This window comes from Eutrigla gurnardus (assembly GCF_963514095.1).
Source record: "Eutrigla gurnardus genome assembly, chromosome: 9".
In the NCBI taxonomy this organism is placed as follows: Eukaryota; Metazoa; Chordata; class Actinopteri; order Perciformes; family Triglidae; genus Eutrigla; species Eutrigla gurnardus.
The window spans coordinates 6,478,073-6,550,161 of NC_139923.1; the positions used below are offsets into that span (position 1 = coordinate 6,478,073).

Sequence of the window (72,089 nt, forward strand, 5' to 3'; positions counted from 1 at the left end):
AGGTGATCATAAACTGATTTCCACCACAACAGACAGGTAACCAGTCTATCACAGGGAGACATGTAGAGACAGACAGGTAACCAGTCTATCACAGGGAGACATGTAGAGACAGACAGGTAACCAGTCTATCACAGGGAGACATGTAGAGACAGACAGGTAACAAGTCTATCACAGGGCTGACATGTAGAGACAGACAGGTAACCAGTCTATCACGGGGAGACATGTAGAGACAGACAGGTAACCAGTCTATCACAGGGAGACATATAGAGACAGACAGGTAACCAGTCTATCACGGGGAGACATGTAGAGACAGACAGGTAACCAGTCTATCACAGGGCTGACATGTAGAGACAGACAGGTAACCAGTCTATTACAGGGAGACATGTAGAGACAGACAGGTAACCAGTCTATCACAGGGAGACATGTAGAGACAGGCAGGTAACCAGTCTATCACAGGGAGACATGTAGAGACAGACAGGTAACCAGTCTATCACGGGGAGACATGTAGAGATAGACAGGTAACCAGTCTATCACAGGGCTGACATGTAGAGACAGACAGGTAACCAGTCTATCACAGGGAGACATGTAGAGACAGACAGGTAACCAGTCTATCACAGGGCTGACATGTAGAGACAGACAGGGAACCAGTCTATCACGGGGAGACATGTAGAGACAGACAGGTAACCAGTCTATCACAGGGCTGACATGTAGAGACAGACAGGTAACCAGTCTATCACAGGGCTGACATGTAGAGACAGACAGGTAACCAGTCTATCACAGGGAGACATGTAGAGACAGACAGGTAACCAGTCTATCACGGGGAGACATGTAGAGACAGACAGGTAACCAGTCTATCACAGGGAGACATGTAGAGACAGACAGGTAACCAGTCTATCACAGGGAGACATGTAGAGACAGACAGGTAACCAGTCTATCACAGGGCTGACATGTAGAGACAGACAGGTAACCAGTCTATCACAGGGCTGACATGTAGAGACAGACAGGTGTCTATCACACGGAGACATGTAGAGACAGACCGGTAACCAGTCTATCATGGGGAGACATGTAGAGACAGACAGGTAACCAGTCTATCACAGGGCTGACATGTAGAGACAGACAGGTAACCAGTCTATCACACGGAGACATGTAGAGACAGACAGGTAACAAGTCTATCACAGGGCTGACATGTAGAGACAGACAGGTAACCAGTCTATCACGGGGAGACATGTAGAGACAGACAGGTAACCAGTCTATCACAGGGAGACATGTAGAGACAGACAGGTAACCAGTCTATCACGGGGAGACATGTAGAGACAGACAGGTAACCAGTCTATCACAGGGCTGACATGTAGAGACAGACAGGTAACCAGTCTATCACAGGGAGACATGTAGAGACAGACAGGTAACCAGTCTATCACGGGGAGACATGTAGAGACAGACAGGTAACCAGTCTATCACAGGGCTGACATGTAGAGACAGACAGGTAACCAGTCTATCACAGGGAGACATGTAGAGACAGACAGGTAACCAGTCTATCACAGGGAGACATGTAGAGACAGACAGGTAACAAGTCTATCACAGGGCTGACATGTAGAGACAGACAGGGAACCAGTCTATCACGGGGAGACATGTAGAGACAGACAGGTAACCAGTCTATCACAGGGCTGACATGTAGAGACAGACAGGTAACCAGTCTATCACAGGGCTGACATGTAGAGACAGACAGGTAACCAGTCTATCACAGGGAGACATGTAGAGACAGACAGGTAACCAGTCTATCACGGGGAGACATGTAGAGACAGACAGGTAACAAGTCTATCACAGGGCTGACATGTAGAGACAGACAGGGAACCAGTCTATCACGGGGAGACATGTAGAGACAGACAGGTAACCAGTCTATCACAGGGCTGACATGTAGAGACAGACAGGTAACCAGTCTATCACAGGGCTGACATGTAGAGACAGACAGGTAACCAGTCTATCACGGGGAGACATGTAGAGACAGACAGGTAACCAGTCTATCACGGGGAGACATGTAGAGACAGACAGGTAACCAGTCTATCACAGGGCTGACATGTAGAGACAGACAGGTAACCAGTCTATCACAGGGAGACATGTAGAGACAGACAGGTAACAAGTCTATCACAGGGCTGACATGTAGAGACAGACAGATAACCAGTCTATCACGGGGAGACATGTAGAGACAGACAGGTAACCAGTCTATCACAGGGAGACATGTAGAGACAGACAGGTAACCAGTCTATCACGGGGAGACATGTAGAGACAGACAGGTAACCAGTCTATCACAGGGCTGACATGTAGAGACAGACAGGTAACCAGTCTATCACAGGGAGACATGTAGAGACAGACAGGTAACCAGTCTATCACGGGGAGACATGTAGAGACAGACAGGTAACCAGTCTATCACAGGGCTGACATGTAGAGACAGACAGGTAACCAGTCTATCACAGGGAGACATGTAGAGACAGACAGGTAACCAGTCTATCACAGGGAGACATGTAGAGACAGACAGGTAACAAGTCTATCACAGGGCTTACATGTAGAGACAGACAGGTAACCAGTCAATCACGGGGAGACATGTAGAGACAGACAGGTAACCAGTCTATCACAGGGCTGACATGTAGAGACAGACAGGTAACCAGTCTATCACAGGGCTGACATGTAGAGACAGACAGGTAACCAGTCTATCACAGGGAGACATGTAGAGACAGACAGGTAACCAGTCTATCACGGGGAGACATGTAGAGACAGACAGGTAACCAGTCTATCACGGGGAGACATGTAGAGACAGACAGGTAACCAGTCTATCACAGGCTGACATGTAGAGACAGACAGGTAACCGGTCTATCACAGGGCTGACATGTAGAGACAGACAGGTAACCAGTCTATCACGGGGAGACATGTAGAGACAGACAGGTAACCAGTCTATCACAGGGCTGACATGTAGAGACAGACAGGTAACCAGTCTATCACAGGGAGACATGTAGAGACAGACAGGTAACCAGTCTATCACGGGGAGACATGTAGAGACAGACAGGTAACAAGTCTATCACAGGGCTGACATGTAGAGACAGACAGATAACCAGTCTATCACGGGGAGACATGTAGAGACAGACAGGTAACAAGTCTATCACAGGGCTGACATGTAGAGACAGACAGATAACCAGTCTATCACGGGGAGACATGTAGAGACAGACAGGTAACCAGTCTATCACAGGGAGACATGTAGAGACAGACAGGTAACCAGTCTATCACGGGGAGACATGTAGAGACAGACAGGTAACCAGTCTATCACAGGGCTGACATGTAGAGACAGACAGGTAACCAGTCTATCACAGGGAGAAATGTAGAGACAGACAGGTAACCAGTCTATCACGGGGAGACATGTAGAGACAGACAGGTAACCAGTCTATCACAGGGCTGACATGTAGAGACAGACAGGTAACCAGTCTATCACAGGGAGACATGTAGAGACAGACAGGTAACCAGTCTATCACAGGGAGACATGTAGAGACAGACAGGTAACAAGTCTATCACAGGGCTGACATGTAGAGACAGACAGGTAACCAGTCAATCACGGGGAGACATGTAGAGACAGACAGGTAACCAGTCTATCACAGGGCTGACATGTAGAGACAGACAGGTAACCAGTCTATCACAGGGCTGACATGTAGAGACAGACAGGTAACCAGTCTATCACAGGGAGACATGTAGAGACAGACAGGTAACCAGTCTATCACGGGGAGACATGTAGAGACAGACAGGTAACCAGTCTATCACGGGGAGACATGTAGAGACAGACCGGTAACCAGTCTATCACAGGCTGACATGTAGAGACAGACAGGTAACCAGTCTATCACAGGGCTGACATGTAGAGACAGACAGGTAACCAGTCTATCACAGGGCTGACATGTAGAGACAGACAGGTAACCAGTCTATCACAGGGAGACATGTAGAGACAGACAGGTAACCAGTCTATCACAGGGAGACATGTAGAGACAGACAGGTAACCAGTCTATCACAGGGAGACATGTAGAGACAGACAGGTAACCAGTCTATCACAGGGAGACATGTAGGGACAGACAGGTAACCAGTCTATCACAGGGCTGACATGTAGAGACAGACAGGTAACCAGTCTATCACAGGACTGACATGTAGAGACAGACAGGTAAACCAGTCTATCACAGGGCTGATATGTAGAGACAGACAGGTAACCAGTCTATCACAGGGAGACATGTAGAGACAGACAGGTAACCAGTCTATCACAGGACTGACATGTAGAGACAGACAGGTAAACCAGTCTATCACAGGGCTGACATGTAGAGACAGACAGGTAACCAGTCTATCACAGGACTGACATGTAGAGACAGACAGGTAAACCAGTCTATCACAGGGCTGATATGTAGAGACAGACAGGTCCCCATCCTGCATGTCTTTTGGACTGTGGGAGGAAACTCCACACAGAAGGAACCCAAACCCGAACCGGGAATCGGACCCGAACCGGGAATCGTACCCGGGACCCTCTCGCTGTGAGGTGACAGTGCAACCCACTACACCCACATTTACAGTCAATATATGCATAATGAATTCATTATAAATACTAAATCATTTTTGTTGACAAATCAAATTCATGTTTTAGGATTCATAGTCATCCTTTATGCCTTGTAACATTTTAGATGTGAAATTTGACCTAATTGAGGTATTTGGTAGACAGAGTGAGAAATACCTACTTCTATATATCTATATAACCCTAAATTGAGTCCATCTGTCAGCAATGACATTACTGCTTCCTTTTAACTTGCAACCACTAGATGGCAGCAGTGACCTCACATCAAATGATGTGAAATTATTTTTTAGTTCTTATACACAAGGTATACACTGCCAGTCAAAGGTTTGAACACACTGTCAGTCCTACACTGAATATGAATACTGAAGAACTATGATCTTACCTTGGGAATGATAAAGTAAATACAAACAAAAACTTCTGTGTGTTGTATCTTTTAGATTTCCTTTGCACACATTATCTACCCAGTTTAGACACATGGAATGTTTTCTTAAATCAACAGGTGCTTCTTGTTAAGTTATAATAAGTTAATTTGTGGAATTTATTGCATTCTTAATGTGTTTGAGACCATAAATTGTTATGTGCCAAGGTTAAAGGAAAACACCACCGCATTTCCATACTGAACTATGTTCTGCTCTGATCTTAGACGAGGTGATACATACCTCCCTCTCCTCTGTGCGTGCACTCAATGGCTCTTGCGCGCACTCCGCGCAGCGCTAATTTGCTAGCATGTAGCTTGTCCTTAGGATCCAAAGGGGGGTGAAGTTAGAAGCGACCAAGCACTTCCACGTTGTCCCTATTTAAATACGGTTACGTGAGTAGTTACACGACCCAAGTTTGGTTACACAAAATGAAACATGCCAATTTTTCTAAGCGGATAACAAGGGTAACTATATAGTATGGCGGAATAACAACTGGAAGCACTTCGACGTCGGCGCAGTAATATCATCACTCAAAACATGACGGGACTATACCTTCTGCTTGTTTTCACAACCCTGTACGATGCACGTTATAACCATGATGTTTGATTGTTCACAAACTATCTTACTACAACCTGATGCTTCCTCAACTGTGCACAAACTACTACAGGTAGTGCAGGCGACGGCGTGCAGGTCACGTAGGTTCTATTGACGGAAGTAAGAGGGGGAGCGGAGTGATGATATTACTGCGCCGACGTCGAAGTGCTTCCAGTTGTTATTCCGCCATACTATATAGTTATCCTTGTTATCCGCTTAGAAAAATTGGCATGTTTCATTTTGTGTAACCAAACTTGGGTCGTGTAACTACTCACGTAACCGTATTTAAATAGGGACAACGTGGAAGTGCTTGGTCGCTTCTAACTTCACCCCCCTTTGGATCCTAAGGACAAGCTACATGCTAGCAAATTAGCGCTGCGCGGAGTGCGCGCAAGAGCCATTGAGTGCACGCACAGAGGAGAGGGAGGTATGTATCACCTCGTCTAAGATCAGAGCAGAACATAGTTCAGTATGGAAATGCGGTGGTGTTTTCCTTTAACCTAGTTACAAAAAATATACTAAGTATATTAAATTCTAGTATACTTGAGTGTACCTGCAGGCACACTAAGCATCAGAATACAGAACAACTCATTTGTACTAAGTGTGGCGGGCGGGCGGTTTTAGGTAGACCAGAAAACTGATATAATTAAGGAGCCAACAACGCCACCTTGGGATTTCGCCCAAGGAATGATACTTATACCTCAGACTAAAACAGATATTCAAAGGCACAGAGGTTCGCAATACTTATGAGGCTGGAGACGTGGTTCCATTTAACAATAGTTCATATTTTATTTTACACAAACACCTCAATAATAAAAAGGCCAAAAACACAACAAACACAATTATGAAGGGGGGGGGGGGGGGAACGGCCGACGCTGAGGCTTACCAGTGGAAGGATGGGTCACCAGGAGTGAGGTATCCGAGGGAGAGAGACGCCCCAAGCACACGTGCACACACACCTCCACACTCGCACACACACACGCACGTGGAGGATCACACCAGGGGTCAACACAGCACACAACGAGGGGACACCACCACCTACGCGCACCAACCACCACCTTGAGGCTCTCAGCTTCTGCACGGGAAAAGAACAGACGTGACAATTAGTGGGACATCACTCACAAATAAACAAAAAGACTGGATAACACTGGCCGACATGCGGCAAAGGATTAAGGTATGATTACTGTACGAACACAAACAAAACAGATTCTTGGTAGGTCTAAGCAGCCAGGGATGACAAATAATAAGAAATTAACAAAGCAAAAATGGAATAAGGAAAATAAACAGAATCAACTTCAAAAGAAACAATGGCAGTAACCAGTTAGCAATTAAGCAATCAAAATGACAAGTTAAGCCCCACTGATCGCACCCACAATACTAAAAATGACACTAAAATGATTGGAGACGGTCAACAGCCACCATGAGCAAAAACAATGGTAACGTTTAGGCAAAAACACAGGTAGGCAAAGCAGCAGCGTAGGGATAGTTCGGACAGATGTAGCCGCTACGTCGCTAGCTGCCGAATACTGGCACTGAGAGATGCACCGGCACGCAGTCCCGATCCGGCCGTGCCTATGAGCTCGGGGAGGGGAGCAGACAAGTGTCTGGAGCTTAGCCTGTCAGATGAGCCAATTCCAGCATTGATCGAGAATAGCGGCAGGTCTGAGGAAGGGAGGAGGGTCCACGACAGGCATCTGCTGCAGCGGACATCGGACGCAACGGAGATGACGTGTGGTTTCAGCGACTAGAGGGGGAGCCTATAGGACCCCTGCCTGTCTTTATAGATTGCCAGCCTACAATGATTGGCTGTCAATCACCGGGCCAACGTACGGGATCACCGACACTGGAGCAGAATAAACTGCAGCCCCATTCTGCTACATAAGTGTAGTGTAGTTTACATGCTAAAGTGGAATAACTTCAAATATGTACACTGAAGTGGCTGTGTGCATACTAATATATACATGTTGATTACTCAAATTAAAGTTTTATTTGTCTTTAATGTATATTAGTTAGTTTATTAGTAAGCAGGGGCGGACTGGCCATCTGGACGTTCTGGAGAATACCAGAACGGCCGGTGCTGCAGGACGGCCGCCGGGCCGGCCGCTGTGCAGCCGTCAGTGTTTTTTTTTTTTTTTTTTTCTCTTTCTTATAATCTACTGTTGTTCCATGTCCAGACCGATAGGTGGCAACAATGCGCCTGCAGGCCCATAGATGCAAGCTCACTCGTCACTCAGCCGTGTGCAAGTGCAGATGGGAGAGACTAGAGATGGATACTGTTGCTAATCCTAAAAAAAGGAAAGAAAAAGGAGGGGCTGAGAAGGTGAGGGGAAAAAAAATTAGGCAGTTAGAGAGCAAAGCATCCAAATGTCGGAAGCTCACAGAAATGTTTGCCAGCAGCAACAGTGCAGCAACTGCCGGCAGCAGCAAGTTTGGAGGCGGCGCCTGCAGTTCTGAGAGCCAGACCGCTGTGCAGGACGAGGCTGAGGCTGAGGCTGCAGCCGCAGCACAGGGACAGATAGATGAGGGACAGATGCATGAGCTGGTGGAAGTTCCCCAGACAAGTGCAGGGCATGTAAGTATGAAAGGGGGAAAATTAGGGTTACTTGCTAGGTAATCTGACGTTAGCAAATGTTATTTCAAGTTGCTACATTTACCAGAAATGAAACAAAACTATTACAGTTATTTATTAAATATTTAATAAAAGTAGTTGAACCATTTTTGTGTAGTAATTTCTGCACAAACTAATTAAAATTAGTAAGTAATAAATCAATTGTTAAGATTGCATGGAATAGATGATACATAATACATAAACCCTGTTGTTTTTTTAAAATCCATTCTTTCATTTGTTTATTTAGGTAGAGCATAGAGAGGATGACACTCACTCCAGCTCTACCCTGCATTACTTTGAGCGCCCCAAATCAGACAGTCACAGCCTAGAAGTGTTTTTTTCTTACCACCCTCAGAGGAAGACAAAACACCTGACTGTACAAAAAGCATTTACACTATGCTCTTAACACAACTTTTAGTCAACAGTGATAATGCTATAATTTAGAAGGTAAAATATCATGGGTTAAGATTTAAGTATTTTGAGTTTTCGCGCATCCGTTGTAAGCTGGGCCGAGTCAAAGTCCAGGGCTGTTTTTTAGTCCCAGTCCGCCACTGTTAGTAAGGAGACCAAATACAGGTTAAGCAAGGCAGTTATAATACATTAGCACAACAAATCTCTCAGAAGCTGGCAGGTCACTTATCTTCCACGGCAGAGGGACATTCGCTGAGTCTGCCTCTTCATGACTACACAGGGCTACTGCATCCAAATTGATCTTTTGAGGATCCAAGGGGCGGCCATCTTGAAAATAGAAATTTCAAGTGGCTGGTAGTGTTTTCTTCCTTAGAGACTGCTCATACCAATTTGCATGCTTGTGTCACTAATTAAACAATTATAAAGCTTAACTGCTCCATTTAGGTGGTGGCTATCTTGAAAAATGGCCGCCATCTTGAAATGTCAAATGTCTCGGACAAGTTTCTTGTCAAGTAACCCATGGAGACTGTTCATGCCAATTTTCACGCTTGTATCACCAAATAAACCATTATATCACTGTGAACGGCCAGCGCAGCCAGCCCACAATACCGGATGTGGGCGAGATGTTGGAGGTGGAAAGGATATAGAGGAGAGGAATTTGACGTTTCAAAAATGATGAGATTTTATTTTCCCAGTCAGACGTCATTTGCATTTTCAGTAATAATAAAGAAACAAAACCACTTTTCAAACAAAAATAAATACAGCTTTCAAAGGAGCATAGTAGAGATGGGACGTTTGACACCGAGACTCCGAAGCCTGCTTCACTCTATTGAAGCAGGCTGGTTCGAAACGCTGTGTCGAGGCTTGTATCAAATCTCCGCGATCACGTGACCGATGACGTTTGACGCTTCATACGTCACAACGAACCACCGGAAATGAGGTGACTGATTCGAAGTTTTGGCGCGCCTTCATTCGTTATAACGAGACGCGAGATGCCCAGTGCTCCCCCCTGCTTCATAGCGTTCTGAGAGACCTTTGACACAATTGCTTAATAACTACTTTATTGCTTTTGTGTTGGAACTGGAAGCAATGATGTGTGAATCATTTGGAGGTTCATTGCTGCTATAACTGCAGCTGACCACTAGATGTCACTGGTAGGGTCTTTCTGTGAAGCTTTGAAGCTTCGAATCTTTTTTTGGTACAATCAGGAAGAAGCCTCAAAAGCTTCACGAGGCTTCATTCGCCCATCTCTAGAGCATAGCGTTCTAGACGTTTTTGGGCAAAGCACTCTACCTCACAGCAGGAGAGTTGACCTTCCCTTCCCCTAGCCCTCTCTCTCGGGCGACTGATCTACCCTCCTTAAGTAGGCCTCCCCATGAAGACAGATTGGCCCAAATTGGCCTAATAGGGCCAAACCATCATGTAGGGGAAGCACTAAACCTATTGCTCAATATTCGCATGGTTACATTTAGTGAACAAATATATTACCATAACCTTTTTAAATAAAAACAATCCCCTTACTCATTACACACAATATGTACAATACTCATATACATGACTATAATTAAACATACAGATTATGAGACCAAACACCCCTACAACGTAATGCCCCGCTTCCTCCCCATGTTGGACCAGGTAAAAGACCCACCCCTATGCGGCGCGCGCTTCCGCAACGGGATGGCTGCGAGGAAGCCAGAACATCAGGAAGTAAGCGTGAGTGAAGGTTAACCGGCTTATGGACAATATAGACATGTAAATGATTACTGGAAGTTGAAACAGTGGGTACCACACTGTAGACAATTATATTTGGCCAAATCGGAGTTATACACAGTTTTAGGACAGTCATATTTTATACACACACTAAACTCGCGATCACGGCGCACCAGACAAAGAGCCGGTTGCGAGCCGGACGCGCTAAACAAACGGTAAACTCCCCACATCAAACATTTCCCCGTATCCCACACAAGCCCGATATTTATATAACACGACGAGTCAATGAAATCCTAAGTGTTCATGTAAACGCGAACCAGGAGGAGAGATGCCGCAGAGCTGTAAGTGTGTGTGTGCTTAGGTGCGTGCGTGCATAAATGAACTCTCTCTCTCTCCCGCACCTGCAGTAAAGTGGCAAACAGTACGTATCAAGTTCATATAAGTGAGAGGCGGATATTCAGTCTCTCACAATCACTTAACTGCTCCACTAAGTGAGAGATGCTAAACTCTCATATTCAGAGACACTCCAACAGCAGTTCTCAGATAACGACCCAGCGTCTGTCTGTCTGTAGTGCTGACCATCTACAAACCATCTGCCCCCCACTCCATTGACCACCCACACCTGGCCAACACCTTGAATGAGTTCTACTGCAGATTGTAGTCGTGACACCATCCCCCGTACCCCCATCAACCATCCCCAGACCACCAGCCCCTCCTCCCCCACCACAGCTGGAGTCCAGGTGTTTCCTCTGACACGTCTCTCCATCCTGGAGAGGGATGCCAACAGAGGCAGAAACCCAGCATGGCAGCTGGACTGGACTCTGTCTCCCCCTCCATCCTCAAGCACTGTGCTGATCAGCTGTCTCCGGTGTTCAGAGACATTTTTAACACTGGCTGGAGACATGCCACGGACCAGCATGCTTAAAAAAAAAAAAAACAGAACCCAAGGACTACAGACCCATCACCTTGACCTCTGTAGTCATGAAGTCCTTTGAGCACCTTGTACTGTCCAGCCTCAAATCCATCACTGACCCTCTCATGGACCCCCTGCAGTTTGTCTACAGAGCCAACGGGTCTGTGGATGATGCTGTAAACATGACTCCTCCACTTCATCCTCCAGCACCTGGGGCCCGTTGCACAAAACTAGGATAAGGGATTAAGCCGGGATATCTTGGTTATCCTGGTTCAATTTATCCTCGTTCCGGTAGCACCAAAGCGGGATAGGGGGCAGTAGGATATGTTTTGGTATAAGTTACCATGGAGATTTATTCTGTGGGGTGAGCCTGCTCCAGACCAGGCTAAATTCCAGGATCTATTTAATCTCATCCCTTATCTCAGTCAGCAGTCACCACAAACGGAAACTGCCACTGCCCACTACACATTGTTATCACATATAACTAGACCCACTGTCATTATTTAACGTTTGTGATCATTCATTTCAATCATTTTGGATAAATTATGGGTTTAGATGATGTTGCTATCATTAGGTAATTTACAGTTTCCTATAGACTATAAGGCTATTTATAAAATGACGGAATATTAGAGCCACAGAGAAAAAATAAAAATTCATAGACTTCGAGAATAAAGTCATAAATTTATGAGAATAAAGTCTATTGTAACCCGTTGTTTTAGAGGGAGAGAGTATTAAAGTATGTTTTGATGACATTCCTAGCAAAAAATTTGCATTTTGTTCTCATATTATTACTTCAGTGAATGCATATGATCTTTCGTTGGTTAACGTTAGAGTTAAGGTTAGATAAATGCTACGTAGGAGGAGCAAGGGATCAAACCAGCAATCTTACAGTTGCCAGTCAACCCGCTCTACCTCCTGAGCTAAACCCCCTGAGGGTTATGGTTAGGTTACGGTCTAGATTTACGTCTGATGCTCTCTAATAACCAGCTTAACATGACCACGGCTCTGTGTAACACGTAGGAAAGCATACGAAAATATTGTGCTTTACTTTTCGTACTTTTTAGTACGAAAGCTGAGTGAGAGCAGCCTGACCTCCTCGTATGCCTCCATGAGGATTTCTGCCTCCGGCGGGGAAAAGTATGCTGCTGTATTTGCCCTGGTGAATCAGTGAATCTGTGATCGGCGGCGGGGTCTTTTTGAGGGAGCCGTGAGCATGCACCTATCCAGGATTGGTTTCACCTGGCTTGATGAATCCGTGTCTGCTCATCCTGGCTTGGTCTTTGTGCAACCAATTAAGCCTGGGCGCTCTTGTTTTGGATCGATTGAGCTCAGCTCAGTCACTTATCCTGGATGTCTTAATCCTAGTTTTGTGCAACGGGCCCCTGGACTCAGTAGGAACCTACACCAGGATCTTGTTTATGGACTTCAGCTCAGCCTTCAACACTATCATCCCGACTTTGCTACAGGACAAGCTCTCCAGCTGCACATGCCCAGTCTGACAGGAAGCAGCATGTGATGCTGGGGAAGCATGTCTCCAACAGCCTGACCATCAGCAACGGTTCCCCCAAGGCTGCATACTTTCCCCACGTCTCTTCTCCCTGTACAACAACGGTTGCACCTCCAGTCACCAGTCCGTCAAGCTCCTGAAGTTTACAGATGACACCACGCTCATTGGGCTGAACTCTGGTGGAGATGAGTCTGCCTACAGGTAGGAGATTGACCACCTGGTGACCTGGTCTGGTCATAAGAACCTCGAGCTCAATACTCTAAAGACAGTGGAGATGGTTGTGGCCTTCAGGAGGAATGCAGCCCCAGCCCCAACATCAGCCTGTGTGACTCCCCAGTCCCCAGTTCTGCTTCCTGGGCACAGTCAGCTGCATCACCAAAAAGGCACAGCAGAGGATGTACTTCCTGTGGCTAAAGAAGTTCAACCTGCCAAAGGCTATTATGGTGCACTTCTACACCTCCTTCATAGCGTCCATCTTCACCTCTTCAATCACCATCTGGTACGCTGCTGCTCCCGTCAAAGACAGGAGCAGCGTAGCGTATCATCCGCTGTGCTAGAAAGGTGATTGGCTGCAACATGCAGTCCCTCCAGGACACTGAGGTCCTGGAGGTGTGCAGGGAAGATAATGTTTGACCCCTCCCGGACAAAAGATCTTTGTAACACTCGCCTCCGGCAAGAAGTCGAGGTCTGTCAAGGCCAAAACCTCACGCCACAAAAACAGTTTCTTCCCGTCTGCAACTGGCCTCATCAACAACGGCCCTGGGATCCCCACTGCCTGTAGTACTTTGTTTATTGTTATACACTCTTACTGTAATGTAAATCTGTAATTATTGTGCGCACTGAACACAGCAGCCAGGCAGTCACATGACAGCACACACATTCTCTGCGCTTTTATCTCCCATATAGATACAAGCAGGTCCATATACCCAGGTCCCTGGCCGTGAGCTCGGAGTAAAGTCGGTCCACAGCCCACAGCAGGTAGGTAGGCTTTACCAGGGGCGTGTTAAGGCTGGTTTCAAAAGCTTAATTTACTTAATTTTGTAAAGATTCAATGTATTATTGTTTCAGTTTAACAGGATATTGTTTGGCAGCTTTTGAATTTTGCCCATTGATTTTTTATATTTTGTCTACTTTACGTTCATGCTGAGTCTTGAAACAGTAAATCAGAAGTTACTCAGTACTTGACTATTTTTTACTTCTACTTGAGTCATATAATCCAAAGTAACATTACTCTTACTTCAGTACAGTTTGTGGTTACTCTACCCACCTCTGGTTTACAGTGACCCACTTTAACAGCCTCAGTTCTCAGGACATCAAGTGAATCTCTGTGGTTTTTAGACAGCCTTTTTGTTGCGGGAGTATTCTGCCGTTATTCCACCCGTCTTAAATCTGAACACTCACCAAGGTGGAAAGGCGTAACAGAATATTACACCTCTGAGACGTCAACGAAGGTCATCACAGAGCCGCATCAGAGGCGGGACGTGTATGAATTTAGCAAAAGTGTTTCGGCATGGGGCAACCCCCCCCTTCCGCCTCCTCGTATTGGTATTTGAGGATAACTCTGAATGACTCAGATGCCACAGTGGACAGGGGTAGCATGTTTTCAACAACATATCTTGCAATCAATGTGTTCAGCTAGGCCTTGGTCACCTGTTGCTGACCTGACAAATTGAGCGTTGCTTGTTTTAACAGAGCTAAAGTTTAACAGACTTGGAGCTCATGCTAGCTGCGTTAATAACAGCGTTATACTCTAACGCCATTATTACCAACACTGGGGACGTCTCAGTTGTTCCGCAACGCCGGGGTGCCATCTAAACGCACGGGTTCGTGGCATATTTTGACTCGCCTTCCCGCCATTACGGCGGAACAGTCTGTTGAAAAGGGGCTTCACTCCTACTTTCCTGCTTTATTGCTGCTCTGATTTTTCCTACACACTGCAAACTCTATTTCCTCTAGTTGTGTCACATTAAAAGCCTTCAACCAGCGGGAGGCTTTTAATGTGAAGAAGCTAGAGCAGAGCTTTGTTAACAGTGCTATTCTTAAACATTTGGTCGACTCCACATAAAATCATTAATCAAAAATCGTGGTTACTCTGGGCTCTGTTTTATCCAATACCATGATATATTTAACAGAGAAAATTACACTTGTTTCCAAACAAATTATTAAAATGGTATTTTAAATAAACTGTTTTTCTTTTCTTTCACACTAGGTGTTGATATGGCTGATGCAAATGATCCGAAATCTGAAAATCTGTTCCTGTGCTCCATCTGTCTGGACACAACTTCTGCAAAGCCTGCATCGATACAAACTGGAATACTAGTGACCAGTACCAGTGTCCCATGTGTAGAGCGCCTTTTGCCAAAAGACCTAAATGAATGGTCAACACTTTGTTCTCTGAGATGGCTGCTCAGTTCAGACAGTCAACTCAACAGAACGCCAGCAGCAGCTCAGAGCACCAAGAGTCCAAACCAGGAGAAGTTCCCTGTGACGTCTGCACTGGAACCAGACTGAAGGCCCTGAAGTCCTGCCTGGTGTGTCTGGTCTCCTACTGTGAGACTCACCTGGAGCCTCATCTGACAATGTCAGGCCTGAAAAGACATCAGCTGATCTGCCCTGTGGAGAACCTGGAAGGCAGGATGTGTAGGAAGCACAATAAACCTCTGGAGCTGTTCTGTAAGACCGACCAGATGTGTGTCTGCATGCTCTGCACTATTTTAGACCACAAGACCCACGAGTTTTCTCCTCTGAAAGAAGAATATGAAAACAAGAAGGCAGAGCTTGGGAAGACAGAGGCTGAAACTCAGCAGATGATCCTGACAACTGAAGATTCAGGAGATCAAACACTCAGTCGACTCCATTGAGCAAGACAGAGAGATGGCAGAAGGTGTTCAGGTCTTCACTGGTCTGATGGAGTCTGTTGTGGGATGACAGAATGAGTTCATCGAAACTATACAAGAGAAGAAGATAATGACACAGGCTGAAGGCTTCATCAAAGAGCTGGAACGGGAAATCTCTCAGCTGAAAAAGAGAAGCACTGAGGTGGAGAAGGTCTCCTGCTCTGAAGACTACATCCTCCTCCTCCAAAGCTTCCCGTCCCTGAAAGACGCTCCACCCAACAAGGACTGGACAGAGGTCAGAGTCCATACACCATCATATGGGGGGACTGTGTTGAAAGCAGTGGCCCAGCTGGAGGAGACGCTCGGTACAAAAATCAAGAAGCTGCTTGAGTCTGAGCTGAAGAGGGTCCAGGTCTATGCAGTAGATCTGACTTTTGATCCGGACACAGCACATTGTGCTCTCAACCTGTCTGATGATGGGAAAGTAATAAGTGGTGCAAGTTTGTGGATGACGAATCTCCCTGACACCCCAGAAAGATTTTCTAGCTGTTTTACTGTCTTAGCAAAGCAGAGTTTCTCTTCAGGCAGATTTTACTTTGAGGTTCAAGTTAAAGAAAAGACTGGATGGATTGTAGGAGTGGCCAGAAAGTCAATCAACAGCCCTCTGACTGGTTACTGGACTATATGTTTTGTGAATGGAATTCGGTACCAAGCTCTCGCTGACCCTCTGACCCTTCTCTCTCTAAAGTCTCAGCCTCAGAAGGTCGGGGTGTTTGTGGATTATGAGGAGGGTCTGGTCTCCTTCTATGACGTAGATGCTGCAGCTCTTATCTACTCCTATACTGGCTGCTCATTCAATGAGAAACTCCTCCCATACTTCTGTCCCTTTGCTGGTATACGTGGTACAAACCCTTCTCTGATCATCACTCCTGTCACAATAAAGTAATCACTTATCTTATTTCATGTATAGAAAGTAATCATTGAAAAGAACAAATGTACAGAGTCATTTCACAGTGTGGTATTATTACTTTTACTTGAGTAAAGGATCTGAATACTTCTTCACCACATGTGGGGTCATCTAGACATAAATACAGCAGCAACCTTGTTGACAGTCTCTGGTTTCTCCACATAGTCTGGTCTCTGTACTAATGTGAGGTTCTATCTAGACCTCTCGGGGACCACAGACACAGGAGACAACACTGGTTTCCTCCATTTCTGATTCAGTGACGACAGGAGGAGAACGCTGATAGGTTTTCGCTTCACTGCGTCACACAAATTTCTCCTCCATCTTGCAATATGTAAACCCAAAGAATTTGCTTGGCATTTGGTGTGAAGTATGTGAGTTATGCATAATTCTGAGTTATCAAAAACAACATACAACCGCAGTTAAGGAAACCATTGAGGATAATCTTCTCTGGCTGATGGTGCAATAATAAATGTAAGTATTGTACAACAGAAACGTTGATATCTGTTGACTGTATTATTAAAGGTCCCATATTATGAAAAACAGGTTTTCTCTGGTCTCTACATCTATAAAGTGGTCCTCTGAGCCTGTCAACTCCCAGAATGAGGAAAACAAGAAACTCCTGCATGGTCTCTGCAGCCCACCCACTGGTACGGCGCTCCTACAGGCTGTTCAGATTCAGCTCCTGTTGTTACGTAATGAAGGGAGTCATTTTCATAGGCTGAACTCCTCTGATGTCAGGAGACATCCGAGAGGGGGCGTTCATCACCGAGGTGAAGTTCGGTGTGTCCTGCGGTGAGACAGCAGTGAGATAGCGGTGTTTCACAATGTCGTCGCTCAGAGCAAGACACGCAGATTGCTCTGTTGTTGGTTGTACAAATCAACAAAAGTGCTTATATTCTGTCCCAGCTACAGAAGAACAGAAGAGACAGTGGTTGCGTTTCATTTTTAATGACAATGTGCCGGCTACGGTTCGTGTTAGCTTGTATGACTGGTTGTCTTCGTGGCGCTGAGCACTGACTCAGTGCCGCTGGCGTTGGAACTGGACGGGCTGGTCCACCCAGATGAGGAGGTCGGAGGATCGGAACAGTAAAGGCGAGTCCACACCGGACCGAAAATCGGCGTCTTTGAGAGAGTCGGCGTCCGTGACATGAGTCTACTTGGTGTGGTCGCTCGAATCGGCCCACGTCGGCGTTCATTTCAGCCGATTCAAATGTATAATCCGCCATTCGAGTCGGTCATTCTTTTACCATTCTGATTGGTGGAGGCTAGCAGCTTGACTAGCGAATCAGTGAAGCCCGGAAGTGACAATGGTAAACATACCAGATAAACAGTGGAATCGGGTTACATTTTACATTTTAGATTTTTCCGTTCAGAGAGTAATCACAACTACAGTCTACAACCAGACTGGTGAGGACAGCGTGCTCTGTGTTTATGGTCTAGAGAGGACCGGCTACTTCCGGTTTTCGTGTTTTTTGGCCCACAATACAGATTAGCGCCGCCTGTTGTTTTGGAGACATTACATCTCGCGCAAGCGCGGAACGTATGGCGTCGGCTGTAATTCCGTAGGTGTGAACCGCCCATGTTCGAGTCGGCCATATTAAGTAGCCCGACTTCATTTACCGACGCGAGTCGGGCAGTTCTTCCGGTGTGGACACCCCTTAAAACCAGCAGCGAAATTAATATTATAATAACGATAATAAGAATACACTTTATTTGTTAAGCACCTTTAAAAATAGAAATTTACAAGTACTTTGAAAGATAAAGCAAATCCCCTGACCTCTAGTAATTTGTGACTATAGACCATTTCCTGTATATTTCCATTTCCAATATTATCTTTTACACAAAATCCAAAATGGCCACAGCCGAATGCGAGGCTTCGAAACCTTGGTATAGTCTATGACCTGGACACTGAAATATTACTCAAAGGGCCCTAGTTTCGTGGCGCAGCGCAGGGCGGCGCAGGGTGGCGGAGCCGGCGCAATGCAAGTTTCGACCCGCGCAGCCTTGCGCCGTCAGTTTGGCAGTTTGGTGGATCGCCTGCTCCAAGATGGGTGTGGCGGCGCAGCAGGGGGAGGCGCCACAGATTCAGCTTGGTGTAGCGGAAGTTTCGTGGCAAAAAGCCTCGCCGAGACTGCGCTGAAAGCTCGCCAGCTCCGACCTGGGGCCCGTACTACGAAGCGAGTTCAACATACCCAGGGTTTCTTTCAGAGATCCAGCTTGAGTTACCCTAACAAAGGAGATCGGAGATAAGCGGTCACACGAAGCTGGTTATCAACTCGTTAACTCAACCCAGGGTTTTCCAATCGAGCTATCAGCGCGTGCACATGAAAGAGGCGGCGTTTGCAGCATTTGACCAATCACATACATGGATCAGTCTACGGCAGCCGAGCGGCCCCGGTTCGAATCCGCCCTGCAGCCGTCTTTTAAATCATGTCGTCACTCTTTCTTTAGTCCCTTTAACTCTTACGATGTCCTTCAGCAATAAAAGGCCAAACATATAACTTTAAAATAATGAATTTGTTGCTTGGATGTATTCTTATAACGTGGTTTATGACAATATCAGCCTCATTCTTTCAGCTGCAATCCCGGCGGTGTAAAACGGACTTGGGAGCAAATCAAATAAATATAAAAACATAATTCAAAGTGGTAAGTAGGCTGTACGCTGACAAAGAAAAGTCTTTCCCTCCGATGATAATCTGTATCTCTCATATAAAACATCGTCAGGGACAGAAAAAGGGTTTTGCCGGTCTCCGTACACTCTATAGTTCTCCTACCAGACCCTCTCACGATCCACCGAGCTTCTTTTTTTTTATGTCGGCGCACCAAGACAGCTGATTGGTCAGTCGGCGGTGTGTTTCTCCACGTTGATCTCTTATCAGGAACATAACCTGCTCCGGAGCAGGTTAGCTCCACAGCGTAAGTAACCATGGCGATTTACCCCGGTAAGAAGTGAACCAGCGTCGTAGGACGGAAAACCCAGGGTTAACGCGCAATTTACCTCGCTAAGCCCAAATCCCGCTTCGTAGTACAGGCCTCTGGTCTACTCTCGGCGCAAGGCGCAAGGCGTAAATAAAGTCCATTCATTCAATGCGAATCACAGCTGGCGGAGTGGAAGTTTGGCTGACGGCGCGCAGTGCGCACACGTCACCGAGACCTCACAGGCAGGTTTCCACAGTTCCAGGCACATTTAAATGCAATAAATAATCACAACAAACACTATTTAATGCAACTAATTGAATCAACACGTGAATTTATATCTATATAGATTGTCCCGTCACATCTGACGTCAGATCAAAGGCGGATGGCACGCGTAACGGAAACTCAGCCTCTCGGACAAAAACATCTCCCTCTCTCTCTCCTGTTTTTTATAATATGGGCATTGTTATTATTATGATACGCGTGCACAGCGCGTGATGAGCGTGGTGGGAGCGGCGGGGCTGCTTCTGTCATCGGGTTGTAAAGTGACGGATCTTGCACTGAACCTCCCCTAACGCATTAAAGGTGAGGAGAGGAGCTCATTTGATTGGTGAAGATCTGAATCGGCTGTATTAATCCCAGTCCACGCCTCGTCTCCTCCTCGTCTCCCACTCAAGGTCCGTGTCCGCAGGGGCGATTTTAAACGCGTGTGGACGCGCCGCTTCCCAGTATTGCACGCTTGGTGGGCTGCCACTAGAGGATGATTGACAGGCGCTCTCCTTTAAACAACACATTTTTGCGAGCGTTCGCGAGGCGGCGAGTCGAGCCCGGCGCCTCTGATTAGCATAAAGTAGATTCAACTTCAACTTTAGGCAAATGAGGAGCGGCCAAATCGCGCGCCGTCTCTCGACATTCGCCGCGACGCTACCAGAATGCATTGCACAGCTTTTCACATAGACAATAGGCTTGTTTCGAATCAAGCATGCGCATGCATTTGCCTCGCAAAACAAGGCATTCTGGGAAAAAAACGTCACAAATGCTGGTGATAACTTCCCTTTGCGACATGTCACATGACTTTAAAAACTCGCGGTATCTCCAGGTACCTCCCTTCGCATGCTTTTCTCTGCAGATGGTCTGAAATAAGTGCGGACATAAGACACTCCCCTCAACGTTGCCCTAGTTGGTTAGAATTATCACGTGGTATTTCCCACGTGAGAAAATTCCTCAGCCTCCGTCAACAACGGGACTTCAAATGCCTCGGCTCGAGTTTGTCAGCAACGAAGAAAGCCAGCGTCACTGAGCAGGCCATATTCTTTGTGCAAAGTCCGTGAAGTTTCCCCTGGCGCGATAGTTTTTGTTATGTATACAATTATTAATAAAGTTTAAATTAAAAAAAAAAAAAAAATGCCCGTGAAGTGCACCTGTGTCCGACTTGACGTGGTGAGAACTTGGCGTGTTTATGACGAGTTCCGGCGGATCCTCTCAAGTCTCGTGCATGCATCGGCGCAAATGCATGCGATCTGAAACGCGCCCAATGAATGGGACGCGGGGAAACACCGCTGCCTGTGGACACGCACCTTAAAGGTACGTGTCCACAGGGGCGATTTTAAACGCGTGTGGACGCGCCGCTTCCCAGTATTGCACGCTTGGTGGGCTGCCACTAGAGGATGATTGACAGGCGCTCTCCTTTAAAGGAAAACACCACCGCATTTCCATACTGAACTATGTTCTGCTCTGATCTTGAGACGAGGTGATACATACCTCCCTCTCCTCTGTGCGTGCACTCAATGGCTCTTGCGCGCACATCCGCGCAGCGCTAATTTGCTAGCATGTAACTTGTCCTTAGGATCCAAAGGGGGGTGAAGTTAGAAGCGACCAAGCACTTCCACGTTGTCCCTATTTAAATACGGTTACGTGAGTAGTTACACGACCCAAGTTTGGTTACACAAAATGAAACATGCCAATTTTTCTAAGCGGATAACAAGGATAACTATATAGTATGGCGGAATAACAACTGGAAGCACTTCGACGTCGGCGCAGTAATATCATCACTCCGCTCCCCCTCTTACTTCCGTCAATAGAACCTACGTGACCTGCACGCCGTCGCCTGCACTACCTGTAGTAGTTTGTGCACAGTTGAGGAAGCATCAGGTTGTAGTAAGATAGTTTGTGAACAATCAAACATCATGGTTATAACGTGCATCGTACAGGGTTGTGAAAACAAGCAGAAGGTATAGTCCCGTCATGTTTTGAGTGATGATATTACTGCACCGACGTCGAAGTGCTTCCAGTTGTTATTCCGCCATACTATATAGTTATCCTTGTTATCCGCTTAGAAAAATTGGCATGTTTCATTTTGTGTAACCAAACTTGGGTCGTGTAACTACTCACGTAACCGTATTTAAATAGGGACAACGTGGAAGTGCTTGGTCGCTTCTAACTTCACCCCCCTTTGGATCCTAAGGAATATACTGGGACAAGCTACATGCTAGCAAATTAGCGCTGCGCGGAGTGCGCGCAAGAGCCATTGAGTGCACGCACAGAGGAGAGGGAGGTATGTATCACCTCGTCTAAGATCAGAGCAGAACATAGTTCAGTATGGAAATGCGGTGGTGTTTTCCTTTAAACAACACATTTTTGCGAGCGTTCGCGAGCGTTCCCGAGGCGGCGAGTCGAGCCCGGCGCCTCTGATTAGCATAAAGTAGATTCGACTTCAACTTTAGGCAAATGAGGAGCGGCCAACTCGCGCGCCGTCTCTCGACATTCGCCGCGACGCTACCAGAATGCATTGCACAGCTTTTCACATAGACAATGAATGGGACGCGGGGAAACACCGCTGCCTGTGGACACGCACCTTCACGCCTTCTTCTCCTCCCTCTTTCCCACTTGCGCCGGTGGGCGAGAAGGGAGGTGTGCCTGCGCGAGCCTGCGCGAGCCTGCGCGGTGCACGAAACTTGCAAAGTCCAGGCGGACACACCCCGTCGGCGCGGCGCAGGTGCGCTGAAAGCTGACTGCGCCTGGTCTACGAAACTAGGGCCCAAAAGCTGTAAACTAGGGTGCGTAAACTGGATTTGTACTTTTCACTGTTGTTGGAAAGGTAAACCTGTTGTAAACTCGACTGTGTACCTAAAGTCACAAGGCTAGTTTGTAGCCTACTGACTTCTGAGTCTGAGGTTAATGCGCATTAAAGTCAGCTCACCACCACAACAACTTAATTCTGAAAACGCTTTTGGGTGCTTTTACTTTGAAGGCAGACGCGCAGCTTCCGTCGTGAATATGTGCGCGGGTGACGGAGCTCAGCAGTGTTGTACAGTATGTAGACACCAGCGTGGCGATGCCGACCACCTGGCTCTCACCAGACACGACATTCCCTGTCACTGTGGAGGAAATAACGCTTTTCATTTGTGTGAAGAGAGAAACAAGCTGAAGAAGATTCCAGAGGAAGCTGACATGATGCAAAGGTATTTCATATTCTCTTCTCCTGCAAATGGGAATAATAAGAAGTTTAAAATCAGTTATGTCTGCCAGTTTCTAAATCCCTGTTTCTGTCTTTAGCTTCAACCAACCTGACATTTCTGTGTAACAAGGTGTACACACATAGTTAACATGTGGCAGGAGTCAAATGTGACAAAATAACATAGAACATTGTCATTGACCTTTTTTCATCTTGGTACAGTTGTTTTTTTGTCAGAAATAATGAGACAGAAAAGACTCACACAATGTTGCTATTTTAATTTGTTTTATTTAGACATCATTTTTTAAATTTTTCTCCACGAAAAAAAGATGTGCTCTGTCTGCGATGAAATAAAAATGTTTCTTGAATTAATTTATTTTCAAAAATGAAAAAAAGATTTTCACAAATCCTACGTCATCTCATCCCTAGTTGGTACGAGCTGATGTAAGTATGCATCAAATTTGACTGGACTTTGATACAAAAAAAATAAATAGATTTTTTGTGATTTTGTTTGTATATATTGTTAAATAGCCTAGGTGAACAATAACCAGGGATGTGGTCTAAAGGGTTAAAAGGCAAAATACAAAATACTTCTTTTCTCATGTTGAAGACATCTGTAAGTGAAACAGTTGTTTCTTTGGCACTTCACCCAGCCAAGCATGACAAATAGACATGTGCAGAAGATCAGCTTTACTGAGATACTGTGTGTGTCTGTGTGTGTGTGCGTGTGTGTGTGTGTGTGTGTGTGTGTGTGTGTGTGTGTGTGTGTGTGTGTGTGTGTGTGTGTGTGTGTGTGTGTGTGTGTAATGGAATGGAGAGTGGATGCAGTCTGAGTGATGGTAGAATAGTGCAACTAAATTACTTTTCATTTCATGTCCGCCTCAATTTATTAGAGGCAGCCCTCAGGAGGAGGTCCAATGTGTGTGTGTGTGTGTGTGTGTGTGTGTGTGTGTGTGTGTGTGTGTGTGTGTGTGTGTGTGTGTGTGTGTGTGTGCGTGTGGCCAGGCCAGGAGATGAGTGAAAGAGCAACAGATGCTGAGTTTCACAGCTTTGCACCCTGGTTAATTAGCTTTCGGCGGATTATGAAGCCTCAAAACAAACCTCAGGATTCTTTAGATTGAAAATATAATGGTTCTCACTTTGTCCTCTGATAACTTTGAAATCTGTTTAGGAAATGGCTTTAAGAAATGGCTTTTCTCATAAATTCTCTTGCTGACCAGATTTTAGGAATGTGGCTGTAACTTTACCAGAAATGCACTAGGAGGCATCATAAGTGCATGATGAGAATGTCAGAATATTAGGTTGAAATTATCTTAGTGTGCTGTAGTATGTGTTACACTGTATGTCCAGCAGCACCAGAATGGCTCATTTGAATATTGCCTGTTCATGTCTATCCACACTGAATCATATCCTCTAAAGCTTCACCAGCTCCAGCTCCAGCTCTGGCTGTACAGTGCAACTGATCTGTTAGTATGTCCAATACTTTTTAATACCTTATTTCACTTCTTGACGTGAATGCTCATGATGGCTGGATGATTAAGTGCCCCATCAGAAATGTGCCCTTGACCTTCATTGAGGGGAGCCACCCAGGTGAATAGGCTAATAGTCATCATAAAGCTTCTATCACAAGTTGAAACGTATAAATATGCAAATTAGGCATTATCTCCCAATATCTGCTAATTTGCGTTCATGTGAATAACCAGAGAATACAATATTATCATGCTATTTCAGACACCTCCTGTCTACCTCCAGACACCAACAAAGTAGCTTTGTGCATGTTTGAAGTTCCAGATATGCCGTCCTGTCTAAGGAGGTCTGTCTGCAAAACAACTTTTAAAATGCATGTTTTCTGAATGGAGTCTGGATTAATGGGTGCTAGGCTATGCTAACATTGTAGCATCTCCATCAACACTCCAAATAAGGTAATCTAGACATAAATAGAGCAGAGACCTTGTTGTTTGGACCATAGACAGTCTCTGGTTTCTCCACATGGTCTGGTCTGGTCTCTGGACTAATGTGAGCTATATGGTACTCTGAGGGACCACAGACACAGGAGACACCATTTGTTTCCTCCATTTCTGATTCAGCACAGGACCACAATCTTATCGCTGATAAGCTTTAGACACAGTGTCATGCAAATGTGTTCGCTTGAGTTAAAATATTTCAAGTTATGCGAATAACGGCAACTTCGCGTGATAAAGCGTGATTCGCATCTTTGCATTGACTTTGTATGCAAACACGCCGTGCAAGTTTGCTTTATGTTTGGTATGAACACAACATAAGATTAATTCAATTACAAATTAAATTCATTAATTCATTTTCTCCAACACTATCTGGATTAATTGGATCAATTTTGGGATTTGGATTTTTTTCTTTGCAAAATGTAGGCAACATTTATTGGTCTATAAATGATCCATGATAAGAAAAGCTGTTATTATATCAGGATAGTGCAGAGATGGGACCTTGTTCAAACAAACCCTTTATATGAGTGATAGAGAGATACCCTATGATGGATCACCTTGATCAGCGACACGCCAGTGAACGTCCTCCATGAATCTGCTTCATGGAAGGCTCCAAAAAAAAAATCAATCTTGTTGAGCTGCAGAGACCAAATACATCTGTGGGAAGATTGGTGTTTGGAAGGGGCTGAAACGTGGGGTTACACTTTTTACTACTAGACTGGAGAACTGTTATAACCATAACTCGGGTCAAAGTTTTGGTCCAACTGTGATCACATCAAATGAATGGGGGATAATGACCAGTTTAATGGCAAGATGCCTGAAAACTGAAAAGATCCCATGCTGAGCAACCAAGAGCTTGAAATATCACTGTAAGATGACGTCTATAAAGATGCCCCAAAGATGTTCCGGATACTGTGGGAAACCAAAAATACCCAAACGCCTCTGCAACTCGAGTATTTCGAGATGCACGTGAAGGGTGGTCCTTTGGAGCGGGACCTTTTACTTTCTGAAATCTGGCTTTCAAGTTCCTGTGAGAGTGGGTGCTTTTTGTTTTATGACATATTTCTATTTTTGCATATGTCTGTATTAGCATCATACAGCCAGTATTTTTAGCATCATGGAAAATTGGCTGAGAGGACTGTATGGGGCCACCAGGGGGCGGTACATCATCTGTGAGCTATTCGGCGGTCTAGATCAGGCCATAGGAATATCTAGCCCTTTATTAGGGGAGATTGAGATCGAGCACCCTGAAAATATATTGCACAGATAAATGCAATATAAAAAGGACAGTTATGTTTTTAAATGCAAGTCCGTGTTTGACAAGCTTAAACATGGTCAAAAAACCATAGACAGTACTTATGGTTTAGTTTAAACGTAACCCCCCCAACCGCGTCATGGTATGGTATGATCCACTTTCTCTCTGTCTCCCTCCTGCCCCGTTCACCCCTGTTATACCTCATTATCTTTTAATTTTAATACAATTTAATTTGTAGTACTTTGTAAAACCAAATGATTTTTTTTGGCTCAGGAATGAAGGTAAGATTTCCAGTCACAGTGATTTCCCCGACCCCAAAAGTCTGGAAAAAGTTTTTTCTTTCACAAAAAAAAAAAATGATTTTTTTCGGGATGATTGGGTGCTCAGCACCCCTAAAGCTCTGTTCCTAGAATCGCCCCTGGATCGATTGATAACAAAGTACTGTTGCTACTAGATGCTACAAAGTACAAAAGCCAAAGTCAAGCCACCTAAAGTCAGTAGATTAGAAATAATGGATGTAGTAGGAGCTCAGTCTCAGGGGATTGTCCAGCTGATGGTGAGGCTGCATGTCTGAGAGTTTTTGTGCAGTTATGCTTCACACCACAGATGATTTCCGTGGCATGAAAGTGCAACACTTGCTCATGGTGTACATGCTGAATCAGGCGTTTTTTATGCACAATAAAACTGCAATTCCAGTTTTAGAAGAAGCCTTGCAGGCATTAAAAACAATTCCATCATCTCTGTGATTATAGTTTTCAAAAATATGTGTGCTTGTGAAATGTATCATGTATCATGTAAATAAAACTATAGAGAGAAAAAGAGGAACATTCGCTGTCATTCTTTAACAGAAATACATAGACTTTCCACCAACAGTGTGGTGAGTGACTGTGTGTTGGGTACCAGGATGTAACATTACTATAACAACAGGTCTCTCTGTGTGTTGGGTACCAGGATGTAACATTACTATAACAACAGGTCTCTCTGTGTGTTGGGTACCAGGATGTAACGTTACTATAACAACAGGTCTCTCTGTGTGTTGGGTACCAGGATGTAACGTTACTATAACAACAGGTCTCTCTCTGTGTGTTGGGTACCAGGATGTAACGTTACTATAACAACAGGTCTCTCTGTGTGTTGGGTACCAGGATGTAACGTTACTATAACAACAGGTCTCTCTGTGTGTTGGGTACCAGGATGTAACGTTACTATAACAACAGGTCTCTCTGTGTGTTGGGTACCAGGATGAAACGTTACTATAACAACAGGTCTCTCTGTGTGTTGGGTACCAGGATGTAACGTTACTATAACAACAGGTCTCTCTGTGTGTTGGGTACCAGGATGTAACGTTACTATAACAACAGGTCTCTCTGTGTGTTGGGTACCAGGATGTAACGTTACTATAACAACAGGTCTCTCTGTGTGTTGGGTACCAGGATGTAACGTTACTATAACAACAGGTCTCTCTGTGTGTTGGGTACCAGGATGTAACGTTACCATAACAACAGGTCTCTCTGTGTGTTGGGTACCAGGATGTAACGTTACCATAACAACAGGTCTCTCTGTGTGTTGGGTACCAGGATGTAACGTTACCATAACAACAGGTCTCTCTGTGTGTTGGGTACCAGGATGTAACGTTACTATAACAACAGGTCTCTCTGTGTGTTGGGTACCAGGATGTAACATTACTATAACAACAGGTCTCTCTCCTTCTTTCTCTAATGGCTGATAAAAAGAGTCGCTGGATAAAACACAAATACGTTGGATCAGCTGATTCAGATACTTAGAGAGTCACAGAGAATCCCATGTTACTGTGTGATTGATATTAACATATGAAAGTCCAAAGCCAATCCAACTGTTACTTTCAGTTCAGTTCCCTATTTCCGATTCAATTAACTCATTTTTTTATTTCTAGGGGCCTCATTTGGGGCATGACTGGATGTCCTGGGATCATATTCAACATGGAAGTTAAGTCAACTACAGCATGACAAGCAGTGCTTTTCTCCCCTTCTCAGTGATCAAAGCCTAATAACAAGCAAATTCACCACTGAAGTGTAACTTTTTCAGACCTGTAAGATGCTAAAGATTCAACATTATATATCATGCGTCATTCAACTGGACTGGCTTTGAATAAGAGTCAGTGCCCTAAATGAAGGGGAGAAAACATGGAGACATTTCAGAGTCACGCCCCTCGTTACTTTAATCACATGACCTGTGATCAACACATGCTCTGGGTATAAAACGTCCAGCCGTTAGCAGATATGACCGACAACGTGAGCTCCAGGATGGACACCCCGACCAACATCTCTCTGAGTCCCAGCCACGGCGTCTCTGAGTCACTGGAGTACAAGACGGTGTCAGTGTTCCTGGTCCTGCTGGTGTGCGGTGTGGGCATCATTGGGAACATCATGGTGGTCCTTGTGGTTCTCACCACGCGCCACATGAGGACCCCCACTAACTGTTATCTGGTGAGCCTCGCCATAGCCGACCTGACGGTGCTGGTGGCGGCGGGGCTGCCCAATGTCTCGGACAGTCTGACGGGAACCTGGGTGTTTGGCCACGCTGGCTGTCTGGGGATCACCTACCTTCAGTACCTAGGCATCAATGTGTCCTCCTGCTCCATCACCGCTTTCACTGTGGAGAGGTGAGGATGGATAAACAAGCAAAACAACTGTTCTCAGGACAGCTTTGGCTTTTCATCATACTGTTTGATGTTGCCATTCATTTTTACATTTGCAGGATAATCTTAATTTGCTTAGGTTCAAGAAGTCACATGTTTCATATAAGCTATATATTAGTTTTTTACCAAAGGATGCCACTTCATCCTTTTTATGATGAGCTTGTTGCAGCTCAATCTGATCTACCATTTAGTTGCTAACACGCGATCAGTCCAAATATGGTCACTTCCGTTCTCTAATTGCAAAACAATCAACACCCCCATGGGGGTGTTTCGACTGATTACTTGCACAATTTGTCATAGAAATAGCATAATCAAATCAACATAGCAGGATGGTCAGAGCATCGGCTATTTTAATTTGTACTGTTACCATGCCAACCTCTGTCGCAGTCCTTTGAGCCCAGCTTGACATGTTTTCTGTATTTGCAATGCATTTCTGTATTTGATAATTTCTTTCTGTATTTGCAGCATGTTTCTGTATTTGCTTGTGTTTTTTGTGTTGTCAGTGCGTTTAAGGCACTTCAGGATTTGCTTGACTTTTCAGATCCGGAGGTTTGCCGCCTTGAGGCACCCCACTTCTCTGCTGTGGTGGATAAGGTTATAAAGATGTAGACTGTAGAAACTCACCTTTAATTGGTCAGGATCAATGTGGTTGAGTCAATGTCATGTCAACGCAGGCTTTTTTCCCATAAAATCTAGTGGAGGATGTTTGTATTACAACAGATGCTATGACATTGTAACCTGAGATCTATAAGCACAGGCAGAGCCCTCCACAAGAGGGCCCAGCTCCCACGCTGCCCGCTGAAGAGGGTTTAGGAGAGCTTAGCAGTGTGCTTCATTCTGCACTGTGGGGGCCACACTTATTTGGGCACAACCTGATTGGCTGGCTGTACAATTGCAATTGTTGTTTGTGATCGGAGGAGAGTATTACCCATAAAGTCCAGTAGATCATAAGTGGTAAGATAGCAATCCTATTTGGTCAGAAATATCTACAGCAACACACAGAGAGATTGAAATGTGAATTTTGTTCCATGTCCAATAATCACTGTAATGAAATGAATGTATCATCTCTTTTGAACAGAGAAAAAAGTTCTAAAATACATGTCAATAAAAGACTTGATTTAAGCCCTTAAGGATATTCCATACAATCTAGTTGTCTTCTCTTGGCCAGGGAAAAAGAGAGAGAGAAAAATAATCTCACCAATACAGTCCAATATAGATAAAATGTTCATGCCAGTTTAGCTAGAAAGTAGGCGTCATTACACAAGTAAGTACATTGCATTAATAACACAGTGGTACGGCTCTCCAACGGATTGTCATGAAGCCTCCATTTGCTCTTTGCATCCAGGTACATAGCGATCTGCCATCCAATGAAGGCTCAGACCGTGTGCACGGTGTCCCGGGCCAAGCGGATCATTGCTGGGGTTTGGATCTTCACCTGCGTCTACTGCATGCTGTGGTTTTTCCTGGTGGACATTCAGGTTAGATAATTGTACAGAATTGTTCATGACAGTCTAATACTGCTTTAACTGCAGGCGGTGGTCAGCACTACAAAGAAGAGGGTTGTGGGTTTCTGTGGCTTTCTCCCAGTGATGGAGGGTTTAATTGGCTGAGCAGAGTAACCAGGGTTCGAGTTATGATTTCATCTCTGTGTCAAACAAACAAACAAACAAAAACTATGGATGCACAAGTAAATTTAGGCTAAATATGAGCTTATATTCACTCTCCATTATAAGTCTGAAGAATAACCCAGAGTAACCCTGAACTACTGGTTTAAAAAAGGCATTTGAAGAATGAAGTGAAGGGTCCACCAGTGTTTATGCTCGTGTGCCGGCGACAGCTGTGGCCGGAGACATTTGCTTTCCGGTTGTCTGTCCCCTCAGTTCTCGTGGACTCAAGGATGAAGAGTAGAATTTAATGGTCTTCACAAAACACATCTTTGGTCATGAGTCATGACAAGTCATGATATTTTGGTTAACTGTGTGACTGTGTCACATTCAGGTGAGCCAGGACGGACACGTGCAGTGCGGCTACAAAGTGAAGCGTGAGCTCTACCTGCCCATCTACCTCATCGACTTTGCCATTTTCTACGTCATCCCGCTGCTCCTCGCCATCATGCTGTATGGCTTGATTGCACGGATACTCTATCTCAGGTACGGTTTGCTCTTTCAAACCATACCTGCACTCTCACCTCATTCATTAAAATAGAAATCCGGTCATTTTTGACCTCATTGTCGTTGTCCCCAGGGTCATCCCGACTTTTCAGAAGCAAAAAACCCGACTTGACCTAGCCCGAGATCTGTATCTGCCTGGCAGCCTTCCAGACTCGCTCCAATGCTAACCCATAGGGGCAAGTTTTATCTGCTTTCCTGGGCCTCAGAAAATAATTCCAAGACCTATGCAACACAGGTTGGGTCCTTACGAGACACAACAGCGCTCGTTTAGCTCAAATAGTGTGGCGAAACAACATAAAGTATAGTTACTCACCTCAAATCACCCCATAGACATTAGCAGTAGATTGCCGAGTGCGCGCTCGTCCCTCCCAGTCACCGCAGAAACAAAAACGCTTTCCTCGTAGATTTTGTATCCATAAAGAAACGATCGAGCAGTGCAGTCGTCATGTCCGTAATAAATCCATGAAGCTGTTATGTTCATATGTATGACTGTGTTACAACATAGCAACGATAGCTTACAGCTAAACAGCAGCCTGTAGCCAAAACAATGCAAGTCTTGCGCAAGTTCCGTCTGCCGTCCTCACTCTGGAGCTGTTTTCAAGCCAGTATAGTGACAAATCTTGGACAGTAGCGTGAGGTTCACTTTGAGTACACCTGAGTCGAAAAACAGCGACAATGGCAAGTAGTAGCTAACTAGCTTTGGAAGCTCCTGCTCGATCTCACTCTGTTGATGAGAGACTGCAGTCTGCACACACTGCTACACCTACTGAGACTGCGCAAGATTTGTTGTCACTGTAGCAGGTTCAACTGTCACAAAGGCTAAGCAATCTTACTATATAGTTACACTGTCATATGGACATGACGGCACTGCTCGATAGAAAGAAGTTTGTCACTGTACTGGCTTGAAAACAGCTCCAGAGTGAGGACGTCGGCAGACGGGAACTTGCGCGAGACTTTGTTTTGGCTACGGGCTGTTTAGCTGTGTAAGCAATCGTTGCTACCTTGTAACATAGTCATACATCATGGATAACATAACAGCTTCATGGATTTAATATGGACATGACGACTGCACTGTTCGATCGAGGAAAACATTTTGGTTTCTGCGGTGACTGGGAGGGACGAGCGTGCGCTCGCACTCTAATGCTAATGTCTATGGTGTGATTTGAGGTGAGTAACTCCATGCAAAAACACATATTTATGTTGTTTTGCCACACTATTTGAGCTAAACGAGCACTGTCGTGTCTCGTAAGGACCCAACCTGTGTTGCATTGGTTTTGGAATTATTTTCTGAGGCCCAGAAAAGCAGATAAAACTTGCCCCTATGGGTTAGCATTGGAGCGCTTCTGGAAGGCTGGCAGGCAGGTACACATCTCAGGCTAGGTCAAGTGAATTTTTGTCTGGTTTTTTGCTTCTATTAAGTCGGGATGACCCTGGGGACAACGAAAATGGGGTAAAAAATGACCGGATTTCTCCTTAAAGGAGGGTCACTCCACCAATTATACATATGTGACTCAGTCCCTCAAGAATTTCACAGGCTTTTTGGGGCATTGGTGGCAGATTTAATTTCCTGATTTCACTGCAGCTTAAAAGAAAGATGCATGTTTTTTTTATTTTTTTGGCGTTGTATTGCAATGAAATTGTGGAAGCAAGTGAAAATTGAAAAAAATAGTTTAAGATCAAAGTCAGCTCATTCCGGTGAGAATAAAACTGTTCTAAGTAAAAAAAAAAAGTCTCAGTACAACAATATCAGCTCTATTAGTACATGAAGAAGGTCACTGGGGTTTTTCTCCTCTACCTCACTCACGTCTCTCCTTCATTACACATCACACTGGTTATTCTCACGCTTTCACACCACGTTTAAGTCTATTTTTGAAACTTTTGATTCATGAACTTTTTTCTTTAGCACACATACAACACATGCTGCCAACAGAATGTAACAGCCATCCAAAAATGAAAAATAATATTTGAAAAAAGTGTCAAGTGAACAAACCACATCGGCATAAGCCTTGATCCAGATCAGGAGCCAGAATCACTTAACAGAAGGATCATTGGTCTGAACAGGAAGGAGGAATCTTTCAGGTGATCTCCTGCTGAAAATTCACAGGGATTGATTGAAATTATAGACTCCCTGGAGGTTCTAGGAATTTATTTGATTATTCATCATGAGCACTACGCAGCCTCTGAAAATAATGAATGTCTTCTTCCTCTGGAAGAGCTTTGACATATGACATGAAAAATTAAGGGCAGCTTTAATCCATCAGTTTGGTGATTTTTGCAGGACAGCACATGTTGAATCAATCCACCTCCGAACATATAGTTTTTCGATTAAGAGTTGGATTGTACATTTTCTAAACAAAATAAATTCAATTACAAAACATAGCAATACAACAGAATAAGCATACACATAATAGTTATTTTCGACGCTGATTTGAGCCTCTAAAACCAAGAGATCACCCACGTCACACTGTTATATCATATTAAACTGAATAAGTTGGGATTTGGACTGACAAACATGTCATTGAAAGACGTCACCTTGGACTTGGAGAAACTGGGACAGACATATTTTAATTGTTAGTTGCTGCCCAAATTTACAATCCTACACAGGTGGAAGCACGAACCTGAAAGGCTTTTTTAAGAATACCTTTGGTTGTCAGCCAAGTAGCAGTATCACTACAGACAACATTCAAGCTATTGAGCCAACCAGCCAACAGATGTAACGTGCTGCGTGTCTCCCTCCAGCCCTCTGTCCGACCATCCTGACGCCAGCGCCACCACACTGCGTCGCAGCTGCCGAGAAGCCTCTGAAGCGGGAAAGCGGGGTCGCCAGGTCCGGCCCCGGACTGCACTCTCCTCCAGGAAGCAGGTTTCTGCCTCATCCAACATTTCGCCCCTTCCCATTAACCCCGACTGCGCTCTCCTTTCCTTGATCTTGTATCATCTATGAAGTAATTGCTGTGCGATGGCTTTAGTCACATTTGACCCCGGTCACGTTTTTAGTCTGTGTGATCTGCTGGGAGTACAGAGGCCACGATTCCCTCTTAAGAGCACAGGGATGATGTCCCTGCTATCCATTACCTCAGAAAAGTGGCCTCTTGTCGGCTCTCTATGATGGCAGTTAAGAGGCCCTGAAGGCTCAGACTGAGCAGTCTGAAAGCCTTCTTACCGAGAAAGCCCTCTCTCTTCTTGGTTGCCTGGTATTGCTGCTGTGCTGCCTTGTCTCAGAATACGTTGCCTCAGGGGGTTTTGTCTGTAAAGCACCTTCATAAGCTTTTATCAATGACCAATGTCTTTTTAGTCCAGCAAGACTTGTTTTGTGTCCACATTTCATTCTTAGGGAGTTGTTGTAAAGCCATAGTAGTTCAAGCACCTTCACCTTCAAGTCTTTTCCCTCTCAAGTCCTATTCAGAGAAGAACATTTTCATTCATCAGTTGGATTTATTCATGTCACTCTTGTTAGATACATTCCAGATGAGGAGGCGGGGCTTACCTCAATGCAGACAGTTTCCTCCATCATGGCTGAAATGACCACTATTGCTGATTTCTTTATGTTGCAAAGTCACACATAGATATAAATACAGCAGAGACCTTGTTGTTTGTACCATAGACAGTCTCTGGTTCTCTGGTTAAAACCGTAGAACACCTCAATGTATTCTGTCCACTCACATGACTGTTTAATGCGTCTCTCTGAATCCAAGGAAGGATTCTTGATTTTGAGAAACACTAACTTGCAGAAAACAGTGTTTACTTCTGGGTTGCAGGAAGCCTTAAAAGGACTTTTCCCATGTTGCAACTGAGAACTGCGTGTGCAGGTTGGGCAATGTTGCGGATCAAACAGTAACCCGTTAATGGATTTTCAGTGCTTTACCTTCCCAAGCAACGTTTAGCGGTTGTGTCTGTCACTGTGCATCTCTCTGCATGAACACAGGCCTCGGTGACACTGAACTCTCATGCAACAGCAGAGGAGATGCTAATCTCATGTGTTCAAGAGGCTCCATCTCGGAGCAGAAGATTTGCATAATGCGTTTTGGGATTTACATTGAAGTTTTATTAATACCGCAGATGATTTTGCTCTTTCAGTTCTTCAATGGGCACTTCATGCTCTTTAATTTGCTTGATAGGCCAACTCAATCTGATGGGAGTTTGATAAACTTGTCTATGCCCAAAGAATGGCACTTTTATGATTAGATATTAATACACTGTGGTGTGAGATTGTATAATTTTAATCTTGGAGAGTTTCTTCGTGTCTCTGATCTCCTCAAGTGCATGTAAGAGGAGAGAGGGGGAAGGCTGGTCACTGTTGCCCTGGGCGAGTTGATAGCATCAGAGGCTAAATGTGATTTATTTGGCTTAGTGGGCCAAACTGTGAATCCATGGGATTCTGGATTTGGAGTCCGGTAGCCTCCTGCCACATAATTACAGTCATAATATGCATATTTGAAATGTCACCCCGATAATTTCTGTCTCATTATTGCAGCTGAGAGATAATTAGAAGCCTCCCCGCCTCCTTCTTATTCAATTAAACGCTTTGTTGTGCATGAGTTCTTCCTTTTTAACTACCTGCTGAGGTGGCTGTCACTGGCTCAGTGCTGAAGGCACAGACACAGACTCTTATCTGAAAAAGCAGTTTGCTGAGAGGAGGGGAGTGCATGGTACCTGGTATCAACCCGACACACTGCTGTAAGGTGGTTGAGCAGGCTGGGAGGGGGTTGGTGTGTTATTGGGGACTGATAAGACTAATCACTTATAGGTTGACTGGCTCTAAATCATTCACATATTCGTTGCTCCCCGTCAACATATTTCAGCTCCAGCGAGAAATTTGCGTGACCCTGTGTCTAAAGCCTATTAGCGATTCTCCTGCTGTTATCCTGACGTTGCTGAATCAGAAATAGAGGAAATAAATGTTGTCTCCTGTGTCTGTGGTCCACCAGAGGTCTAGATAGTAGCACACATTAGTCCAGAGACCAGACCAGACCATGTGGAGGAACCAGAGACTGTCTATGATACAAACAATAAGGTTACTGCCATATTAACATCTAGACGATGGTGTTGATGGAGCATCTACAATGTTAGCATAGCCTAGCTCCCATCCATCCAGACTCCATTCAGAAAACAAGCATTTTAAATGTTGTGAGTTGTCGATTTGTAGACAGACCTAACAAAGCATGACTTCAGAATATTACTAATCATCATCATCATCATGTCGTTGTGTCAGCATCATTTTTATCTGTTTATTGTAACTAAATCACAGCTAAAGTTTGCTGTGGTAAACCAGCCGATGTGTGTCTTACTAGATCCAGTGAATCATGCTATGTAGAGTCGAGGTGAAGTCTGAACAGGTGAGTCTTGAGCCTTTTTCGGAAAATGGCAAATGACTCTGCTGTCCTGACATTAGTCGGGAGTTTGTTCCACCACTGAGGCGCCAGAACAGAGAAGAGTCTGGACTTTGCTGAGCGACATTTGATTTCAGCGATGGTGGTACCAGCCGGCCAGCTGAAGTAGAGGAGCGAAGTGCTCGCTTCAGGGCATGAGGTTTGACCAGTGTTTGAAGGTAGACGGGTGCTGTTCCATTGATGGCCCTGAAGGCCAGTGTCATCGTCTTGAATTGGATGCGTGCTGCAACAGGGAGCCAGTGGAGGTCACGGAGGAGGGGGGTCACATGGGAGAATTTGGGTAGATTGAAGATAAGGCGTGCTGCAGCGTTCTGGATGCGCTGCAATGGTTTAATCACAGAGGCCGGGAGTCCGGCCAGGAGAGAGTTGCAGTAGTCAAGGCGGGAGATGACCAGTGCTTGGACCAAGAGTTGCGTTGCATCCTTTGTGAGGAAGGTCCGAATCCTGCGGATGTTGTAGAGGGCAAATCTGCAGGATCGGGCCACAGCAGTGATGTTGGGGGTGCAGGATAGTTGGTCATCGAGGATTACACCCAGGTTCCTCGCAGTTGACGACGGCAATACTGTGATACCCTCGACAGTGACCGACAGGTCCATGCGAGGGCAGTCTTTCCCTGGGATGAAGAGGAGTTCGGTTTTATTCAGGTTAAGCTTGAGGTGATGTGCAGTTGTCCAGACAGAGATTTGGTTTGGGTTTGGACATAGAGCCATTCCATGTGACCTGAAAGGTGCGATTTGTCAGGTATGAGGTAAACCAGGTGAGAGCAGAGTCAGTTATGCCAAGTTCAGCCAGAGTGGAGAGGAGGATTTGGTGGTTGACTGTGTTGAATGCAGCAGATAGGTCGAGGAGAATGAGAACGGAGGAGTGGGACGAGGCTCGGGCGTCTCGCAGGGACTCGGTCACTGTGAGGAGGGCCGTCTCAGTGGAGTGAGCAGTCCTGAATCCTGATTGATTAGGGTCTAGGAGGTTGTTCAGCGAGAGATAGGATGACAGTTGGTTGTAGGCGGCACGTTCCAAGGTTTTAGAGAGGAATGAAAGAAGAGATACAGGTCTGTAGCTTTGGATGTCAGTAGCGTTTAGGGTGGGTTTTTTAAGTTTGATGGGGGGTTGAGACTCCGGGTGGTGGCGTGTTTTGATCAAGTTTCAAGCACAGGTGGTGGAAATGATGAGATGTTCATTTAATTAGTGGGGAAGTGACAAATTGTTCCATTACTGAACCCTAGTTAAAATAACTTAATTTAAAGTTTAAGTTTAAACTTATGAGTCAAGACACAGTCTTTTAGACTTAAACCATGACTTATACAGGTTTCAAAATGTATGGCCTTTAAGGCTTTATTCACACAAAGACTCTAATCACAGTCGCTTTGGTTTTAATGATCTCTCTTTCTTCCCTACAGGTGACAAAGATGTTGGCAGTAGTGGTGATCCTATTTGCTCTACTGTGGATGCCCTATCGGACTTTAGTTTTGATCAACTCTTTTGTGTCCACGCCCTATCTGGATGCCTGGTTCCTCCTCTTTTGTCGAACATGCATCTATGCCAACAGCGCTATAAACCCTGTGATATACAATGCCATGTCTCAGAAGTTTCGCTCAGCATTTCGTGGGCTTTACAGCTGCCGGCGGCGGGAGGGAAATCAGAGGACGCTGTCGATGATCCAGACCGGCTTCGGCACCATCCGAGATCCCCACGCCTCTCAGGCCAACAGTAATGGAACCAATGGGAAGACAAGGAGAGACCACTTGAATACTGCCTCTGATATGACTACAAAGCAGAATAGAAGCAGTCATCAGGAGACAGCAACAGCAAATGGCAAAGCAGACCATCCCATCAACATCAGCCCAGATACTTTCAGTGCTGGTGTGGATCCAGCCGTAACTACGCCATTTGGTGATGAGGAGTCAGTTTGGCCTTCATTGAGTAATACCGTTAAATTAGCAGACAGCCAAACAACAGGCAGTCAGCAGCACCGTATTGTAGGATTTGTAAGTAACACTTAAAATCTATGTGAAAAAAAGCACTTACAAAACTATTCAATTGAGCTGTTTTTGTTTGGGGAATTACTTCACGGACAAAATATGTTTACGCTATTGACAAAAGAGAGAAAAATATGTTTTCTTTCTTTTTTATGACTTAATCGTGGTGGATTTCACCTTGACCAATGAGGTCACTGGAAAAAGATGAAAGATATGAAAGTAAATGGCATAAATCACACTGTATGAAAACATAATTTCTTTGGTCCCTAAATTTGTTCTTAATACCTTGTCAAATTGTAATTGTAAAAACTGTAAAAGCGCGGATATGTTTCATTTAAAGCAATTTTTGCTGCCGAAAAATAAACAGTGGATTGGTTCTCATAATGAATTCATATCATATTATTATGAAGTCAAGGACAAACCATGATTAATTTGTTTTTTAAAAGACTGTTTAATATCTTGCACTGGAAAATGTTATCTGCGCATGAACAGTTAGAATAATGAGCTTTTTAACATTTCCATCCCTAATTAAAGCACTAATTCTAATCAAACGAACACGTTATTCAGTCAGCTGTGTTTCGCCGCTGTGATACGGCATGAAAGTAAAAAAGGCAACAGCTTGAAAGAAACACATTCAGGCACAGTTTACTTGTCTCTCCAAGCAGTCATAAACCAAACAATAAAATACATTTATTGTCATTGTACAGTAGTTTAGTTTGTAAAAACCCAAACCAGCTTCTCTGCTGTATCTCCTCCCAGAATGCAGCAGGGTGAACTGTGACTGTATCTGGGTGAGTTTTGACTGTGCAGGCACCTCTTATCACCAATATCCCTGATGCTGGTAGATGGTACCAGTGATGTCCTGTCCTGGTACGTGAACCTCACATGATCATGATGGTTTGCAGTCAGGATGAGTTATATTGCTCCTCTAAAAGTTAACAAGAAGTTGATAGGTTTCCTTAAGAAATACAACAAAACAAAATGATAATCCAGAGGCGTATCCCATAAGGTAATCCAAAACGATACACTCTTTTTCTCATTTTTCAACAACATACATGCAGCTAATATGCTCTGCACAGAATTTGGTGTAACGCCGGCTTCTACGTATGAATTGTTATTGTCAGTTAAACATGTCTGAAACTATACAATATATTGCAAAGTGGGGAAAGTGTAGAGTCTACCTTTATAAATGAAACTCTTTAAGAACATCCTGCATGTAAAAATGACAATGTACAGTGATGTAAGTGATAAGTAAGTTATGACTGGATTGTTTTTATTTTGGGGGATTTTCTAAAATGCACTGCATGTCTAACTTAATCCTCTTGAATCTAGTTGGCTTTCGACGTAATTAGTACACAATGTATTTGTGTCTTTATGCTCCCAAAACATTGAGGCAGTAATATATGTACAAACATTTCTTTAACCTTAATGTGTACATTTGTGGTTAATTGACTACATTTTTAAGTCAAATGTTTGTATGTGTATGTATTGTTTGCAGGTAGTTATCTATTCAAAGGAAGACACACAAAGAAGGAAATTAAGTACCATCAAGTACAATTTCCTTCTTATAGGTTTGTGAATTACAGTGGAATGAGAATATTGAATTATTTCTAAAATGTGAACAACATAGCACAGTGATTCAGCCACTCAATTTCTGCACCTTGGAAAATGTGTGTGTGAGTGTGCGTGTGTGTCTGTGTAATTCTATCATTATTTAGCCCTGGAGAGCTGCTGGTCGATTGTGTTTTAAAAGTTCTGTCATTTTCAAATGTATTATTCTTAAAGTGGCTTTATCTGCAGCAAGATGATTATTTTTAGTGAAAAATATGCAATGCGCTCTGGTGTTCGGCTGTAATTTCTTAGTATGTGCAGTAATTGTGGCTTTCTTTCAATGTTTTGAGAAAAGTCAATAAAACACATTTGTTGAAGCAAACTCTTTTACTTTTTCTGAAACACTGACGCAGCATGGTTAATCGTTTTTTGGACCAAAAACTTTGAACAGACAGTACTGCTGATGGACATTGGCAATATTTTTGCTTCACATTACTTGTGAGTTTTGACCCGTATTTATTCGTGTCACTTGTGATAGAGCCACCTTCCTCCATGTAGACACCAGGGGTCCGTTTCACAAAGCAGGTTTAGTGAAAACCTTGAGTTAGTTAACCCTGAGATGAGGGAAACTCTGTTTTTTTGGTTTCACAAAGCCAGTTCAGCATAAATCTGAGTCAGTTACCCAGGTAACATACTCCGTGAACCTAACCTGCTCGCTAGCAGGTTTGCTTCAACAAACCCTGAGTTTCTCCCTACATGTCTCCGCCTTTTTCCAGAATCTGAACCAACTCTGAAAAAATGTGCCGTCCTTTCATATTCAACCTAATCGATATGGAAATAAAAGTGATTCTAGCAGCTTTGCGTCGGGAGAGGATTTTGATTACCTTTCCTTCCAATCACATTAGATATTATCTAAACAATATTCTCCGACATTTACAACATTTCATATCACGGACATAATCCGCAACCAGATTCTTTGCGGAGGTAGTGTTTTTGCGAACGGGAGATTTATGAAATGTTTAAGTACATTTCTGTGTTGAAATATCTGCTTATATTTACTGTTTAATATGTGAAATATGATTAAAATCATATGCCTTAGTCAACGTATTTGCACAATATTCTTATGCTTAATTTTCAACTGACACCATTTTCTTTCTGTGCCTGGGGGGATTACACTCAATGAAAATGATAATTCATTCAGTGCGCTACTTTGTGAACTACGGTAGTTGAACCCCTGTCGCCTGCGCCGTGGGCGGCGTTGCTAACCATTACACCACAGTGTTGCTCTGCAAAGCTGAAAATAAACACTTATTACCTTTAGATCAGTAGACTGTTTCATTCAGTTATACACATTAGATCGGGCAGTAATTGTCTGCCATGCCAACTATCGCTACTTTGCTGCAGTTACGTTGCTCCGCTTTCTCAGGATGAGCTCGTTTTCTACATAAACACTCAGTAATATCTAATGACGCTCTCCCCGTTGCCATGGTGAATCGTAGTATCGGAGCTCCATTGATGATGGCTTTATAGAGTCGGCAGGCACGCACGTAACTCAAAGTTTACATACTCAGAGTTGACTGAACTAATTCAAAACCGCTGTTCTGAAACTGAAAACTCAGAGTTGCCCATCTCAGAGTTGGTCAACTCAGAGTTCAGGGTTAGGTTCAGAGTTTGTTGAACCTGCTTTGTGAAACGGGCCCCAGGTTTCATCCATCATGGCTGAAATAACCACTACTGCTGCTTTACATGTAAAGTCCCAGATACTCAGAGATGCTCGGTGAAATTCACCAAGCTGTATTCACTGGATCTATCAAGACACACGAACCCGAAATAAACTATTAAGCTTACAATAAACAGATAAAAAGGATAATGAAATAACTCCATAATGATGGTGATTAGTAAAAAGTCATGCTTTGTTAGATCTGTCTGCAAGACGACAAGCAAGCAACTTTTAAAATGCTTGTTTTCTGAATGGAGTCTGGTTGATGGGTGCTGGGCTATGCTAACGTTGTAGCATCTCCATCAACACTCCAAATAAGGTCATCTAGACATAAATACAGCAGCGATCTTGTTGTTTGTATCATAGACAGTCTCTGGTTTCTCCACATGGTCTGGTCTGGTCTCTGGACTAATGTGAGCTACTATGGTAGACCTCTGGGTGACCACAGATCCTTTTATCTGTTTATTGTAATTAAATCACAGCTAAATCGTTCATTTTGTGTTCATCCAGCTGTGGTAAACCAGCCGACATGTGTCTTGCTAGATCCGGTGAATACAGCTTGGTGGATTTTGGTTTGCCGGTGTATCTGGGACTTCACAACAAGCAGCAGCAGTGGTTATTTCAGCCACCAAAAAAATAGCACTAGAATTGCACAGCTTCTGCCTAAACACATCCTCCTGCTGCCCCCAGTAGCAAAAGTAGAATAACAAAAACAGCCCAGCCGTGCCAATTGTTGCAGACATCAATGTAGGTCCACGGACAACATTCAGTGCTTTTCTTGATTCTCTGTGTTTCTTTCAAATCTTACAGCCATTCATCACACAAAGCCTAACCCCTACTTCTTTGAAACATACAATACAACAGTTGCATTCGCAGCAGGGGCTGGTCTGGGTGCTGTTGGTGGAGCATCTGATCACAGTTGGAGCATTTGTCATAGTCTTAAAACATCCTTCACCAGGATCAAATCCAATGAAAGAGACAAATCTTCCACCTTCCTTCTCTGCTCCCATCAGAAAATGTGATGGCGGTGATAGTCGGAGGTCGTTCTCGGAAAAGTCTTTCTTTCCAAGCTTACATAAATCTCCAGACAAAGCGAGCCCTGCGATCCCCTCCTGACGATTACCAAGCAACCGGCCAGCCAACTGCTGAGCTGATGAGAGCCACCCAATCTTAACATCAGGAGAGCAGCAATCTTAACATCAGGAGAGCAGCAGTAGGAAAGGAAAGGAGAAAAAATGAGGGATTGAGAAGTGTCAGTGGTGTCTGCTCACCCTGTGCTATCACCGGCTTGCAGACGGGGCTTAGTGGGTAAAGCCATAGAGGAGCAGAGATAAATATTTCATGCTATTAATATGTAGCACCACAGTTAGATGGTCTTCCTGCTGCTCGCTTTTTAGTTTCAAGTTAAACAACTGTAAAATGAAGCTGTTAGTAGCCCAGGACTTTACTGGCTTCAATCACTGAATCCTACCAGCATGTATGGCATATAGGGGACCTTTCTTCAGGCTAATCAATCCTATTTCATAAGCTTATAGATATTAAGTTGGCAGCGTTGCTGTTGTTGTAGGCGGTCCACACAGGGTCTGCTATTACAGGTTGCCTTACGACTGCAATCAGCCACAGCAGGCCCGACTAAGTAAGTTGTTACACTGGTAAAGACAGACAGACAGACAGACAGACAGACAGACAGACAGACAGATATTTTCCAAAGGGAAATGACAGTGTGGTTGCAATTCACATAAATGACAAAAAACATATATAAATGTATCTAGGTTTATATACACAATATAATAGATATTAATAAAACAGGTTAGCCTACAATTGAATAGATTGAAGAATACAATTTACCTTTAAGATCTAACTCAAATGGGTTGTACATTGTGTGTTGCCTCTCAGAGGAGTCTCCCGGCACAGAGGGGAGTCAGCAGGTGATTGTAGTGCAGCACTGATTTCCTGTTCGGAGCTGAAGGAGGCTTAGAGTACTCTAACTGCTGGTTCAGTTTCTTAGTGTCACTGGTAAAAGGCATGCAACATCTTGCTGCACACATTAAATGGGTTTCCCACCTATTTTCACTGACTACTACCACAGGATCACAAGCTGCAAGGTTGTCCAAATACCAGTCGTCCTCCTCGGACCTCGTCTGCCTGCCCCTGCTCTGTACTGGACTTTCCTCCTCCTCTTCATTTGGACTGTAGATGTCATAGCAGTTACTGCTGCAGCTGACGTTCACCTTCACCATCATTACTTCTGAAAAAATGGGTTATTTCCATACAATTTGCAGCTTCTGCCACCAAATGGCTTTTCATCTTCTCTACTGCACCTTTTCTCTCTTCAGGACCTTTATCCATTAAAGGTTATTTCTGTTTGGATGTGATCATTCCTGTCTGACCTCTGACATTACATGGATGGACGGATCCTCTTAATAGGGTGGGAGGAGGGGCGACTGTAGCATCACTGCACCTACACGTACATTGCGGTGGACCTGTTGCCCATAAATGGGCCGGCCCATCTTCCAGTCCAAGCCTGCACTCCAGTACAACATGTATCTGTTGGACTCTAAATGGACCATCATGTACTAAATGAACATCATGCTGGATTGAAGAAGACTTGAAGCCAGAGGTTGACTTGAGAATGCAGGTTTGAAGCGCTTCAGCTGTCTTCACTTTTCAGAACTGGAGGTTGAAATCTGACGCTGACTGGCCAATCATAGCATAGCATCAGCCAGCTCTGACCATAATCAACTAACATTAGCACTTATATGCTACGCTAGCTACTGAATGTATACAAATCATTTTCAACAACATGCCAGTTAGTATCTGTTATTGATGGTTGGTTGTTTTATAATTACTGAAAAAATGGAATTGGTTCACTTTTTTTTTTTTTTTTTTTTTTTTTAATAAGTTTATTTGTATCAGGGACAATGTACAAAATAACATTAGTCTCGAGATGAGACGAGATGCCTTGTACCGGATTTAGCTTACTAGCTACTTTCCATCCGTAGTCCCTGGGCAGGTGAATAAGAACAATAGAAATATAAGAATTATCAATTTACATAGCATTCTAAACATCCATACACATATGCATATACACCCTCTCACACATCACAAACACTCAGGACATAGTCCTATTTCATATCAGTTAACAAAACATACAGTTATTAAAATACTTCACACTTTGCCAAGGTTAAGAATAATTTAGGCTCATGATTAATGCTGACATGTCTGATTTCTTAGGATCCATTGTTTGACTTCCCGGGAGAAAACATTGAAGTCTGTACAAAGTTTCAGATTAGTTGGAAGATTGTTCCATGATTTGACAGATTTAAAAGAGAGGGCAGATTGAGCAAAGGCAGAGCTACGCTTAGGGATGTTACAATCTCCACTTGAGACAGATCTTAAGGCTCTGGTGGAATGCTCAGAGCAGAGTTTAACAAAGGTTTTCAATGGGGGAGGGGCAACATTATGAATTATTTTGTACACTAGACGGACATTAGAATACATCATTAGATTATCAAAGCTAAGCATTTTATATTTGTTTAGTATTTCACAGTGATGATACTGTCGTGACTTTCTGTCTAATATTTTCAGTGCTTGTTTGTGTAGTGACCTGATGGGTTTCAGGACAGATGGACTTGCCTGAGACCAACAGGACATACAGTAATGATAATGTGACAAAATCATGGCATTGAAATAAGTTTTCGCGGCTTCAACTGTAAATGAGTTCCTGATGTTTCTAAAATTTAACAAGTTATATTTCAGCGTGTGGCTCATTTTCTTAACATGGCCCTTAAATGTAAGATAGGAATCTAGTATCACACCCAGGTATTTGAACTCATTGACATTTTTTATTATTTCTCCATTAACATATATATTTGGGAAAATAGTGTTTCGTTGTTTATTTGAGAAATACATGGTTACCGTTTTATTAGTATTAAGTGTAAGACGAGAGTACTGAAGCCACTGTGTAACTTTTTCCATTGCCATTGACAGCTTCACAGCTACTTCTTCGGGATCTTTCCCAGCAGTGTACAGGACCGTATCGTCCGCATACATCAGGGTCCCTACTTCATCACACACAGATGGAAGGTCATTAATGTATGTGCTAAACAGCAGCGGTCCTAAGATGGAGCCCTGCGGCACTCCCAACACACAGGCTTTAGAAGACGAAGTTTTATCATTGATCCGCACACACTGAGAGCGGTCAAGTAAGTAAGACTGGATCCAATTTAATACATTAACTGAGAGTTTAAATGTTGACAATTTTGAAAGGAGCACTGAATGATTAACTGTATCAAACGCCTTTCTTAGATCTAGAAATAAGGCACCCACCACCCCTCCTTTATCAAGGCTGCTTTTAACGACTTCAAGGAAGTAGCAACATGCAGTTTCAGTAGAGTGGTTTGCTCTGAACCCAAACTGCATAGGATGCAGTAGGTTTTCTTTATTTAAATGAGCTACCAGTTGTTCAGCAACTGTCTTTTCGACAGCTTTGGAGATAGCCGGGAGTATATTAATTGGTCTGTAGTTGCTCACTTCCTGTCTGTCACCTGATTTATGGACAGGAGTCACAATGGCATTCTTCAATGAACTTGGAAATATGTTTTCATTCAGTGACAGATTTATAATTCGAGTGATGGGGGTAGTTAGAACATTCTTATATTTTTTAAGACAAACAGTATCAATTCCCCAAATATCTTTAGCCTTTGAGTTTGACAGTGATGATAACATTTTATTTACCTTTGCCTCATCTACATTTTTAAAAAACAATGCATTTGTCTCATTAGCTGGACCAACAGGGAGTTGTACTAAAGGGACATTACCTCCCAGTTCTATAACAGAGTTGAGAAAATAATCATTAAAAACATCTGCGATAACTAAACTGTCAGTCTGCATACTACCATTTAACTTAAGTTCTATGGGAGTGCTTTTAGGGCGAGCTTTTCCACTGATTTGGTCTATGCCTTTCCATAACAGTTTAGGGTTTCCTTTTGCTTGTTTAATTATCTCAAGGAAGAAATTGGCTTTTGCCTTTCGAAGCTGTCCTGTGACCTTATTTCTAAGGCTTTTAAATATCAGGTGATCTGTTTCCAGGCCAGTTTTTAAAGATTTTTTTAAAGCTGCATCTCTTGTCTTCATTAGGTGTGATAAGGTGTCATTAAACCAGGGCAAAGTCTGTTTACTTTGCTTGACAAGTACAGTTTTAGTGTATTTAGACAGAAGTGTGCTAAATGTTGATATCAATTCAGCACAGGCCTGCTCACAGTTTTTATTATTACCTATGCTCTCCCATTTAGTTTTCTTGATGTCATTCTCAAAATGCTCTATATCTTTCTTTGGAATCAAAGAGACATGTTTCTTACCTGCCATTCTATTTTGGTGTTTGTACCTCAGCTTGGACAGCTGCCAAGGTGAGATTATGGTCTGACATACCTGTTATTAAATTATATGTTTTTGATATATGATCAACTCTGTTTGTAAAAATTAGATCCAGTAATGTTTTTGAGGATCTTGTTATTCTTGTGGGGTTTTTTATCATTTGAGTCAGCTGAAATTTAGTGGATATATCCTTTAATTTCTTTCTGCGTGTTTTATCCAGCCAGTTCAGATTGAAGTCCCCCAATAGTATAATTTCTTTACCATTACATTTTTTCAAAATACCAGATAAATCTTTAAAAAACAAATCCTTTTCATTAGGAGGTCGATACAAAACAATAACATTAAAGGACATTTCTGGGGAAAGTGTAATCTTAACCCCTACACATTCTAAAGTATGGCTGGGCAAATCCATTTCTCTACATTGTATTCCTTCTTTAACATAAATCATAACCCCACCCCCCTTCCCTTTTTTACGATCTAATCTGAAGATATTGTAACCTGCAATGCTATAAACACTAGAAGGAGTTGTTGGAGTTAACCACGTTTCAGATAGACACAGATAATCAAGGTTAGATTCCAACAATAAATGTTCAAGTTGCTCTGTTTTTGAGGCAAGACTCCTTATATTTAAGTGTCCACCAAAAATTCCTTTAGGTTTTGTATTCGGGTCCCAGATCACCTTCGCATGATTTACAGTCTGGAAAAGTTTATAGGTCCGTTGTTTTCTGTTCACGCTGTTCTTTCGTACTGTAGTGTTGTTAATTGAAGATGGGCAAGCTTGAGAAACAGTGTTTGTATCCTTTTGTCTGTGTGTAGTCGCAGTTGCAGTGTTGCGTGGTGTTGAGAAGGCTTGGGGAGCAGTGTTCGCGTCCTCATGTGTGTGTATGGGGTTAACCCCCTTGCAGTGTTGTATAGTAACGAAGTAAAAATACTTCGTTACTTTACTTAAGTAGTATTTTTTTATATTTGTACTTTACTTTACTACTTCTATTTCTGACGACTTTTACTTTTACTTCACTACATTTTCCGAAAAAAATCAGTACTTTTACTCCGTTACATTTACCTGAGCATCCTCGTTACTCGTTACAAAATAAGAAGGAACGTGACAGCCAATGGACAATCTTTGTTTTGTTGTAGTGGGACTAGTAGCCAATGATGTTGGGAGATACAGACCGCAAGACGTTATCATTGGTTTACCCCGTTGTGCGGCGGATGAAATCAGCGGCCAAATTTCAAATTAATGGTCGCATTGTCATGCTAGTAGTAGTCTCAGACAAGTCGGGTCTCTAATGTTAGCCTACTTGAAGAGAAGGAGGAAGACAGAGAAGCAAAATGTCAGAGATGGAGGAGGTGACTGAATCGGTGACTGAACCTGCTGCTGAAACAACCAGCATAGACGACGACGAACACCCATGGCCATACCTGCGGGGAATGTTCCGCTACATCGGAGTGAAAGATTCCTCCTACCGGATGAAATGTCTGCTGTGCCTACCTAAAAACAGCGAGATATTGGCTTACAAAAACTCTCCATCCAATCTTAGGAAACATGTTGAGGTAAGTTATAAAAGACTAATCCTGTGAACTGCAACATTTATTTTTATTAGTTAACGTCAACTTACTGTATTTTTCATAGTGTTACTGTCAATAGACTTTAATGGTGAAGCAAAGAGTGTGTTGTTCCACGCAGTGAAACTATACAGTCGAGGATTACGTTTTTGTTTATTTGTTTTTGTTTTTTACTGCCCCTGGCCCCTGAGCGTCTCCGTGGTCTAACGTGAGTGGGCTTGGCCTCTGCTAGCCAAAAACTGAACTGAGCTCCTTTATTTTGAGTGTTAAGTGTCTTGTGACACCTTGCAAATTAAACAAAACTTAAAAACTAAACAGGAATAAAGAAAATCTTAAACTCAAATTTCTGATTGCGTTTTATTAACAGTACTTTTTACTTTTGATACTTAAGTACAGTAAATACGAGCTACTTTTTTACTTTTACTCAAGTAATATTCTAGCAGGCAACTTTCACTTTTACTTGAGTAATTTTCCAGTAAGGTACTTTTACTTTTACTCAAGTATGGCTTTTGGGTACTTTATACAACACTGCCCCCTTGTTACCTTGTGGAGATTGTTGCTCAGTTTGGCAGCTTGACTGAGGTAATTGCTCAGTCTGGTGTGATGGGAACCCAGCTCGAGGTGGAGAAAGCCTGGCCTGGTTGGCTGTGGTGATAGCCCAGCTATCAATGGTGGAAGCCCAGCTGGTGGTGGTGGGAGCCAGGCCTGGTGTGGTGGTAGCCCAGCTAGCAGTGGTAGTAGCCCAGCTAGCAGTGGTGGAGGCCCGGCTAGCAGCGGTGGAGGCCCGGCTGGCCGTGGCAGTAGCCCAGCTAGCAATGGTGGAGGCCCAGCTAGCAGTGGTGGAAGCCCAGCTGGCTGTGGTAGTAGCCCAGCTAGCAGTGGTGGAAGCCCAGCTGGCTGTGGTAGTAGCCCAGCCAGCAGTGGTGGAGGCCCAGCTAGCACTCAGGTTGTAATAACATTTAGAGCAGGATATTTAATTGCTTTGGCACTGAGAGGCATTTAGGCTCCATGAAGCTGAAACCGAATCACCAACAGTTCGAGGCAATCTGCTGATTGAGATAATCAGTGAGTTCTAGGTAGCAGCAAGAGCGCAATAATCATTTCTGATTCATAAAACAATAATATGATATCCATTCTGGACAAAACAGAAGTACACAAGTATTCTCTGTGATTGGAAACTCATTGTGTTTAGTATGCAGAGAGCCATAACCTCAGCATGAACAGATTCCACTCCAGTATTGCAGGAAGGCACGAAAGGCCTTGAGCATGTTTTTGTTCCTCCAGCTCATTGTTTGTTATGACCACGGCCAACCGTGTTATCCATGCAAGCATGTCCACTCTGCTGAATGCACAGCTGGTTCATCGCTGCAATTTCCATGTCAATACACGACTGAAGGAGTCTCGTAATGGAAACACAGGACTCAAGTAGGATGGAGTACTTTCATGTGCGTGCATTGTGAATCTAGCCCATGGCTCCACTTTGGCCGCCATAATGCTCGGGCCGTTTCATTTAGTCGACCTCAGTGTAGTTAGAAAAAAAACCATAGACTGTATAAGAAATGGATGTTGTCATGGACTTGTGGACTATGGTTTTGAAGCCTGGAGTTCAGCATTTTGACTGTTGCCATCTTGTAATTTGTTCAACCAGTGAAGGAAGTGACCATATTTGGACTGTGGAGGAGGGATGGGTGGATCTGATGAACACAAGCAGCACCCTTACTGGATCTGGATCCACCTGGTTTCTGGTGTGAAGCTGTTAACAAAGTAAGCTTCATAATTCAAAGTGATCTTAAGAGGTAAGTGTCTAAGTCGTCTCAGGAGCTAACTGCAATGGTTGCGATGATAGCTAAGCTCCATTCTTTGCAAACTTGCATGCTGTTTTCTGACCATCAGGGGGTGACTCCTCTTTTTATGAAAGGAATTCTAATTTTATGGAAGTCAATGAGAAAATGACCTGACTTGATTTAATACCTCAGTAAACATTGTAAACATGAGTTTTTCTGTCATCTTCAATACAACATGAGGTTCATTTAGTAAATGATGGTCCATTTAGACTCAAACAGAATAGAAAGCAGGGGATGCTTTAAGGCGGGGGATACCTTGTGATTGACAGGTCACTACAACGACCTCGCTTCTGCCGCCTCCACACTACCAACCATCCATCCATTTTCTGAGTCATCAATTAACCTATCCCCATCCTGCATGTCTTTGGACTGTGGGAGGAAGCCGGAGAACCCGGAGAGAACCCACGCTTACACGGGGAGAACATGCAAACTCCACACAGAAGGAACACGGGCCGGCCCGGGAATCGAACCCGGGATCCTCTCGCTGTGAGGGACAGTGCTACCCACTACACCACCGTGCACGCTACCAATGCAAATATGCAAATCAGATTATTTATTTTTTTATATACCTTATGTTGTGCCTGCTATTGGTTGAGCAAAAGGAGACTTCTGAGTATGTATTGATTCATTTTGGACAAAAAGCATTGAAATTGTGGGTAATTTTTATCTTTGAAGAGGAAATCTGCCTTTAGGTGGAGTGGGGGTCATATACCTGCCAACATTGACACTGAGCAAAGTGGTTTACATGTCTTTTAACATACAGACCATGGAACGAGAAAACAAATAAAGTTAGTGGTGTGTCTTCATGCTGTCAAAGGTTTGTTTACATCAGGCTGACATGACAGTAAAAAAAAGTGGCAGATTTTCTCATCTCAGACTCTTTAATAATACTTGTCAACAGACCTCAAATGTTTGGTCTAAAAAATGGCAGGTTGGGTCTTTATCTCAGTCTGTTATTATTGTGGTTTGTCCTTGAGGGGTTTTATCATCTATCATTTCATTTTTCTTTTTCTTTCCTTCCTCCTGAATTCTCCTCACAAATAAAAGAGTGAGTGTTGACAAAACTATGTGCAGTGGCCTTTAGGCAGATGTACTGTAGGACATTATTCTAAACATCCGTCTTCCTGCTCCTCCATTATTAATAATTCACAATGACTAAATCCTGTTGACAGCCAGTGTTTTCTGCCACAGAGGGACAGGTGGGAATAAATTGATAAACAGTGATGGAAATGAGGTGGCAGAGGGGAAAAATAAGGGGATAGGATTAAACTGAAGTTTGGTTAAACTTGGTCTTAGCACGTAAACTGTCGATATTCTTGTTATTTTATTTCCACTTTGCAAAAAATAAAAAATAAATAACATTGTTTAAATGACGATGAAGAGGGAAAATGTAAATTTGCACATATACAACAGATATAGCCCAGGCTGCCCATTTCCCAGAGACAAGATGGAAAAAAGGATTTTCTGAGGGAAGTGAACGCCTCGCTGCCATAGCGACAGTGTGAGAGTGGAGTGGCGTCGCCCCCCTCCCAGGCTTTGGGCCGATAACGTCAGCCAGTGTTGCATGTATCTGCCGCTATGCATCCTCCCTCCATAAATTATACATAGGTATCATTGTATCTGCAGAAAGGCAGCCTGGCCTGCGCCCCACTGAGGCTGGATACCCGCTGCCACAGGAAGGCAGAGGTGTCGCTGGATGGAAAGATGAATGATGCACCAAGTGGAGACCACACAAAGGAGGAGAAGTGATCTATCAATCTGCCTGCAAATAGTACACAAGGTGTGCAGTTGTGGAAAATGAAGGGAAAAAAGTGAAGCATGCTTACTGAGCTACAAGATTCCTACAAATGAAAGCATGACTTGGCAATGGACGTTCAAGGCTTAGTCAAGGGAAAGTAAATAATGCAAATGAAACTGGCCTGAGGGCAAATCCAATAAAAATATTGTCAAGTTAAATGCAGACCATATGTAAGAAATGGACGTAGTCATGGTGACTTCTGAGGTTTTGCAGTCTCAAGTTCGGCATTTTGGTCATCACCAACAAGACTTGAAACTAGAGATTAATAACATAAACTCATGTTTACAATGTTTACTGAGTTAATAAATCAAGTGAGAAGTAGGGTCATTTTCTAATCATAGACATCTATACAATCAAGAGAGGTGTCGCCCCCTGATGGACAGCAGCGAGAAGGCAGCTTTAAGGCACTTCAGCCTTGGTTTCACTTTTCAGAACCAGTTTTGCTTATTTGAATCAGCATGTTGTCATTATGTAACAACTAACCCACCCATATATTTGTGGATGTTGGTTCAAATGTTCTGTTGCTGGGTTCAGAAGTTAAACACAATAGACCTCAGGGCAGGAGTGTACCAGGGCTCCTGTGTGTGTGTGTGTGTGTGTGTGTGTGTGTGTGTGTGTGTGTGTGTGTGTGTGTGTGTGTGTGTGTGTGTGTGTGTGTGTGTGTGTGTGTGTGTGTGTGTGTTAAATGGAATGGAGAGTGTGTGTGGCTGCAGGCTCTGCCAATAAGAATAAGAAGCTCACAGACTGCCAGGTCAAATAATACCCCCAGGGGCATCGTAGTGGGGGGAAAGTAGGACTGAGTACCCAGGGCCCCTATGAGAGGAGGGTCCTCGAAAAGTCTGGGATGAAAAGTTGTTTTTTAATTATTTTTTTTTTTAAGTAATTATTCTTGTTAGTAGCAAATTGGCTGAATAAAACGTTTAAGTGACTGAACTTTGTATATAAAAAAGACAAAGTGGAGGCTCACTGTCACCCCTTAGAAAATGTAAAATGGTTTAGTCCATCCCTGCACAAGAATTCCCCAAAACAGTAATGCAGAATTGCAAGTTGAGTGAGTGCTAATGCAGGAGCGCTAATTTGCATATCATGTCTTTCAACCAAGAAAAGCAAATCGGGGTCACAAAAAAAGTGAGGGAAACCAACTCCCAACTGATTCCTTTCAAAAGAAAGGGGAGCACAATGGTTTAAGAATGGTTTCAGCTGATATCAGCAGTTGTTTAGATTGAAGCGAGGAATCTAGCTTGGAGCATTATTGCATTGTATAACGTGAATGAATCAGTATCATAAATGAATCAGCATTATAACTACAATGTGGTATGACATTATGTCTATAAAATAAATCAAATACAGGTCGTCCTTGTCTCGTCATGTTACTCAGGATGTGAGACAAGGGGCCCTAGTTTCGTGGCGCAGCAAAGGGTGGCGGTTTGGCTGACCACCGCAGTGCGCACACGTCGCCAAGACCTCACAGGCAGGTTTCCACAGTTCCAGGCACATTTAAATGCAATAAATAATCACAACAAACACTATTTAATGCAACTAATTGAATCAACACGTGAATTTATATCTATATAGATTGTCCCGTCACATCTGACATCAGATCAAAGGCGGATGGCACGCGTAACGGAAACTCAGCCTGACTGAATTAACACAGCTGAAACTTGGACCTCTCGGACCAAAACATCAGTTTCATCCTGGGAAAAGTTTGGCCGTCTGGCGCTGCTGCTGCTGCTTCTGTCATCGGGTTGTCAAGTGACGAAACTTGCACTGAACCTCGCCTGGCGCATTAAAGGAGAGGAGAGGAGCTCATTTGATTGGTGAAGATCTGAATCGGCTGTATTTATCCCACTCCACGCCTCGTCTCCTCCTCGTCACCCACTCACGCCTTCTTCTCCTCCCTCTTTCCCACTTGCAGGGGTAGGAGTGACGGGAGGAGTGCCTGCGCCGGACTGCGCCGTGCACGAAACTTGCAAAGTCCAGGCGGACACACCCCTTCAGCCCTGGCGCAGGAGCGCTGAGCCCCGACTGCGCCTGGTCTACGAAACTAGGGCCCAAGGTGTGTTCACACAGTGGCAGCTCAGAGTTATTCCAAAAAATAAGGAGCTTAACAGTGCTAACGTCCAGTAGCCTGTTTTATTGAAGATGAAGAGGCCAATGTTAATCCTGCATGCTTTATGCTTGAGGTCCTTGTAGCACATAGTGAGCAAGAAATTGTGATAGAGGATGATGAAGGTGAGGAGGGTGAAGGGAATGAAGGCTGCTCTGAGGATGAGGAGACGGGCAAGGAGAGGACAAGGAAGGGAAAAAGTGAGAGCGTTGCAGAGCAGCATTATGGAATACACATATCACTGATTGTTATTATTATTATTATTATTTGTAAAACAAATGTTTTAAAGATGTATGAGATACAAGGACCAAGATAAGAAGGGGGCCCACAGAGTTTTGTATAGGGCCCACAGAGTTTTGTGCGACGCCCCTGAACACGTCCAGCTGGCAGAGCACACAGAGATGCACACTTCAGGCTCCAGCTCCAGAGTGGCGTCTAATTGCCTTGTAATCACATTGCTTATTTCCTTGCACATTTATCCGAGAAGGATGTCTGGGTCGTGCTTAATATTCTCCCTTTGAGCTCTTTATGTCATCATTTAACGGTAAATCATCCCATGTCAGTCAGAATGTGGATGAGGGTGACGGCAGCTCCAACGAGAGTTATGATCATCGTGAAGGAAAATGATGCATGAAAGAGATTCAGTGAGTATCACCGTTCATAAACTGGCCTTCAGGGTGTGGAGAAAGGAAGTGACAGATATGATCAAGGATGATCTTCATATACACGGTTCAATGCCTCGAGCTGAGACAAATTTACAATTGTGTGCGGTTGTATTGGAGTGTGTTGAGAGAAAAAAACAAATATATAAAAGATGGAGGCCCTTTTACAGTTTGCGAAAACATGACGCACATTTGTGTGTTCATGCAGTTTGTCAACAGATCTACGGCAGAGGGCAACAACTTCAAATAGACCTTTCAGAAGTAATGATAATAATAGAGAGAGTGATCATAAATCATAAAAGGAATAATGATTTGCAAAATAACATAAAACATGTATGGAAAATATTGAATGACAGTAAAAGTGACAATAAACAATTCAAGTGGTAATTAATTATAAGTTCTATATGTTTGGAGCTGTTTCTCGAAACTATAAGCAGAAGGCGATTGTCTGATATGTGCTGGGAGTTGTGCTGGGTGTCTAGCAGCAGAAAGCTGCCTCGCCATATTTTTTATGACTCATCTTAGGTCCGCTGAGCAAGCAGCACCAGATGCCGGTTTGCAACCGGCTCAGATAAGCAATCAGTGCTTCATCAGTGAGGCATGAAGGCGCTTCACCATTGAAAGCCTTTAAAAACATGAAGAGTTGAAAGATCATTCCTCAACATTACAGCCATTGTAATAATGCTAGTATGATGTATATGTTCCATTTCATAGAGAGCATTGAACTCGTACAAATACAAAGTCATGGCTCAAGTCTTCCAGAGAGAGGTCCGGCTCTTGCAATGTTTCATAATTGATAGAGAGAGAGAGACCCCGTTGTTATCAAATATTCGAGCAGCTTTGGAACTAACATACCGTATGCAGGATAATCAATATTTCTGATTGCAGTGCTGTTTGGCAAGTATGCTGCTCCATTCTTCCTGAGGGTCATTACTGTGGAACTTTTAATTCACCTCCAGCCGATCGAACCGAAGCACAAAAGGCCTTTGAACAAAACACAATGACTGCGGGTGTCCTGGAGGTTCAATTGGTGACGGCATGTAGATTCTCCTAAATTCTACAGAAGTCAGAATGAGATGATGACATTTAAACATAACAAAAACTTTTTACAAAAAATGGAATCCAAAAAGAATTGTATTACTTTCTTCAAGTGATCTCTTGCAAATAACCTCTCCACAAGGTTGTTAAACCATCACAGGATTCATCCTCATCTAGTTTATTAGATTGCCCTATATTGCAATTGGTTAAGATAACATTGATCCCATGAAAGTAATCCCTGAGATCTGAGAGCAATGAACAACAATGTCCAAGCAAGAGAGATATGAGTCTGTAAAAGAGCCAGGAGTTGATGGTAGAAGCACAGGAGCTGAAAATAAAACAATTATTTGTAGTTTGTGTGTTTTTACAATAACTTAACACACACAAAATGTGAAGCTTAGACAGAAGCATCAAACGTAACTTTTGTAACGCGTAAGGCGCTAAAAATCTGAACACAACATTTTGCACTTGTTTGTAATTCTGCAACCCGCTTCTTAAAAAACACTGCACACTGTTTCAAGAATGACATTTCTTACAATCACTAATACTCTTATCCAAAAGGCAAAACAGACTTGGAACAAACAACAAACACACTAATTCAATACCAATCAGTCTGAGTCTGACCACTACACATAGACCTCAGGTAAGTGAGTTAAAATAGTGACAATCATCAACATCATCAACAATCATAACAAAATATACTGGCATATCGATTCATCTGTTGAGTCATTTATTTTGGCAGGTTCTGTCTTCCATAAACAAAAGGTAGAGTCAAGCATTTCTCCCCAGAGTAGTGTGTCTATTATATAAAAACACATTTAAACCAGACGGCAACCTCCAGTTCTGAAAAGTGAAGCCGACGTACCTTAAACTCTCATTCTCCCTGCTGGCCATCAGAGGGCGACTCCTCTCTGATTGTATAGAAGTGTATGAGAAAATGGTACTACTTCTGTCTTGATGTATTATCTCAGTAAACATTGTAAACATGAGTTTATGATCTCAATCTCTAGTTTCAAGTCTTCTTCAATACAGCATGATGTTCATTTAGTACATTATGGTCCATTTAGAGTCCATCAGAGGGGGGGATGCTTTAGGGCCGGGACTACTTTGTAATTGACAGGTCGCTACCAATGAAATGACTAAGATGACCTTAACACTTAGCTGTATATGCTTCTGGGTGTGGCTACCTCTTTATGGAGGTGTATGGTGCAGTGTTTCATTTACAGTTAATCTCCAACTGTCACTTTTTTATTTTGACATATGTAAACAAAGTTCACTCATGAGGAGAAAGAACATAGTTCAGTTACTATTTGGAAAAAGCCCCATGTGAAATATTATTTCAAGCCGATGTGTGGACGTGTGACTCATGCTACTGCTGCTGTGTAACTCAGCGTGCCTTCTTGTAAGCCTGGATTGTGCAGCGTAACAACCAGATGACGCCATTGTCAGACTTTGATGTTGATGTCCAGGAACGGTAAAAAAGAGGGCACATTGTAGAGTTTCTCCCATAATTGATAGAAAGGTCAGATGTGTCCCTTCCGATCCCAGTGTGCTAACAAACAGAGACGGAGACTGATGTTCCTCCCAAAACCACACAAACCTTTTATCAACCGGCCTGCTGCGCCCTCCCTGCAAGGGACACCATGTCACTCCACGAAATCACCACTGTTGGCTGTCCTGGATCCCAAATGGTGGAACGAGCCGGACAGCAGAAAGTCTACATATCTTATGCCATAGGCTAAAAACGCATCTCTTCAGACTGCTCCTTGGCTAAGAAGATGGTTTATATATATAAAAAGAAATTACACACATCCTGCACTTAAATGCAGAACTCTGTAGTTTAAATTTGAAGCTACTGTACTTACAATAAGTGCATTCAACCCAGAAATCATGTAAGTCGCTTTGGACAAAAACGTTAAATGAAATGCAAAAATATGTAACAATAATACATTTGTTTGGCTGATTTCCTGTTTTACTTTGAAACTCCATGCCTCTTGTATCCTGTGTTCGTTTGACTTGTTGTCCTGTGTATCACCTGTGTTGTTTTAGCCTCGCCAGTCTCGCTCCGCTCCCTTTGATTCCACCTGTCATGCAATGAATTTACATAAAACAACACAAAGATGTCAGTGATAGAAACTAAGAGTGCAGTCACAGTTTGTATTTATATTTGAGCAGCCAGGGAGAAATACCTGACGTTACCAACAACTGTGCAATTAACAGTGACAGCCAGATGAATGTTAATTATCACCCTAATCTTTAAGCATGCTTTCGTCTGCATCTGCCTGTTGCTTGGCAACCGTTCTCCTAAATGTAACTGAAGAACTACATTTCATGGCTGAATAATTATTATTTATTGCATGTGATATGTAATAACTGTCTTTTTCTAACTTGTCTTTTCTACCAAATACGTTTGACTAAACAGTCTGATAGAAACAGAGTCCGGTCCAAATAGAATCCCAGACGAAGAAAAGGTATGCAAGGGGGTGTGATGAGGACTTGATGTGTACGTTTATTGTATTTATAATACATTTGTTTTACGATGTCAATCACGTCTAACGATAGTGTGGGTAATATCTTGATTATGATTGGCTGCTGGGCTTCCATTTATCTAAATGAATGCGCTGGCAAGTTGAGGCTGCGGCCGACGGTCCACAGGTAGCCTATCCTTTGAGCGTGACGGTCTGGGAACAATGACATGGCTGGATAGCTAGCTTTTTTTGCAAATTATATTGACTGTCAATTCACAATGTTCTTGACATTTAATCTTGCTAGCATAACGTTAGCTCATAGCTGAGCTGTCTTGCAAAGTGAGCTATGACTTAGCAACTTTTCCATTAAAACGGATTCCCACAAAAAAGACTTACCTAGCTGCCTTGACAAAAATGTAAATACATGTAATTTTTTCGTTCTACGTCGTCTTCTTCGTCTTCCTCTCTGAGTCCTCCAGATTGGCTCACTGAAATAAATGGGTGATAACAGCACTCCTGAAAGGTTAGCAGGCCCCCACTAGCCCATACATATGGGATGATGAGTGCTGATAAACACCTATTCATGGACTGGTAACAGTCAAATCGACTTAACATCTGATCCTCTGAAAACTTGTATCCTGTTCCTTGGAAGAATTGCTCTTATTATGTGCGTAAGCCCTGTGTGATTCATTTAGTTTTTATTTGTGTTCTCTGTATCTTGTTTCTTCTTCCAGATAGTGTCCGACATCTTTATGACGCCACTGGATTGGAAGGCGTTTCCTGTCATTCTCTATAGAATTCTGACTGAATCATTTCGCTGCCTCAGTGGGGCAGAAAAGTCAGCTGTTGCATCTTTCAGGCAACACCAAGGGAGCATTCTCATGTGATGATCCGATGCCTAGGAGTGGCATTTAATACTATAGGAGCATTTCTTTTCTGCTTTCACACTCCAAAATCTACTAACCATAAAGGACAAACGTGATCAAAGTTAATATTACAATTCCTGCTGTTGGATCAGCTCCGTTCTGCCAACTCAATGTAAGAGCCAGTAAGCCCATGTCTGTCAGGATTTCATCATGACAAACAATACAGGTTGTCCTGATAAATACGACCACGACCAGTCTATATTTATGTTTCCATCAGCAAAGACTGACAGGCCGAGGCCCCGCAGTAATACGTAGAAGTGATTTTAGTCGCTGCCTGGCTGCTTCCCCACCTTTAAAGGTCTTAGATTTATTTCAAAGAAGACAAATTGTCCATTTCATGTGCTTTAATCTAAACCAGTCAGTATCTGCTGTGACCACCATTTCCCTCACACAGTGCAACACGTCTCCTTCACATAGGGTCCATCAGGTTGTTGATCGTGGGCGGTTGTTGGTGCTCTCCTCTTCTTCGATGGCTGTGCCAAGTTACTGGGTGTTGGCAGGAAGTGGAACATGCTGTCCTACACGACACATGTGTGTTCACAACGTTGACATTAGCGAACCCACATGACGCAGCGCACGCCGTCTGCCATCTGCCAGACGGGAACGGGATTCATCCGAGACGAGAAGAGTTGTGCAAAGTGCCAGCCGCCGAGCAGAATGTGATGTTTACATGAGCCATATTCAGAATAATAGTGGAATGTGAGTGTGTGCATGTAAATGAAAGAACATCACTGAAGCCTTCTATTGAGGGAAAATAGGGTTTCACCCTTCTTCCAAGTGGCTCTACTTATTAAAGTGCCTGACATTTTCCCAAACACTTTCCAATGACAGCTTTTCTCTGATGGTTCAAACAAAACATCAGGTGCATCAGGGTGGCAATTTTGTGAAAATGTCTGCCTGTTACCCAGAGACGTTTTACAGGGAATTGATTTCTTTTATAGCAGCGTAATATATGTTTGTGTTAGAGTTAACATCGCGTTTAGCCTGGAGAATCACACACACACACATTTCCTTAACAAGATTAACGGAATATGTATGAATAAACGGCGTTGCATAATAATAATAATAATAATAATAATAATAATAATAATAATAATAATAATAATAATAATAATAATAATAATTAGGATACAAAAACAGAAAAAAAAGATGTAATCAAAATACAGATACATTTGGAAAAAATGGGGATTATTAGCAGGAATACAATTTTAAAATAATGTATAATTAGATTAGAAGCCAATATTTTTTATTGCAGAGCGACCACATGTCACCTTTCAAAATAAAGAACGTTATACTACCCTCCACTTGCTCTTACAAGACTTCACGAGAGCACTGGTCTGGAGTGAAATGTTTATCAGGTCACTATCATGACCTCAAGATCAAAGAATGCCTTTAAAAATACCATCACTATCCAAATAATCAAAGTTATATTTAATACCTTTATGGCAGTTGAGTTGAAGTTTAAATGTGAAGTGGAAATAGCATATACTTCAAGTAAATTTGAGTTAAATGCTCATGATATCTGTTATTATAGGGCATGGGAAAGGAAAGAATAGTATAGAATAGAATAGTAACTCTTTATTTGCATAGTTGGTTATGAGGTTAATATGAAAATAATCAAGTTACATTACTTTAATATTTGATTATTTAGGTTAATGAATACATGTTTTAACAGATAATTAGTGATTGTATCAGTAACCCTCCCAACCCTGTTTGAAACAGACCAGCTCCCTCCAGATGAGCACAACTGTGCATCACACTGCCTTTCTCTCTGCCACAGCTCCGTTTAATGAACAGCAGTGACGCAGCAGCAGCAATCATTGAATCTCATCTAACCCTCGGCTGAATCTCCCATGACAATGCCCACATTCTTCTTTATAGCAGTAATAATGTGTTGTGTGCTCAACAGTGAAAATGAAGCAATCCATCCAAACAAGTGGAAGAGACGAGTTCATTCCATTGTGTTTATAAACAGGAGGTCGACGGAATGAAGGAAAATAGCTGCTGTACCAACATATGAAGGAAAGGGAGTGCAATGCAATTCCCATACAAGTAAACTGTATAGTATACTGAACCTCTGAACCCTCAGAACTCATCACCTGGTTAAATAAACGGTTTAGTGTGAGAGGCTGAAGGGCTTGACTTATACACATGTTACTTTGATGACACAAAAACAGTTTATTTCACCTTTTCACTGCCTGATTTGAACGACGGTTCAGGTCAAATAATTTTAATCAATGAGCAAAATTGAAAGAAATGCTTGGTGAATAAACCAAGGGTGTAATATGACCTCTGCTTGCATGCCTTCGATTGTTTATGTTCCTCTATTAAAGATGAGTAATAAGCTGCTCTGGCATTACGGAGGGCCTTATATGTTTCAGACTGGTCAGAATAGGCAGGACTCTTCCATTTTGGTGGAGCGTTAGTTTATTTCAAGATTCCACGATTTTTGTTTTAGTGTGCGAGTTTGGGAGTTATATCATGGTGCGAACTTCCTCTGTTATACAGAATATATTTAAATTTTTTATGTTGCCTACTGACCAATCAGAGCTTGTTGTGAGGATCGTGAGATAAAATTGCACAATTAAGATAAAGTTGAACTCAAACCGAAAGAGATTCAGAAAGGGCAGAGGGCAAAAAAAAAAAGAACACTGTCTGCGCGAATTGATAAATAGGCATATAATAAGAGATAGCATGTAAGGAGTAATATGTTATTATGTCACTGCCTGTGCACAGACAACCAGCCATTAGGAGTGACCTATAAAACAATGTCTGGATGCTTGTTAGTCCAGACCTTGTTAAACCAAGACATCATTACTGCTTACAGGCTTTACCTTGTTTCCAGCTGACTGGAGAGCAATTTAAAAGCAGTTACATAATGGAGACCAGCTAACAGCAACGCTAACAGGCCGTTCACTGCAGGAACAATGTTGAATTAATCAACACAACATCTCTGAAGGAAAGACCACCATTTAATAGTTACTGATATGGATCAAAACAAGTAACATTCCACACTTTACCCAAAGTTACACATTATATAATATCCTGCAGCAAGTGTACATAGTAAGAAACTTCTATTCTTCTCACACCATCAGGGCTCCACAGTATAACTTCTATATACTGTGTATATATATATATATATATATATATATATATATATATATATATCACTGATTCTTGAGATAAGGGACAAAACATGTCCCACATCAAAATGTTGCAATTTGTCTTAAAAAACAATAGATTATTTATTTTAAAATGGCTTTAAAAGTTGGATATGAAAGACTTTTGTATGTGTACACCCTTAGTTTTGTACAGTATATATTTATATTATTTCATAGTAATTTGATAAAATACCGGCACTGTACTATCAAAGCCCATGCAAATGAACTCGTCCTCCGTAGAGGTCACAGTATCAAACTGCCGAAAATACGTTTTTAAAATGCCCAAAATGTCCAAATATTAATATGAGGTTAATTGTATAGCTTAATAAAATACCACAAAACATTTAAAGTGGACATTCCATTATTTTATACATTTACAACAGCCTCTCAAAGTTTGTCTTTAATTCAAGTCAACTCCGTAAGATATTGTTCAAATTCTAAATAAATCAGGCATATTTTGGTCAGCCTTAACCCTGAGGACCCCCTTTGACTCCTCCCTGCTGATGGATGCAGCAGTCCAACACATGGGGTGCAGTCGAATAGTCTTTTTTGCTTAGGAAGGTTCCTAACTGAAGAAGTGACCCGGAAGTAAACAAGTGGCCGCCATGATAAGAGCTGTTCGAATTCTCTAAATGCAAAGGAAAGGAGCTCCAATGCTTCCTTTCAGAGCTCCTTTAGCATTGGATGCAACGGACCTTCCTATACGAAAGGAAAGGAGATTACACCGACCCACAATTCTTTGCGAGAGCAACATTTAAAGTGCCGCACACCTCGGCCGTTCACGAAAACAAACGATATGTGCATTTACATATTTAACAATGACTTTCATGCAGACATATAGTAATTGGAATAGTGTCGATAAATGTGTGTGGACAGTGATAATAATTGAATGTTTTTTTGTTTTTTTTTCATTTATTTCAATCATGTTACAAATGTTTGACAAAAACGAAACTAAAACCACAAATGAAACGTAAATAAAGCAACCGGTCAAACAGGAAGGAGGAGCTGCTGGACCTGAAGCCGGTCAGTAAACCAGCTGTTTATAAAACCAACATGTGGAGAAGTGGACGATGCACTTTTTGTAGTCCATTATTGTAGTTTCTCCAGCGCAGACGCACGTCAATTGCCGGTGCCGATCATCAGCTGTCAATCATCAGCGGCCGCGTTATAATGACGTAGCTTAGTGAAAGTCTGGTCGGATTCTCTGAGCACCGCGGTCGACTATTCCTAAATCCTTTTGAGTTCTCCTATCGCCTTTCCTTAACCCCGTGACGTTTTCAAGGAATAGGAGATAGGAATAGGAGTTAGGACCTTATTTTTTGAATATTCGACTGCACCCATGGTCTCGTAAGTTTTACAAATTTTTAAAAATATTCAGCAAACAAGTTGAAATCTCTGTGGTCACAGCTAGTGTGTGTCAACACTGTCTTCAAATTAGGGGTGATTTCAATCAATAATTTTGAAATAAAAGTTGGTATTTAGGTTTAGTTTAGTGGCAGCTGACAACTGAGAAAAATCTAAATGGCTACCATTTACTAGATATGAGTAATTTGAAAAAACATGTCATTTTTTCAACTCCGTCAGACGTCAACTCTGTCAGATATTTCGTCTGACGGTGTTGACATGTGAGCTGACGGAGTGGAAAAGTGCTCCCAAATCCTTATTAATTAATGCATAACAACTACATAACATGATAATATAATCTAAGTATACATTTTGATTGAATTAAAGTTGACATATGATGACAAAACTTTGTTTGGGGTCTTTGGTGAAATAAGGCCGCACATGCTTTTTTGAGTGAGAAACGGATTTCTGAAAATACCCCGCCCTTTTTTTCAGATGAACCTGTCAATTTCGGTGCTTACTCTGATGTAGGAATAAGGCACATTTGAATATTCCCACCCTAGGTCAGTGCCCACGACCCACCTCCCCATCCTCCACTCATTAGAGCATTGATAATGTCTTCTTGGGGATCCGCCCAGTATATCTGCCCAGTATTTGTATGCAGAAACAAAGTCCTTACAGCGATGATGTGTGGTTTTTTTTCTGATGAGACCTACCGTTTTGTCAGAAACAGCCCAAATGTGAGACCAGCGCAGAAGCAGAAAATGGCTCTTTTTCTCCACGTTTCTGTCTCCCTTAGCCTGGTGGGGACTTCAAGTTGCCACGGTAACCCTTTAACTGAGTCTCAGGCCACAGCTACAGTTAAAGGGATAGTTCACTGCCACGCAGGTGGTCTAGTCTTTAGAGCACATGCCATGTACGCATGTACGCATATATGCAGCGGACCCTGGTTCGAATCCTGACCGGAGGTCCTTTGCTGCATGTCACATCCCCCCTTCTCTCCCATGTTTCCTCTCTGACCACTGCTAAATAAAAGGCGTCTATGCCAGAAGAAAAATCTTAACAAAACAAAAACAAAGGGACAGTTCAACATTTTGGCAAATTGGCCCATTGCCATAATCCCTATATTCACAGCAGTAGGTTCGTTACCTTTATTTGTCGGTGTAAACTATTTTTAGCTGCTCAGAGCTTTGCTACAGAGGCTAATGGGATTTCCTGGTTTCCCTCATCAAACTCATCAAATACACAATCCAACAACTCCAAAATGCTTTCGTGGACAAGTTGTGACCTGCACATTCACCACGCTATGTGATGAAAATGTAACGTTATGAGACGGTAAATTCATGTTTTTCAGCAAACAGTCTCTGTATTTGCCTCTAAAACAACTCTGTCTCATTTGAAATCTCTGAAGAATCTCATCATAATGTACACACTCTGGCAGTAGCCCCTGTGGTCCGTTCAAAATTTCCCCGGGAACATTTTGACATTTTCATGTGTGCCTTAAAGATCCTGTGACCAGGTACTCCTCGTTTGAAGTTTGATACTCTTTCCCTTGATAGTCTCTCCCTTTGCCATGTTCAGAACATGCTACATATCCTTAATCAGTTTGATTCTCCATTAATTTGTCAACACCGTCAAATGTGTGTCAACACCGTCAGTTGTGTGTCAACACCGTAAGATGGAGGTTTTTCATGTTTATACATAAATGCATATTTCTGTTGTGCAATTGACTGGGTTCATATATTAAAACACCAACTTATCTACATGCATCAGTGTCTTTTGTGCACAAAACCACTGATTGTATATATAAAAATGAAAAAAATACTCAACGAAATGAAAAACAATGGAAAATAATATTAAAAGTGTATATAATGCAGTTTATCACTTAAGCTTGTTAAGGCACACCATTTCTACACACTTAAAGATTTCACAGTGTTGGTGAATTGATCAAACACACAAAAAACATATTTTCATGTGTCAGACGGAGTTGACAAATGTCAAGTTACTCACTGAGTAAATGTCAATTTTTATAAAAATTGGTTAAATAAATTGCCTGTTCCTTTTCATGGTAGATAGATGAGACCTGTGTTTATGAAGATATCAATTCAAATTAATGTGGCATTGATTTTTTGTTTGTCACTTTTCAAAAGTACTTTTGTCCCTAATCTCAAGAATCAGTGATTATATATATATATATATATATATATATATATATATATATATATATATATATATTAGGGCTGGGTATTGTTTAGAATCTCACGATTTCGATTCGTTGGGTCACGATTCGATTCAATATCAAGTAGAAATACACAAGTAAGAGTACCAAATCATTTTTTCAAATAATTTATTTAGTTTCATGCCTTCTGAACAGCCGTGGTATAACTCATAGCATGATAAAACAGGACACTGCTTAAACACTGAACTACAGTGCATGTAACGGGTTCACACCGGCCGCGGAAGCTATGGTAGTAGACAGTAGTAGTGCAGATATACCGTTGAAATGCACATATTTGTTTATCTACTCTTCACATTTATTAAATGTATTTTCTCTTCCTGTTTCCCAGTGCGAGTTGAGATACACAAATATGATCGCATTTGTCAATCGCGGTATTTTATTTTGAAAATTGCTTTTGTTTTGAAAATTGGCTGGATTGTCTCGTGTTTCTTTGTGTGATTTCCTGCCAGAATTGACATGTTCGCTCGCGGCACGCGCAAAAAATAGAGCAGACGCCGAAACGATCGCTTCGCGGCGCGGGACGGCCGCGCCTATTCGCGGCGCTCCGTGTCTGGTGTGAACTACACTATCGCTTAACAAGGGCGCCGAAAGGAAGAGGGCTCCGCTACGCGCCTATTCGCGGCGCTTCCGTGGCCGGTGTGAACGCTGTACTCACTCCGGTCGCCATATTGTAATGGTTTGGTCTCGTGCGGCCCCCGTCCGTACAGCGTGAATCACACGAGGGTGTCGCCCCCACTGGCCAGGGGCTTGAATCGATATTGAATTGCGGGGAAAAGAAACGCAATGCATTGCTGAATCGATATTTTTACCCATCCCTAATATATATATATATATATATCACGTCTCACATTTACCTGAAAGCCACTTGAGAAATATTTGACAAGCAGCCCAGCTGAGCGTGCAGCAGCATATTAATGAACCAGGACAACATGTAGAAGAAATATTTTGACTAGTATTAAGGTCACACCATCAATGAGTGGAATTTCCCAGTGATTTTAGTTAAATTGGTGCGGACGTGAATGTGTGCAACTATTTCATGTAGAATTCAGCTGTGGTGAATTCTGACACACACACATTTCCACCATTGAAAACTAGCATTCTGTGTTGACAGTGCTGATCTTTGAGGGCACAGTGAACTCATCTGGAGGAGAACCCCTACAATGATCTCCACAACTGTCAAAACAAACTGCAGCAGAACTGTGTCACAGGAGCAGAGTGGCACCAATTAAACTCACACAACAGCTCGCTCAAAGGCCAGGAGACACGAGACAGGAACACCGGGTCTGGAGCTGGATTCAGTCTGCTGGTCCCCGGACCAGGTCCAGGTGTGAACAGGCTGACGTCAGGTGACTGATCCAGGCAGTGAGAGAGGGCGAGGCAGACCTGAAGCACACGGAGACAAGACAGATGAGTGGAGTGTGTGATCAACTGTACTGGAATCCACATAGACCTCCGAATGTGGCATGGTCCATAGCTGAGGCCAAACTTCACTGAGAAGTATGAGACAGCATGGCTGATGTCATCAGATCCATCTTGAGCTTGTACTTGAATCCAAACTCACATTTAAGGTGAGTAAGGTTCAAGGTCAGAAATGTTTCAGCTAAACGTTCAAACACAGCTCAGTCAGGAGAGACGACCTTTCATCTTGTGAGAGGGACGGCTCTCGACATGATGAGGATGGATATGAGGGCATGGTTTGAAGTATAATGACATTTACCAGCAACATAGAGAACAGTTTTAGGGAGCGGCTTAGGGAGCTCGTGGCAGAATCTGGTTTGTTCAGCTTAAAGTGAACAGCCACGGTTCCCTGAGATCTGGGAATGAATGAGAGGGAAAGAGAAACCTGACCTTCCACTAAGCTTCCCTTCAGTCTGGAGAGCCGGCTTTTATTCTGTGAACATTAATGTTTTACTTGATGCAGGATAATATGAATACTGAAGAGTCCTTGGAGATTAGACCCCGGTGTGATATTAAAGGGGGTACATGGTTAGATCAGGAATACCCCCCCCCCCCAACAAAAACAATAATAATATAACATAATTACCAACACATACTTTACCTACTGCGGTGGAAGATTTCTAAAGAAAACGAGAGAGTAAGACATACAGCAGGAAGGTGTTGTTATGTTAAACGGGGTCAAGTTGGACCCCTAAGGTCACAATAGACCTGTGCTCTGGGTGAGGATCTGATAGACCATAGATGAATGTCATCTTGAACACAGCAATGAGCGAGGTCACATGGGCCGTCCTTGAGAGAAGTCATGATAAACATAAGCATAGGAGAGTGCAGTGAGACAGAATGAAGGAGATGCCAGTTAACAGAAAGAAGTGTGAAAGCAAACACTCTGAACCTCAACGGCGGTGGAGGTTCAGAGCGGTTAATTGAGGGCAGAAGACACGAGACCTGCAGACCTGTAGTCCTGCAGACCTGCAGTCCTGCAGACCTGCTGCTGATGAGCAGAAGAGCAAAGCAGGAAAACATGTGGAAGAAAATGTCATCAGGGGAAAGTTGTCTTTTGATTCTTGTCTATTAATAGAGAATTGTACACGATGAGGAATCTTTGGGCCCTAGTTTCGACCCGCGCAGTCTTGCGCACGGTCAGTTTGGCAGTTTGGTGGATCGCCTGCGCCAAGATGGGTGTGGCGGCGCAGCAGGGGGAGGCGTCACAGATTCAGCTTGGCGTAGCGGAAGTTTCGTGGTAAAAAGCCTCGCAGAGACTGCGCCGAAAGCCCGCCAGCTCCAACCTGGTCTACTCTCGGCGCAAGGCACAAATAAAGTCCATTCATTCAAGGCGAATCACAGCTGGCGGAGTGGAAGTTTGGCTGACGGCACGCAGTGCGCACACGTCACCAAGACCTCACAGGCAGGTTTCCACAGTTCCAGGCACATTTAAATGCAATAAATAATCACAACAAACACTATTTAATGCAACTAATTGAATCAACACGTGAATTTATATCTATATAGATTGTCCCGTCACATCTGACGTCAGATCAAAGGCGGATGGCACGCGTAACGGAAACTCAGCCTCTCGGACCAAAACATCTCCCTCTCTCTCTCCTGTTTTTTATAGTATGGGCATTGTTATTATTATGATACGCGCGCACAGCGCGTGATGAGCGTGGTGGGAGCGGCGGCGCTGCTTCTGTCATCGGGTTGTCAAGTGACGGAACTTGCACTGAACCTCCCCTAACGCATTAAAGGTGAGGAGAGGAGCTCATTTGATTGGTGAAGATCTGAATCGGCTGTGTTAATAGGCGAATTCGACTTGATGAAGCCGCCTGCAGCGCGCTACCTAACGTGATGCATTGTGGGTTGAAAGCGATGCATGATGGCTAGAATTGTGTCCGACTGTAACGGTGCGGCTGCCCGCTACCACTGGCGCAGCTGAGCTGAACGGGACTGACACCGGAATTTATTATATTAGCACGGACGTAGCATCCCGGCGCACACACGAACATGACGTTCCAGCGCATTCAGGACGCCGCCTGCAACACAAACATAAGGCACAACATTACGGACAAGTGTTGAGGAAACACGGTGCAAACATTTCCCAAGCATGGACAAAGATGGTGAAATACTCACGCTGCAGTTGCACTGGCGTCCGGAGGCTGTGAAAGGACCCGACGTGAAGTCAGGAGGAACTTTGTGCAGTGGGGGGTGTGACGTCAGAGATGTGCGGGGTTCAAGTGTGTGGGATGAGAGGGGTGTTTTTGGCGTTGTGTGTTAGGGGAATATTTAAGGGGGCTAGGAATTGGGGTATAATGATGTAAGGCGGGTAAATATGTGGGGGATAAGGTGTTGACTCTGTTTGGTGATGTTTTAAACCGACATGTACGTTTTTAGTGATGGGAATGGGGGCAGTGTGGAAGATGCCACCTAAAGCCAAGGCAGCCAAAGAGAACGATGTCGGTCCCCAGAAGGAGGATGAACAGGTGGACACCACCAGCACAAGGCCAATAGACGGAGCTGGAGCCTCAGGAACCGTTGGGCCAGCAGAGGGAGCAGTATTGGAGCTGGCGACCATGATGAAGGCGCTGCTGCAGGCCCAAGAAGCGAGGGAAAACCGATGGGAGAAAGTGGTGCTGTCCCAGGATCAGCGCTGGAAGACTATGAACCACCAATTCCAGCTACTCCAGGGCCATGTGGGAGACATTCAAAGCAGTGAGACCTCAAGAGCCAACACACCCCAGCCACTGACATCGACGGGAGACTCCAGAGAGACAAGGTTTAAGGATCCTAAGCTTCACCCGCTATCGAAAGAGGACGACATTGAACACTTCCTAGCCACGTTTGAGAGGGTGGCAGCGACCTGTAGGTGGCCGGAGTCTACATAGGCCATACGGCTGGTGCCACTGCTCACCGGGAAGGCTTGCAGTGCATTTGTCGCAATGGACTTGGAGGACACAGATGATTACACCCTAGTGAAGGAAGCCATCTTGAAAAAGTACAACATAAACCCTGAGACTTACCGACAGAAATTTCGCACAGCAGAGATTTTGCCAGATGAGACACCAAGAGAATTATATGTCAGACTAAAAGAATATCTCCAGAAGTGGATCAGTCCAGAGAAGCATTCAGTGCAGGATATCACAGAGATGATCATCCTGGAACAGTTCATGGGCATGCTGAGCACAGATATGGCCATCTGGATCCGGGAGCATGACCCCAAGACGGCAGAGGAGGCAGCTAGGTTGGCGGAAGTGTTCCAGTCGGCTCGCCTTGGCATGAGAGGCCCCAGCACAAGCCAGTGGAGCTCAGCCAGAAGTAAGTCTGATGGGGGTGATGAGAAGCGTGGTCAGTCTCAGGGTAGGCCAACCAGTTATAACAGATGGTCAGATAAGTCTAGACAGGACTTTAACTGTTATCACTGTGGGAAACCAGGACACACTAGACAAAACTGTCAGGAAAGGAGAACACAGGACACAAACTTGCTATACACCAAGACCACACACACCACATACACGACATACACCCAACAGCACAGGTCATTCAGTACAGGTTTTGGTTAATGGAGAATCTGCAAAGGCTCTTGTTGATACTGGCAGTTCACAAACATTGATTCATCAAAGCCTAGTTGCAGAGGAAGAGTGTAGAATTCAACCCCCAGTGAAAGTATGCTGCATTCATGGAGATGTTAAGAGTTACCCTACGACGGAGATTTTTCTTACTGTGAGTTGCCAGACCTTTTTCATGCCTGTTGCTATAGCCCCCCAGCTGCCTTATGAAGTAGTGTTAGGACATGATCTACCAATCTTGTGTGATTTAGTCCCCCAGGTGAAGCACTGTAATGCTGTCACTAGGGCCCAGAGGGCTAGTGAGATGAGGGAACTTCCTTTTGCTGATGATGACTTGGTGCTGGAGGTGGAGAGTAGACCAGAGCGGAGACAGTTGTCAAGACAGGAGCGACGTAGACAGAAAATGACAGTTGAAGTTGGTCAGGAGAAGCAAGGTTGGCCACAACCAAGCATGGCATTACAAATTGACATACCCACAAACATTGTTGAGTTGCAGAGACAGGATAAGACACTGGAGTCACGGTTTCAGAAGGCAACGGGGGTGAAGAGGGGTTCATTCTCAGGAATGATATCCTGTACCAGGTGAAAGGAGAGGAGGAGAACTTAGTGGTGCCCGGCCCTATCAGAGAGAGAGTAATGACCCTGGCCCATTCTATCCCATGGTCCGGACATCTAGGAAAACACAAAACACTTGCCAGAATAGGGAGCCGGTTTAGTTGGCCCAATATGTACACTGATGTATCCAATTTTGTTCTTACATGTCCAGAGTGTCAGCTTACCTCAGGGAGAGCAGTCCCACGTGCACACCTACATCCTCTTCCAATCATTGACACACCCTTTTCACGTATTGGGATGGACATAGTTGGCCCACTAGAGAGAAGTAAAGGGGGGTACCGTTACATCTTAGTACTGTGTGA

General features: G+C 43.4%; 1 protein-coding gene and 1 pseudogene across 2 annotated transcripts; both read left to right on the plus strand.

Annotated features, from left to right (window-relative positions):
- The first annotated feature begins 14,967 nt into the window (after positions 1 to 14,967).
- Positions 14,968 to 16,533, plus strand: LOC311018795 (nuclear factor 7, ovary-like; annotated as a pseudogene). The gene has a single exon. The product of its transcript is annotated as a nuclear factor 7, ovary-like (transcript).
- Positions 16,534 to 28,257: 11,724 nt separating this feature from the next.
- trhr2 (thyrotropin releasing hormone receptor 2) lies at positions 28,258 to 38,893 on the plus strand. The gene is made up of 5 exons (XM_084017249.1): positions 28,258 to 28,781; positions 30,163 to 30,295; positions 30,816 to 30,967; positions 33,728 to 33,851; positions 37,776 to 38,893. Exons 1-5 carry the CDS (start codon positions 28,399 to 28,401, stop codon positions 38,376 to 38,378), a joined length of 1,395 nt encoding a protein of 464 aa, XP_083873375.1. The 5' UTR covers positions 28,258 to 28,398; the 3' UTR covers positions 38,379 to 38,893.
- Positions 38,894 to 72,089: the final 33,196 nt, after the last annotated feature.

Coding starts and splice junctions, on each gene's coding strand:
- trhr2 (XM_084017249.1), top strand. CDS start 28,399: ATGACCGACAACGTGAGCTCCAGGATGGACACCCCGACCAACATCTCT. Junction 30,968..33,727: donor GCACGGATACTCTATCTCAG/GTACGGTTTGCT, acceptor GTCTCCCTCCAG/CCCTCTGTCCGACCATCCTG. Junction 33,852..37,775: donor CACTCTCCTCCAGGAAGCAG/GTTTCTGCCTCA, acceptor TCTTCCCTACAG/GTGACAAAGATGTTGGCAGT.